We start from the raw sequence: 72,089 nt of genomic DNA, 5'->3' as shown, positions 1-72,089 counted from the left end.
CAAAGAGGAAAGTAAAGTACCTTTTGGCGATTAGGTCTTCCAGATTTACGAGAATGGAAGCAGCAGAAATTGGAAGAGAGAGTAATCTCTTGAGAGAGGAGAAGAAATGGCGTTAAAATGAAGGAAGAAGGAAGTGAGGATGGTACGGATAAATAGAGGAGCCGAGTTTAAGAGAGTTTTGAGAGAGAGCGCTTCCAAAGTTAACACAGTAGAGAGAGAAAACTAGAAGACGCGCATGGAACGCGGCTTTCTTCCATAACATCCTTCTCCTTCTTAAAAACTCTTTTTTCTTTTCTTTTTTTTTTTTTGAAAAACTATAATCATTTTTCACGTAATGAAAGTCAAATAATTACTGTTGGTTTTATTTATTTTTATTTTTATGGTTTGAAAACATATGCCTTTTATTTGATTTTCAACATACTCAAATTATATAAGCTGCCCTCTAAAAAAAAATAGCTCCTTACTAAATTAATGATACCGTTTTCTTTTTTGTAATTTCTAAAATGGTTCATTAATCCCCACAATGATAAGATAATAATATTTTTTTTATATATAAAAAAGACCATATTTGATATCTTCCAAAAAAAAAAAAAAAGAAGGTAATATTTGATTGGCAATTTGAAAAAACTAATCACCAAAGTTGTTGTAATCAATCTCAACAACAATCAATTTTAAAAAATAAAAACAATTAACAATGACCTTCTATAGTAATTAACAAGTAAAGTAACAACCTCTGTGTTCTCAGTGGAAAAAAAAACCTGTTGAAATTATTAATTTTTAATCTTTCCTAAAACAAAAAATAATTGAAAATTGTGAGTCATACCTGCCAGCCAATATGACGTGGAATATTTGTTTTTATGTGGTGAAAATTTCCGTGCCACATGGGCCGTATATTAGTGTGGGCAATACAGAGCCGGAGAAAGACATGGGGTCCACCACCCTATCGCACTTTCATCTAGCGCCGTCAGATCAGTCTGCATCCGTAAGCGTCCACGTGTAAGAACCATATTTTGCGCTGCCAATGCGTAAGTGGAGAGACTGACAAGAAAAAGAAAAAAAAAATCAATCAAAACGACGTCAGCGTCGGTCGTACAAATGAAGATGTACGGCAGTTTCTGTTGTTTCTTTTTGTCTTTTTCTGATCTTTCATACTTGGCAACCGTTGGCCTTGTGTTTGCCTCTCCATTATTTACCCCTTAATTTATTTATTATTTATTTTAAGAATTTATTCCTTTTAATTATTGCGATATCAATAAAGGAATTGATTCCAATTACTTCATCGCTCCGTTGATATTATTAATATATTGTTTTTTTTTTCTGTTTCTTTTTTAGTCTACGTTATAAAAGAGTAAATTGGCTCTATTTTTTGTCATTTTTCGTTATCTTTTTTTGGCACATTACTACTATATGTTAGTGTTAGTGTTAATATTAATTCATTCAAGGTTGATAAAATGATTGATCGTAAAATAATGGCAAAAATGAAATTAATTACATTTTTTTTAGAGTTTATAAATAATCAAAAGGTATTCTAAAAGTTCAAAGATCTAAACAAAACAACATTAAAAAAATTAAGGAACTAAAACGTGTAGTTTCATAGTCAATTAATTATATGGAAAGTTGCCTCAAGCAAGACCCAAGTCTAAAAGAGAATTGAGAGATAGCATAGGAGAATGTGTATCGCAAAAGAAAAAGTCAAAGCTTCGAATTTTGGATTGACCAGTTCAGCAACGAATTCATAAATTTTGTTGACTTTATATAATTTAATAAAAATGTATGTGAAAAACAAGACTTGAACCAAGGTCAATAAGGGACTAGAAGGCAAATTTATCAATGTGCTAACTAATGGTTTAATTTGTTAAACATATATACATTATATAAAGAGTATAAAGTTTAGGGGAGAGGAGGGGAGGCGCTTGAGCCCTCTAGGTCCATACTAAATCCACCCCTTGAACCAGTAAATATATATTAATCAAGAAATAATTAAGTCGTGCCTCGATCAATCACCTGCATCCTCAAGCGTCGTAGACCACCCTTACATCGGCAAAGTTACACGTAACTGCAAGTAACTGTAGAGGAAGGACATTATAAACAGTCATCCATTCAAAAATCTCAAAAAAGAGCTATGACCTTATTTCTTGTGTGCTTAGCTAAACTATATATATTACATGTAACTTAGGTATTAGAGTATGGTAGATTTAGCACCATACCAGTGTAAAATATCTCTTATGCAAGTTAGTTCGAAAAAGCAAGATCAAACCAGTAGAAGCGGGCCAAAGTAGCCCACGACCACGATCAACACGTGCGAAATCCTAGCACCAATAAGTTAAAACCCAAAAGTTCAAAATTTTTGCGAACTGAAAATAAGATTCTTAACAAAGAGAATTATTATTTAAGTGTGAAGGTAAGAGAATTTGAACATTTAACCTTGATTAAAAGAAAGGTTATTTAACCAAAATCTATAAAAATTGACTTTGAGGAACCAAATTTAAAATTTATTAAAAGTATAGGAACTATAATTATATATTTGAAAGTAAAGAAATTAAAATTAAACGTATTTGAAAGTAGAGATTTTAACTTAAAATTAATTATGGAAACTAGAAGGTAAAAAATTATTTTATTTTGCGTGTGGAAATTGAGAGAGAAAATTGGGGTATTATTAAGGAAGGCCGAGTGTGTGATCACATCACATGCATACATTGAATGGTAAGAAATTGACATCTTTTTTCTTATTCGCCACAAGTCATCTCCACCTTATTTTGCCGATTTATTCGGTTGAACAAAAAAATGAAATTATGGTTTCTAATACACGTTTCGTAGCTCATTAGTTTTTGTAGTGTACTGTTTTTAAATATATGAAAATGAGACCATTCATTTATAAATATAGGAAAGATCATCATTTATCAATAATAGATAATAATAGATATTTATTAGTATCTATAATATTGATAAATGTCTCTTAATATCTAGACAACAAAATTTTGTTATATTTAAAAATATTTCTAACAATTTTGTCATTTAAAATAATCATCCTTTTATAAACAACTATTTATATATTTATTTATTTATTGTTATTATTATTTTAATCTTTTTGGAGTGTTCTGAAAAACTAAAATAAAATTTGAAAATTACAAAAAAGTTAATTTTATGAAATATGTATTTGTTTTTGAAATTTGGTTTAGAATTCAAACATTTAGTTAGAGAAATAAAAATCATAATAAATAAATGGTAAGAAAACAAGCACAATTTTTAAAAATCAAGATCTCGTTTGATAATTAATTTATTTTTTATTTTTGAAAATTTAACTTACAAACACTCCCTCTACGTATAATTTTCTTACTTTATTAGTTACTTTTTAAACACGTGTTTCAAAAATCATCCCAAATTTCGTTTTTTTTTAAATGAAAAATTAAGTCATGTGTTTCACTTTTTAAACATGCGGCACCTTGTCTAGGACAAGTGAGAGATGATATTGGGTATAGTGTATGCCCTAGTTTATTGTATTGTGTACTTTGTATTGTACACTCCACTAGCTTTAGGATAAGTGAGAGATTATTGGGGTTGATATCCTAAATTTCTTTGTTCTAGTAGTTTGTAAACTTGTATAAACAAATTGTTATTAATAAAATAAACGTTATTTTATTGTGCATTAACTCAAACTAATAAACTAAGATCAAAATTTATTTTATGTAAATTAAACATGCATGTGGTTGACATACATAATGATCTGTAGTAAATGGATAAGGTTGGATGTCTTATCCTGGTGATATTGCGAATATGACCCACTTTGTAATTGTTATAATTGTTGTAAAGTGTTACAAATGATTTGATCCTAATCATTCATGTAGAGACATGTGAGTGGAGATATCTTATACAAAGAGTTTGTATAAGACCGGATCGCGAAATGATTAGTCTCTCTTTATAACACCGTTACTTGAAGAGATTAACATTTATGTAGAATGATCATAGGTGACTCGACTTTAATCCTAAGTGAGTTGTGAACTCCTATCTATGAGGGCAAACTTTTGATTTGTATGGGTGAGAGTGGTCAGTTTCGTTGACTCAATATGCCTACCATTTTAGGGATTTCTCCAAATAGGGAGCTAGAAACATAACTACACAAGATGAAATTCACTCCTTCTCGGTTCTAGGGTAAGTAGATGAATTGCTCCATTAAAAGGTGATTCCAAGTCTTGAACAATAAGGACCCTCGCCCTCTTAATAGCCAGAGAGAGGTTTAGTTTATAGTTAGACTATAATTAACTATTCATTATAGGGATCAGTGGTACTTAAGAAGTTAGATGTAACTACAGAGGTAAAACAATAATTTTTTCTAACTGTAGGTACGAGCAATTTATAAAAGTTCAACTTATTGTTGATTAGTTATATTCATGGATACAGAAATATATATATATAGTGCAAAGTGTGCAGTTGTATGTCTGTAATGGAGTGACTGTCAGTTAATGAATGTTGATTAATTTAATTAAAGAGTTTAATTCATTAATCTCATATCATTGGAGCTTCTAATCTGTAGGTCCAGAAGGTTCCATTGCTAGCTCAATAAGGGTTAAATAAGAATAAATTAATTTTAGATTAACTTGAATTGTTCAAATTAATTAAAGAGAATTAATTGTATGGGATGCAATTAATATAATGTGTATGGATACATTATAACATAAAGTTTAATGAGAGAGATAAAGATTTAAATATGATTCAAATATTAATTATATGAATGAGATTCATATAAAACTATAGGTTAAAATTAATATGAACATGATTCATATTAAAATTATATGTTATGTGAGAGAATATAGTTTGAATATGATTTAAACTTGTGTGATGATTATATTCTATATGATATAATATGAATGTTGATTAATATAAACTTGGGAGTTATTCCATCGTATTTGTGGATGAGTTATTTTGTAACTCCTCCGTCCTTTTTCACATAACTCTGTAGAAATTTTTGAGATGAGATAATACATTGTTTTCTCATTTGTAATTCTTCTTCCTCTCAAAGATATCAAATTCCCTCACCAAAATTAAGTAGACGAGCCCACAACTCAGTCTTGATCCTTACCTTGACAATAACCAAGAAAGGATTTGGTGTTGGTGTCCAAGAAAAGTTCTTTTGTCTTGTTATGTTCGTAAGGAAGCTCCATGTTTGTGACTTTAGGAATGGAGCACTTGAACAACGATATCTTCAAGTGTAAGTGTTTGCTCTTCCCTTTCCTCTCTGTGTAATTTATTAGATAGTATGCTTAGACATTTATCCTTGTAGTTCTATATTTTCTTTGTTTTTCAACTCTTCCCAAAAACAAATTTACTGACATAAAGGCGATCACTCGATTTCGCATTGGGATTTGATCCCTTCATTTGATATTAGGGCCAGGTTATGTCTTTGAATTTCTTTTTAGAAATGAAAACCAAAGAAATGGTGGGTTTTGCACTACATTGTGAATGTTGGTTTGCAAATTGCATGTTTTCAAACTTTGACACTTTAGATTTACTGCTTTAAATTGTTTAAAGTTGTAAGGGCATATTGTTTTGATCATTTTAATTCATGTTATCGAGTCTATAAGTCCGTATCAATCGTGATGCAAGTTTTGCTGAGAAGATCAGCGCAATTTGGAACAAGGACAGACTCAATTTGAAGCAGAATTTGTATTTTATGCTAGAGCATAACGGGAAAGCATTATAATGTTGCCCTTTTACGTTGTAGCACAGAAAAGCCAGGGTTGCAACCCTTTAGCCGAGCATTGCTATGCTAGAGAAATTTTCAGACCAGCGTTGCAATGCTCCGGTCGAGTGTAACAGTGTCGGAGCAATTTTCAGACTAGTATTGCAATGCACCAAGCATCAGGCGCGCATGTTCTAGATGTTTGCAAATCATAGGCTCGAGGCAGTTTTTTTAACCTTTTTTTTCCATTTTTTTGTCTTTAATTAATTAAATTAATATAAATTTTATATTAATTTACTTAATCTTTAGTATTACTAATTTTTTGTCCAATTTTGTTGTTTATTTAATTTTACATATGATGTATAATTAATTTTATATGTTGCATAATGTATGTCATATAATTTTTAAAATCCTACGATAGGATAAACATTTATCATGCATCATATTTAATATAATTGTCATATGATATAGTTGCATGATATAAGCATGCTCATGTATCATATTGAATATAAATGTTATATTATATGATTGCTTGTATCATTAACATGTTCATGCATCATACTATTATATAAAATTTATATTATATGGTTGTATGATGGGTCCGTTTTATTTTCATTAGTTTATAATACAAGTGTTATATTATATAAAATGAAAATAGAATTGCATTGAACATGACATTACTTAGTAAATATAATTATTATATTTAATTAATGTCATTAAATGCATGATTATAGGTTTTAATTATTTTATTAATTTAAAAGTGTTATAAGTTTGATGATTAGAATTAAAATCTATAATCAATAATTGCATGCAATCATAGATTTCATTTAATTTTAAATGGTTTAAAATTAATTCACTTAGACGTATGTTAAAATATTTTTAATCTAATTAGAAATATGTTAATCTTTTATTTTCTTTTTAATAGGATTAAACTGAAAATAATAAAAGATTAAATTTATAAAATAATTGTCTATAAGGGACCTTTGTCTAAGAAAGGTTATGTATAAGACTGGGGTATTTAAGCTGATGGAAACGAAATACCCCTATCTGAGACCGACATAGAAGGTGAATTAGACAAGTATTTTATAAGTATGTAATATATGATTTAGTTTATTATGTAATATATGATTTAGTTTATTAAAGTGTTTAGTAAACAAAATCATATTTTGTTAAACTATCCAATATAAGAGTTATATTGAGCCAATTTAACAATAGACTTATCTAAATTATTAGTTGCATTTACCTAGGAGGTGTTAAAATACATAATGGGAGGAAAAAGATGTATATCATATCTCGATTTTTTTCCAGTCATGTTCTCCCTTAAAGTTCAAATAATGAAATTCATGCCCGGCTTCGAGGCTCCTTGGGGGCGTGTTGGGGTTGATGTCCTAAATCTCGTAGGTCCTGTAGTTTGTAATTGTAATATACAAAATTTTTTATTTATTTAATCAAATATGAGATATTTTATTGGGCTGTTTTTAAATATAGAAAAATGAACCAAAATATTAACAAAATATAGCAAAATTTTAGAACTATCAATGATAGATGCTGATAGACACTAATAGACTTCTATTAGTGTCTATCAATGACATTGAAGTCTACCAGTGTTCTATCAGTGTCTATCAACGTCTATTATTGATAGTTCTAAAATTTTGCTATATCTTGTAAATATTTTCAATAGTTTTACCATTTGAAATAATTTCTCTATTTTATTCGACATTTAGTAACATTAATCCATAAATCAATAACTAACATCCATGGTTATCTTTTGTAGCTTAAACATGTATGTAGAGACATACAGGTGAATCATATTTAAGTGATAACCTAAATGGTCTGTAGTAGATGGACAAAGTTGGGTATCTTATCCAGTGACACTATGAATGTTGGGTTTTATGTCCTAAGACTCGTGGTTTATAAACGATAAACTTATTCTCTTAATTGATAAAGTTGTCATTGAATATATGAATTGCTTGTTTATTTTTAGAAATAAATCCAATAAACCAAAAGATACATGACTATTACATGAGTACTTGAACTTTATGTAGAGACATAAGAGTGGATGAGGTTCGAGTAAATAGTCAACATGATCTATAGTATACAAATAAGGTTGGGTGTCTTATTTTAGTAATACACTCGGATGCGACTCACTCTGTAGTTGTTATAAAGAGTTGTAAAGTGCTACAAACAAAGTGATTCTGATTCATTCATGTGGTGACATGAGGAGTGGGGGGATCTTGTGCAATGAGTTTACATAAGATCAGACCAAGAAATAAGTCACTCTTACTTTATAATACTGATTACTGTTTAAGACTGACTATTTCAAAACGATGACTTAGGTAACTTAACCTTAATCTTGAGCTAACTATGAATTTCTGTTTATTTGGGATTATCCTTAGATTTTCATAGGTGAGGGTTGGCTCAAAAATCCTGGCTCAATAAGCCTCTAATTTCAGGGGTAAGATCGGGTAGATAGCTGGGGACATAGGGTGCAAGAAGAAATTCACTTCTACCTGTTTTCAGGGATAGTAGAGAGGTTGTTCCCTTAAGTGATGATTCTGGGTCTTGAACAAGGGGCCCTACGCTCTCATTTCCCTGAGAGGGACTCGGTTTGATAATCGGATCACAAACCAATTGTTCATTAGAGAATTAGTGAGACTTAAGGAATAAGTGGTAATCTTGGGGGGTAAAATAGTCTTTTTACCCAACCACAAACTGTGAAGGGTTAACCTACTAATTATGGTTATATCGAGCGGACACAATATATTTATAGTGAGGGGAGTGCAACTACTGGACTTTAGTGGAGTGATCCGGTAGTTAACGAATGAAGGTTAATTCAGTGTAAAGAGTTTAGCCAATTAATCTCGGATCGTTGGAGCCTATGATCTATAGGTCCATTAGGTCCCCCTACTAGCTCACAAACGGATTAGCCTTGGAATAACATGATAAGTTGATTTGAAACGTTCAAATTTAAATAAGGGAATTAGTAACTATATGCGATATAATTACACGTTTAATTTTGGAATTAAACGTAATTGGAGAATCGATTTATATATAAATATGATTTAAATATTAATTTCATGAATAGGGATTCACGGAATTGGAATTGGTGAAAAATTAATTTAATATTTGATATTAAATTAATAGAATTAATAGAATTAATTAAATTGTTTAATTAATTATTAATTATTAATTTTATTAGAAAAATTAATTATTGAATTAATTATTGTAAAATTAATAAAATTTCAATTTTAATTAAATAGTTAAAATTGGTAAAAGGTTTTGATATTGAAAATTAATTTCAAAAACAAAAAAGTGAAATTGAAAATTGGGAAAAATTCCAATGCGGGATTTTCTCACTTTCAAGCAAGAAGGTTAGTCACCTTCTTACACATAATTCCACCATCAAATTCAAGGATAGCTGGTATCACTTGAGGTGATCAGTTTTGCATGAGAGTCATGTAATAAAACCACCCTTGATTGAGTAGAAAAGCTGATGCAATTGCTGATTTGTTGAGTTTTTTAAGATTAAAGAAGGTACTATTCAACAAGCTGAAAAACCAAAAAACCTCTCCTCCAATTTCCTAAATTCAAGCCTGTTTTGAGTCCCACAACTCAATCTAAGGCTCCTAGAGAATAGTAGAGAATTTCGAGTGGTGGTCCACAACAAGAATTGGAGAAGATTACAATTGAATTTCAAGTTTAAAGAGGTTCTTCAAAGGTATGTAATGAAACCTTCTTAATATCCATATGAACATGCTCAATTTATTGTCAAAAATTAAAGAATTAGAATGCTTAATGATCATGTTTTCTTCTGCTGCATGCCGGGTCTTGAACAAGGGGCTCCACCCTCTCATTGGCCTGAGAAGGACTCAGTTTGATGATCGGATCACAAACCAATTGTTCATTAGAGGACCAAGGAACAAAAAGTAATCTTGGGGGTAAAACAGTCTTTTGACACAACCTTTATTACGAACAACCTGTGAAGAGTTATCTTACTAACTATGGTTATATCGAGTGGATACAATATATTATAGTGAGAGGAGTGTAACTACTTAGCTTTAGTGGAGTGACCCGGTAGTTAACAAATGGGGGCTAATTTGATGTCAAAAGTTTAGCCAATTAATCTCGAATTGTTGGAGCCCATGATTTGTAGGCCTAGGGTCCCCTACTAGCTTACAAACGGATTAGCCTTAGAATAGCATGATAAGTTGATTTGAAACATTTAAATTCAAATTAAGGGAATTAGTAATTATATGTGATATAATTACACGTTTAATTTTGGAATTAAACGTAATTGGAGAATCGATTAAATATATAAATATGATTTAAATATTAATTTCATGAATAGGGATTCACGACAATGGAATTGGTGACAAATTAATTTAATATTTGATATTAAATTAATAGAATTAATTAAATTGTTTAATTAATTATTAGTTATTAATGTTTAATTAGATAAATTTAATTGTATTGAAAATTAATTATTATTTTTGTAAAATTAAAAGAATTCAATTTTAATAAGAGTTAAAATTTGGAAAAAAAAAAGGTTTTGATTTTTGAAAATTAATTTTCAAAATCAAAAGTGAAATTGAAAAATTTGGGAAAAATCCGAATGTGAGATTTTCCCACTTTCAAGCCAGAGGTTAGTCACCTTCTTACACATAATTCTACTATTTCAAATTCAAGGGATAGCTGGTATCACTTAAGGTGAACAATTTTGCATGAGAAGTCATGTATTAAAACTGTTGGGGTTGATGCCCTAAAGTCTCATGTCCTGTAGTTTTGTAAATAGTTTTGTAACGAACGTTTTATGTTGTATAATATATGATATTTACTTCCACATCTTGTTACTTTGCTCAGTTGCATGTTTATTTGCTTTATTACAAAACTATAAACCATAAAATCTCTGGTTATCTGTATGAAACTTAAGCATGTATGTGGATGACATACAAGGATCATGTCTTGAGTGATAACCAAAATGGTCTGTAGTATATGGATTATAGGAGGGAACTTACCTGGTAACGCTACGGATGCGGACCCGCCTTTTGTGGACATGGTCACAAGTATGTTGACTTGTCACAAATGGTTTGATCTTGTTTCATTCAGGTTAGGGGACATTGCGACGTGGGGGCGTTCCTATACAAATAGTTTGTATAAGACCCGTCATGAAAGTGTTACGTTCTCATTATATAACACCAGTTCATGACAGGAGGACTTCACTACACTAGGGATGACCATATGGTAACATGACCTCAATCCTGAGTGAGTTAGGAACTCCTGCCATTAAGGACGGTCCTTTGATTTGTATGGGTGCGAGTGGCCAGGTCGTCGATTCAAACCTACCTTTTTGGAGATTCGTCTGATTTGGGAGCTTGGAACTCAGCTACACAAAATGGAATTCACTCTTTCCCTAAAGCAGGGATAAGTAGATAGATAGCTTCCTTAAATGCTGATTCCAGGGCTTGAACGATGTGGCGCCACACACCTTCTCTTGGCCCGAGAAGTGTTTACACATAGTTGGACTATGTTGTATTGTTCATTAGAGGAATCAGTGGTACTTAAGAAGTGAGATGTAACTACAGAGGCAAAACGGTAATTTGGTCCAGCTGTACTTACGAGCATCTGTGAAGGGTCATCGTACTCATGATTGGTTATATTCGATGGACACAGAAATATATATGTGGTAAAAAGAGTTCAGCTGTTGGTCTTTAGTGGAATTCTTGATAGTTAACGGATGGTGGATCTCGCGGCTAAAAAGTTTGGTCAGCTATTCACGTACCGTTGGAGCTTCGAGCCACAGATCCATTAGGTCCCCTGGGTAGCTTGGATAAAGTCGAGAATCAGTATTTGGGTTATTTTGAAATGTTCAAATTGACAAGAGGAAGTTTGATTATATATGATATAATTGAACTGGTTAATTATATATGATATAAGTAACTAAATGTATGAGATACATTATTTTGGAGAAAATTAGATATAACTATGATTTATATCAAGTAGAGGAGAAATTACTATAGTAGATATGTGATATCAAACTATAGGGTAAGAATATAATATGATTATATTTATTAATTATTGAATTGGTTAATTATATGATAATTGGCCTAAAATTTCTCTCAGACGTGCGTTAGTGGGAGCAGCCACTTCGGTTATGGTAACTAAAGGATAAAATCAAACTTAGTTTCATTTTGCAAAGGTTCGGAAAAATTTGGCATCTGTGTGGAAACGTAAACGATCGCATAAGTCGAGAGCCTATACGATAGTAGCTCAGTGCCTAAACGATCGCACACCTCGTGCCAAAACGACCGTACGCTAGTTCCTAAACGATCGCTTAGCTTTCCTCAATGATTGCATAGTGTGCTGTGTTTTCTAAATGATCGTCCACCTTTTACTAAACAATCGTTTAATAAAACCTACACGATCGTGTAACTTCTTCTAAACGATAAGCACTTAGCTATACAATAGCTTCCTTTTCTCTCCCACTTGCTTATCGTCTACACAATTAGTTCATTCTCCAACCTCTACTAAACTCACCAAATACCACTCTTTGGATTCTCACTCTGAGAATACCAAGGGCTCCATTTTGGTGGTGTCATCCCCGCTTTGTTCACTTGTTCATGATAGTTCGTGTTGCTGCCGTTCGTGTAGACGATTGTGCTACTGCAGACGGCTTGTTTGCTGGGCGATAAAGATCGTGTAGAGGTCTTCTGCTGCATCAAAGTTCCAAAGCTTGAAGAGCGTCTTCAATTGGTATGAAAACTGTTTCCCTTATTCTTTAATGTTCAAAGCATGTCGTTAATTACTGTTTGTTTGCATAACTGTATGTTAGAATGTATAAGTTGTATTTCCTAAGAATAGTAGAGAAGCTCTAGTGGCGGTCCACAACAAGAATTGGAGAATATTGCAGCTGAATTTCGAGTTTGAAGAGGTTCTTCAAAGGTATGTAATGAAACCTTCTTAATATCCATATGAACATGCTTAATTTGTTGTCAAAATTAAGGAATTAGAAAGCTTAATGATCATGTTTTCTTCTGCTGCATGTCGGGTCTTGAACAAGGGGCCTCACCCTCTCATTGGTCCGACAAGGACTCAGTTTGATGATCAGATCACAAACCAATTGTTCGAGGTTCCTTCGAATTTGACATAGGCCCACTGTTATGATAATAAAGAGTGATAGGAAAATCCATATTTGGAACCTCGGAGTCATCGTCGAGGCAAGCATATAGAATGGAAATACCACTTTATCAGGGAGATTTTGCATCGCGGTGATGTGATAGTCACGACTAAAGTTTTCAAAGGCTCTCACGGCTAAAGTGTTCGAGGGTCACTTGGAGAGTCTGGGTCTGCGAGACATGCGACATCTTATCTAGGGAAAGTGGGAAATGATACTAGGGTATGCCCTAGTTTATTATATATTGTACATGTCTTTATCTTGTATTGTACATTAGTCTCCCGAGGCATTAGGATAAGTGGAAGATTGTTGGGATTGGTGTCTTAATTCTCCCGGAGTCTCATAATTTGTAATATATACACATTGTTATGACGATCACGAGGTGTTTGAGGCAATTTTTTCCAGTTCATCAACATTTGTTTTATATACATGAGATGTATGTGGTTTAATGGCAAAGTGTTTGATATATAGATTTAAAACCCACCTTAGGTTATGCAATTATTCATGCATCATGTATTATAAGAGTTATAATATGGCATGACGAAATTACAAGAAAGCATGTGCATGCATCATGAAATATAAGAGTTATATTTTTCCATGTAGTAAGCATATTCTGCATCATCTTTATATTATAAGCGTTATAGTATAAGGGTGAATGGAAGCATGTTTTGCTTGGTTCATTGCTTGTTTGTATAAGTGTTATATAAAAAAGGTAGCAATGAAATAACAATGCATGAAGCATGACATTTAGGCTGTTTATAAGCATTATGAATGCCTTGTATGTGTTAGCTTTGCGTTGTGTTTGGTTTTGGTTATTTTTGTTATAAGTGTTGTAATAGAAATTAGAACTAAAATCGATAAGAAAGAGTTGTAAAATTGGATTGAGATAGACCTAAGTTCAAAAGTTCAAATGGGATTAACAACCTAGTTTAATCTTTTAAATCGGTTTAATAGGATTAAATTGATTGGCATAAAAGATTAAAATTGTATTAAATCTATCTATAAGGAACCTTTTATCTAAGGCGGGTTTTGTCTAGGCTAGGGTGCTTAAGCTGACGGAAACGGAACACCCCTACATGGGAACCTACCTGGAAAGGTGAATTAGATAGATTTTCTGCAAGCATGCAACAGTTGGTCAAAGATTCCATTAAAGAGTTTAATGGATGACGATCAAAAGTTGTTTCAACTAAAAGTTACTCTTGGGAAAACCTAAAAAATCACTTAGTTAAAATTCTTAGCCGTGTTTTTCTAAGTAAACTAAACCCTAGGTTATAAAATACTCAATGGGAGAAAGAGATGTATCTGATATGTCAATGATTCCACTAATGTTTCTCCCTGAATGTTCAAGTCGTGAGATTCATGCTTGGCCTCGTGGTGCCCTGAGAGCATCCCCCTTCGGATGGTGTTTGCATGAGTTAATATCAAGATAGACAGAGAGAATGTTTATAGTAAGTTGGTGAAGGGTGTGTGTCAACACGTCTTACGGCCTCTGTCATTGGTTTGCACCGTGAGATCATTATGTACTCCCTCATGGTGCCTCAGGAGCATCCCCCTTCGGATGGGTTTTGAGCAGTTGGTCAAGATCAAGGTGAGCTCTAAAAATGGACAGGGTTGCTTTAGGTTTTGCCCCAATCGGATTTTTTCCCTTTGGATTGGCTGCTTGGGGCGGATCTGTAGGGCTTAAAATGACAAGTCACACTTACGGGAAATTGTTAAGTAAGTTAACGATTTCTTGACCAACTCAATGATGGCTAGTTGTTATAGAAGCAAAAGTTGTTCTGGTATTAATGACTGGTTAAGAATTTCTCAATTCAAAAGAGGGATAATAGACCTCCCTGCGGCGGCTTTTGTTCTAAACCTTTGAAGCGTCATTGCGAAATTAGATGTCACACAAGGTTCATGTTAGTTTTGCTAAACCTTATTGGATGTTTTATGTTTTTCCAACGGGTATTTACTTAAAACCTAACGTAGTTCAATGTATTTTTGTTTTCAGCAACTTGTTAGTATTTCTATTTAATGCCTCTAGTTTGACCGATTACATACAGTGGAAAGAGTCTTGTAAAACGTATTTCGTGGTAAACTACCTCGATTTTGTCATGGTTGAGGATTGTCCTCAAGTCCTGACCCTTGATGCATCGCGAAGTATTCGTAATTCATATGAGGTGTCGATGAAAGCTAATTCATTGACTCGACTTCATATATTGGCTAGCATACCTAATGTTTTGGCCAAAAGGGTTAAGAACATGGTCATTGCATGAGAGACCATGGCCTCGTTGCAATATTTGTTTGAACGTCAGTTCTTACTCTTCGAGCACAAAGGGATGGATGATAAAACTAATAATGTCAATTCTCAAGTTAAACTCCTGGAAGAGAAAGTAATTGTTGCTGACTCTGTTGCAGTTCATAGAAGAGAAGTGTTCTTTGAAATGGAACTTGGAGATTATTTAGGTTAAGATACTAATCCCACTACTCTCCAAAAGAGGAGGATATCTAAAGACAGTAAATGTGATTTATTGTTCTTGGAGACATGTTTGGTAGAGAACGATAATTCTGCCTGGATCTTAGATTCTGGTGCTACCAAACATGTCAATTCCTCTTACCAAGGATTCAGTTCCTGGCAAACATTACCACAGAGAGAGTTGACTCTTCGAGTCAGCACTGGTGAGGTTGTTTCTGTTGTTTCTGTAGGCAAGCTGGAGTTATTTTTGGATAAGAAATGTTATCTGTTACTGGATAATATTTTCGTAGTTCCTCATATCAAGAGGAACTTAATCTTGGTTTCTTGTCTCAATGAACAAGGGTATACCGTCTCCTTTTCTAAGAATAAAGTGTTTATTTTCAAGAATGGAATGGAGATTGGTTTTGGTTCGATGGAAAGTAACTTATATATACTAAGGCCATTAGTCATAAAAGCCTTGTTTAATACTGAAATGTTCAGTACATCGACAACAGTTAAAAGACCAAAGGTTTCTCCTAAGGAAAACGCCCATCTTTGGCATCTAAGGTTAGGTCACATCAACCTCAATAGGATTAAGCAGTTGGTAAAAAGTGGACTTCTAAAGTGTTTAGAAGAAAACTCCTTGCCGATATGTGAATCATGCCTCGAAGGCAAGATGATCAAACGACCTTTTACTGGAAAAGGTTACAGAGCCAAGGAAGCCTTGGAGCTTGTACATTTTGACCTCTGTGGTCCGATGAGTGTTAGAGCTCGAGATGGGCATGAATATTTCATCTCTTTCATAGATGATTATTCAAGGTATGAGTATCTTTACCTAATGCAATGTAAGTCTAAAGCCTAGCCCTTGACAGGTTCAAGGAGTACAAGGCTGAAGTTGAAAACTTGTTACGTAAGAAGATAAAAACACTACGAGTTGATCGTGATGGAGAGTATATGGACCTCTAATTCCAGAACTATATGATAGAATATGAGATTGCGTCCCAAATCTCGGCCCCAGGTACATCTCAGCAGAATGGTGTATCAAAAAGGAGAAACAGAACCTTGTTGGACATGGTTCGGTCTATGATGAGTTATGCTCATCTTCCAAACTCATTTTGGGGTTTGCAGTGGAGACAACATACTACATCCTGAACAACGTTCCCTCGAAAAGTGTTTCTGAAACATCTTTTGAGTTGTGGAGAGACCATAAAGATTTTACGCCACTTTAGGATTTGGGGGTGTTCGGCACATGTGCTTTTGACTAACCCGAAGAAGTTGGAATCGCGTTCGAAAGTTTGCCTCTTTGTAGGCTACCCCAAGGAAATTAGGGGTAGATACTTTTATGATTCGAATGATTCTATCTTCTTGGAAGAATACCACATCCGAGATCATAAGCCACGAAGTAAGCTTGTTTTACGTGAGATTTCTAGTGAGACTGAGACTACTAAGGGTTCAACAAGAGTTGTTGAACAGACTGACAAATCAACAAGAGTTGTTAAGGTTGGTGCATCTAGTCAACCAGCTCAAGACTTGGGACAATCTCGACATAGTGGGAGGGTTATGAGCCCATCGGATCGCTACATGGGTTTAACTAAAGCCTGGAATGTCATTTCTAATGATGGGGTCGAGGATCCATTATCTTTTAAGAAAACAATGGAGGATATTGACAAGGATGAATGGATTAAGGCCATGAACCAGGAAATGGAGTTTATGTACTTCAATAACATCTGGGAGCTTGTGAATCCACCTGATGGGGTAAGACCTATATGGTGTAAATGGATCTATAAGCGAAAGAGAGGTGTAGATGGAGGTGCAAACCTTTAAGGCTAGATTCATGGCAAAGGGTTATACCTAGATTGAGGAAGTTGACTATGAGGAAACTTTCTTACCTGTTGTCATGCTCAAGTCTATCAGGATACTCCTGTCCATAGTTTATGATTATGAGATATGGCAAATGGATGTTAAGACTACCTTTATTATGGTAATCTTGAGGAGACCATCTACAGACACAACCAGAGGGGTTCGTAGTTCCAAATCAAGAGCAAAAAGTTTACAAGCTTAATAGGTCAATTTTGAAGGAAATCAGATTTGGGATTTCCATGAGCAGCGGAAGCAAGATTATTCCAAATTACAATCATGAATCAACAATACATTTACAGTCGACTTCAAACAAACAGTTATACAAATATTTCCAGAAATTACAACATGAACAAAACAAAAGAACAGAGATCAAACTCTATATGAACATCGGCAAAAGCGTCTTCATGCTCTAATGCGTGACTCTGATCGAACGAACAAGAGTAACCATGAACGCCAGATCTACACAACCGCAACACCGCACGAACACAGCACGAACACTTCGCACTCATCCTCAACGATCTCCTTGGTCACGAACTCCTCCGCAACACGAACAGATTCCTCCAAAGTAACACGAACGGACTCCTCCAAAGTACCCCGAATGGACTCCAGAAAACCTCGACGGTGTCAAGTTGAGTGTGACACCACAAACAAGGCGACCTTGGTATTCTCGGTGTGAGAATCCAGAGGGTGGACTCTGTTCGGACTTGGTATAAGGTAGACGAACGGAGAAAAGAATGATCGCGTACACGACTGGGCAAATGGGAGAAGTCGGGGACCTATCGTATAGATCGATGCCTAATCGTTTAGATAAAGCTATGTGATTGCTCTAGCAAAAGCTATGCGATCGTTTAGCTATATCGTTTACTCGGTATGTCGCCAACAGGACTCTCGTTTACCTTGGGCCAGCGATCGTCTAGCAAAGCATGCGATCGTTTAGTAAACACTGTACGATCGTTTTAGATTTGCTCAGCCATCATTTAGTAAATCTGTATTTTACTTGATGACCAACGTGAGTTTCTTTTCGTGGAGAGAAAACTTAAATTCCTTTTCAAAATTTTTGTAGAACTTCTTTTTTTTTTTTTCAAAATAGAAGACCACTTTCCTTTTAAACTCACGGTTACCATGATCCAATAACACCACTACTTATTGGTTATTTTAAAAGAAAAAGTATTAATTATCCAATAATTAATATTATTATAAATATAAATGATAACCAACTTATCATACTATATTTATAACCTATAGTTTTAATATTTCATCTCATGAAATATATAAACCATAGTTCTTTTTCTATTCCATGGTACTTAATGTAAATCTCATTTACATCAATCTTCTGCTAGATGTATCTTATACATCATACTGATTATATCATATATAATAAAAATACCTCTTGTCAATTTGAACATTTTAAATCAACACCAAGAACTGATCCTCAACAAAATCCAAGCTACCAAGGGACCTCATGGACCTGTAGATCTGAAGCTCCAACGGTATGTGAATAACTGACTAAATTCTTTAGTCACGAGATCCACCATCCGTTAACTACAGGCACTCCACTAAAGACTGACAGCTGAACTCTCCTCAGTACAGATATATTATGTGTCCATCTTAACCAATCAGCAGTGCGACAACCCTTCACAGATCGCTCGTAAGTATTGCTGGGCCAATAACCGTTATGCCCCTGTAGTTACATCTGTCTTCTTAAGTACCACTGATTCCTCTAATGAACATAAGTCATATTCCTACTATGACTGAGTCTTCTCTTCCAAAGAAAAGTTGTGACCACTATGTTCAAGCCCCGGAATCAGCCCTTAAGGGAACAATCTCTCTACTTATCCCTGTTTCAGGAAAGAAGTGAATTCCATCTTGTGGATTGAGTTCCCAGCTCCCAGATCAGACAAGTCCCCAAAAAGGTAGGCATGTTGAGTTGGCAATCTGGCCACTCTCACCTATACTAATCAAAGGACTGCACTCAAAGGTAGGAGTTCAAAAAACACTCAGGATTGAGATCATGTCACCTATGGTCGTTTAGGTGAGATGAAAGTCTTTAGTATCAATGGCGTTATATACAGAGTCTAGTCATGTCGTGATTCAGGTCTTATACAAACTCTTTGTATACGACACCCTCACTCCACGTCTCCACATGAATGGTCAGGATCTACCATCTGTAGTACTTTACAACACTTGCAAACCTCTACAAAACAGGCCGTATCTGTAGTGTCACCAGGATCAGGTATCCCACCTTAATCTTTATACTACAGACCGATTTAGGTTATCACTTAAGGCATTATCCACTTGTATATCACATATACATGCTTAAGTTCACATAAGATAACCAAGTAACTTTGTTTATTGGATATGAGTAAATGCCAGAATTAAATAACACTTATTTTATTCATTGAACAATGTGTATCTTTAGAAAACAACGAGACTTAGGGAGAATTAGGACACCAATCCCAACACATTTATGGGCTAAAACAAGCGTCTAGATCGTGGAACATTAGATTTGACAGTGTGGTCAAGACGTTTGGCTTTGATCAAAACATTGATGAGTCTTATGTCTACAAGAAGATCATCAACAACTTAGTAACTTTCCTGATACTGTATATGGATGATATCCTACTCAATAGGAATGATGTAGGGTTTCTGACCGACATTAAAAAATGGCTAGCTGCCATGTTCCAAATGAAAGATTTGGGTGAGGTGTAGTATGTTCTAGGGATTCAGATCATTCGGGATCTTAAGAACAAAAGGTTAGGCTTATCTTAGGCATCATCATTGATCGAATGTTGATCAGGTATAGGATGCAGGATTCCAAGAGGGGTTTATTACCCTTCAGGTATGGAATTGTTTTGTTTAAGGATCAATGTCCTATGACACCTTAAGAGGTTGAGAAGATGAGATGGATTCTCTATGCTTCAACTGTTGGAAGCTTAATGTATGCAATGTTGTGTACCAGACCGAACATTTGCTATGTAGTAGAGATTGTCAATCGGTATAAGTCCAATCCAGGATTTGATCACTAGACGGTGGTCAAGACAATCCTCAAGTATCTTCAGAGAACGAGGAACTACATGCTCGTGTATGGAGATAAGAATCTGATCCTTACAAGATACATAGACTCTGACTTTCAGACTGATAAAAATTCTCGTAAATCGACATTGGGGTCACTGTTCACTCTGAATGAAGGGGTTGTAGTATGGCGAAGCATCAAGCAAGAATGCATCGCAGACTCCACTATGGAAGCCAAATATGTCGCCGTTTGTGAAGCAGCTAAGGAGGTTGTTTGGCTGAGGAAATTCCTTACAAATTTGGAAGTTGTTCCAAATATGGATTTGTTGATCACTCTTTATTGTAATAAAAGTGGGACTGTGGAAAATTTGAAGGAACCTCGAAGTCATCATCGAGGCAAGCATATAGAACGAAAGTACTACTTGATCAGGGAGATTGTGCATGGCGATGATGTGATAGTCACGAAGATCGCGTCAGAGCATAACGTTGTTGATCCCTTAACAAAGGCTCTCACGGCTAAAGTGTTTGAGGGTCACTTGGAGAGCCTGGGTCTGCGGGACATGCGACATCTTGTTTAGGGAAAATGGGAGATGATACTGGGTTATTCCTTAGTTTATTGTATATTGTTGAGTTGGTAATCTGGCCACACTCACCCATACTAATCAAAGGATCGTCCTCAAAGACATGAGTTCCTAAAACACTCAGGATTAAGGTCATGTCACCTATGGTAGTTTAGGTGAGATGTAAGTCTCCAGTATCAACTAAGTTATATACAGAGACTAGTCATCTCGTGGTCTGATTTTATACAAACTCTTTGTATAGGATACCCTCACTCATATGTCTCAACATGAATGGTCAGGATCTACCATCTGTAGTAGTTCACAATACTTACAAACCTCTACAAAGCAGGTCGTATCTGTAGTGTCACCAGGATCAGGTATCCCACCTTAATCCTTATACTACAAACCTATTTAGGTTATCACTTAAGGCATGATCCACTTATATATCTGATATACATGCTTAAGTTTACATACAATAATCATGAAGCTTTGTTTATTGGATATGAGTAAATGCCAAACAAAATAACTCTTATTTTATTCATAACAATGTGTATAGATTACAAACTACGAGACTTTAGGAGAATTAGGACACCAATCCCAACAAGAACTTAGCTACATAATACAGAATTTACTCATTCCCCGAAGTAGGGGTAAGTAAATAAATTGCTCCCTTAAGGGCTGATTCCGGGTTTTGAACATAGTGGCCACACCCTCTCTTGGGAAGAGAGGACTCAGTCATAGTAGGACTATGACTTATTGTTCATTAGAGAAATCAGTGGTATTTAAGGAGTTAGATGTAACTACAGGGGCAAAACGGTAAATTGGCCTAATTGTACTTACGAACGATTTGTGAAGGGTCATTGCACTGTTGATTGATTATATTTAATGAACACAGAAATATATATGTAGTGCGAAGAGTGCAACTATCAGTCTTTAGTGGAGTGACCAACAGTTAACGGATGGTGGATCTCGTGATTAAAGAGTTTAGTCTGTTATTCACGTATCGTTGAAGCTTCAAGCTACAGGTCCATAAGGTCCCCTTAATAGCTCAATGGGTTCATGTTGAGAATCAGATTTTGGATTAGTTTGAAGTGTTCAAATTAACAAGAGAAAATTTGATTATATATGATATAATTAAATTGATTCAATTATATAAGATATAATTGATATGATGTATTTGGTACATTATTAATTGGAGGAATTAATATAAATATGATTTATATTAAATACTATAAAATAGAAAAAGATCTATGGTCTATATGTTTCATATGATGAAATATTAAAACTATAGGTTATAAATATAATATGATAAGTTGGTTATTATATTTATTTATAATATATTAATTATATGATAATTAATTATTCTTTTTCTTTAATAACCGACTTGAGTGGGAGGTTATGCACGGTTATGGTAACTATAAGATAAAAGGAAAAATGGTTTTCCAAAATCAGAGGCTGATGATTCATTGAGTCGATCTCACAAAAAGAAAAACTATCGAGTAAAAGAGTTTTACTAAACGATAGCATCTCACAGACTAAACGATCAAGTACCGAGTTTACTATAGAATAGTTACTCGTTACTACACGATCGAGTAGCAAGTCTATACGATAGGCTTTTTCTTCTATACGACCGAGTATCAAGTCTATACGATAGACTTCCTTCTTCTGTCTCATACTCGATCGTTTACCACCTTCATTCCTCTATTTGAAGTCATACAGAGCCCACAACTCCTGAACTCTCACACCGAGAATACCAAGGTAACTCTTGTGGTGGTGTTCTTGTTTTGTTCGAGGGTCGAGGATCGAGTTGCACTCGATAGTGAGAGGATTCTTCAATTCATGCTCTTGGTTGTTCTTATCGTTGTGTTTGAGTTTGTGTTGTTGAACGAGTTGCTGAACAATCGAGGGATACTTGAAGAAAGAGTTCTTCAAAGGTTTACATAATCTATCCCTTGTTCAATTAAAGAAGCATGCTTGTAATTTATTGTTTATGCATAATCTATTCTTTTAGACTGTAATTGTTTGTGTTCTTTCTCAATGAAATTTGGAACGATCTGCTTTCGCTCACTGGTTCTCTATTTAGAGTTCCTTCATATATGTGGCATTTGCATTGAGAAATGTTGAATGATATGATCAGATAAACAGAAACATAACACATCTACATACATTTGGTTGTAAACAAGCATTTCTCATCTTCATCTTTACCCACACTCATGCACACGTGTTCATCTTACTTAGATCAACACATACCCCTAGCACTTAGCACCATTCATTCATTAATCCCTGTGTTTCACTTGAACTCTTATGTCTTCTTATATACATGCAGTAAGATTAGTGTAGATAAACTTCTTCCACATTAATTTAGAACCCTTCTGCAACTGCTACAACGCAAGGTCTGCATTAGTCTAGCATCAATCCCTATGTTCGACCCTGGACTTACCAAGAACCTGAATTAGATTTATACTTAGATCTGACTCAGGAAAAGCTTGTACGCATTATAGAAAGTGTAACACAGCTCACCAATGTAGGAGTATATCATCATGCCGCGGAAGTAACAAGGATCAATAAGCATTATAATTCATCAATTTTAGCTATTAATAAAGCATTCTCATACAATCATAAGAGGGTTTCAAATAATACCTTTGTAGAACCTTTTGAATCACGAATTTAGCTGCAAATCTTCTCCAAATCTCGTCATGAACCACCTAAAGATCTTTCTTACTATTCTCTTGGAGCTTAGATTGAGTTATGGGACTCAAAATAAGCTTGAATTAAGGGAATTTAGAGAAGAACACAATCATATTTAATTGTTAATTGATTCTCCAATTTAGGAATTAAACGCGTAATTATATCACATTTAATTACTAATTCCCTTAATTCTAATTTGAACGTTTCAAATTAACTTATCATGCTCCTATAAAGCCAATCCATTTACGAGCTAGTAAGGGAACCTTGTGGACCTACAGATTATGGGCTCTAACGGTCCGAGATTAATTGGCTAAACTCTTTACACCGAATTAACTCTCATTCGTTAACTAATGGGTCACTCCACTAAAGCCCATAGTTGCATTCCCCTCACTGTAGATATATTATGTCCACTCGATATAACCATGATTAGTAAGTTAACCCTTCACAAATTCTTCATAATAACGGTTGGGTCAAATGTCTATTATATCCCCGAGATTACCTCCTGTTCCTTAAGTCCCACTGATCCTCTAGTGAATAATTGATTTGTGATCCAATCAACAAACCGAGTCCCTCTCAGGCAAATGAGAGGGTGAGGCCCCTTGTTCAAGACTTGGAGTCAACATTTAAGGAAACGACCTCTCTACTATCCCTGAAAGCGAGTAGGAGTGAATTCCGTCTTGCACCATATGTCCCCAACTATCTACCTAGTCTTACCCTTGAAATAGAGGTTTATTGAGCCGACGCTGTTGAACCAACCATCACCTGCAAATCTAAGAATAATTCTGAATAAATAGGAGTTTATAGTTAACTCAAGATTAAGGTCGAGTTACCTAGGTCATCGCTTTGAAATAGTCAGTCTTAAACAGTAAACAATATTATAAAGTAAGAGTAACTAATTTCGGGTCCAATCTTGTACAAACCCATTGCATAGGACGCCCCCACTCCTCATATCATAACATGTACAAATTAGAATCACATCGTCTGTAGCACTTTACAACTCTTTGTAACAACTACAGAGTGGGTCGCATCCAATAGTGTTACTTCTCCTCATGTCATAACATATAGGAATTAGGATCACATTGTCTGTAGCACTTTACAACTCTTTATCACAACTACAGAATGAGCCACATCCAATAGTCGTACCAGAATAAGGCACCCAACCTCATTCATATGCTATAGATCATTTTGACTATTTATTTGAACCTGATCCACTTTTATGTCTCCACATAAAGTTCAAGTACTCATGTAATAGTGATGGGTGTTTTAGTTTATTGGATTTCTAAAAAATGAAATAAGCAATACATATATTCAATAACAACTTATTGAATTCTTAGAATAAGATTTATTGTTTACAAACCACGAGTTTTAGGATATAAAACCCAACAACCAACACATCATCCAAACTTCTCTTCTAGAGAAGTGATTCACCATTCATCTTCCTTCATTTCAATCGTGCTTTACATATTTATTTATAATACACTTCTAGCGCACATCACGAAGAACGAATAGCTAGGTTTGAGGTGTGCAATTCTTATTGATTCCCTCTTTTCCTTGAGTGGTTAACCAATTTATGTAAATCAGACTTGTGTTTCATCTTAGCCCTTGTGGCATAATTAGGTATTTTGTTTTAAAAAATTTATAAACACAATTTTTATCTATGGATTTTTTTAGTCCAATTTCACAAATATTTTTAAAAATTGAGCAATTTTTTTTTTTTTAAAAAAAAAAACTAAGAAGATAGCTTTCATAATTTTTTTGTTCGAATTTTACTAATAATTCATGTGTTTCTTCCAAAAATGTAGGAGAAATAATCAAACATAAATTTCATATATATATATAGATACATAGATACATAGATAGATAGATATTAGAAAGTTGGCAAGTAGTTTTAGGATTGTGTTTCTGGGCAAGTATTTATTAGTTAGTTCTTAAAGTCTCCATTTTGTGTTTAATAGGTTTTTTAAATTTAGAAAGTGGTGGATTGATGAACTTCAAACTTTGAAATTTAAGGTTGATAAATCTATTAGACAATTGAAATGCGAGGATATTATTTAACTCAAGTGTTGAGAAGGCTAGAAACCAATTAAACATTAAATTGAAAGTTTTATAAGACGCTTTTAAAACTCAGATGATACATCTATGTGAAGGAATATATAAACCACTCAGATGATACATCTATGTGAAGGAATATATAAACCATCATAAAAAATAATTATTCTTTAAACTCATGCATTAGAGAGAGTAAAATTGTCTTTAAGATACAACCTAAACCATTTGAATTGAAATATATTTCTTATGATTTCAATTTTATATTTATTGCACTATTTTTTCTATGACACTTCTCTCCCTATAACGATATCCTCATATAACAAATAAACTATAAAGCAAAATTACTGTTAAAAAAAGTAGTGTTGTAAAATTGAGGAGCAAAACAAGGCACAACGGAAACATGGATATCGAGAATTTATAATATTAAAATAAACAAATACAATAAAATAAGATATAAAAATATAAAAAATAATGAAATAGGAATTTATGGAAATTCCATTGAAATTTGAAATATCTCTCTGATTTCCAGTCTGATAAGGATTCAAAGAAATTCACATCAGAATCAATGTTCACTCTGAATGGAGGAGCTATAGTATGGCGCAAGATTAAACAAGGTTGTATTGCAGATTCCACCATGGAAACTGAGTATGTACCTGCTTGTGAAGCTGCTAGGAAAGTCGTCTGGCTCAGAAAATTTCTCATAGATTTGGAAGTTGTTCCAAATATGTCCTTGCCTATCACACTTTATTGTGATAATAGTGGTGCTTTGTTAAACTCCAAGGAGACTTGTAGCCACAAACGTGGAAAGTATATAAAGTGCAAGTATCATCTTATTAGAGAGATTGTGTAATGGGGAGATGTAATCATCACAAAGATTGCCTCAGAGCATAATAATGTTGATCCATTTACAAAGACTCTCACGGCTAAAGTTTTTTAGAGTCACCTGGAGGGTCTGGACCTACGAGATATGAGTCACCTAAGCTATGACAAATAGGAGATTTTATTGGGTATATTGTATGCCCTAGTTTATGTTTGTATATTGATACTTTACCTTACATTGTATATTGATACTTTACTTTTCCACTCTTCTTTTATTATATTTTGATACATTCTACTAGCTTTGGATAAGTGGGAGATTGTTGGGATTGATGTCCTAAATCTAATGTATCTCATGATTTGTAGTTTTGTTAACACAAATTATTTATCTAATAAAATCAGAGGTATTTTATTTAACATTTAAATAACATTAATTCAATCCAATAAACCAAGATCCAAGATTATATGATGTCACTTGAATCGCATGTGGTTGACATATAGGTGGTTCATGTTCAAGTAATAACCTAAAAGGTCTGCAGTAAATGGATGAAGGTTGGGTACCTTATTCTGGTAACACTATGGATATAACCCACTTTGTAATTGTTACATGAGATGTAAGTGTTACAAACAATGAACCATATTGTTCATGTAAAGACATGTGAGTGGAAGCATCATGTATAAAAGAGTTTATACATAAATCAGACCACAAAATAATTAGTTTCTCTTTATAACACTGTTACTTGAAGCAACAAATATTTCACTAAGATGACCATAGAAGACTTGACCTTAATCCTTAAGTGAGTTGTGAACTCCTATTTATAAGAGCAGTCCTTTGATTTGTATGGTTGAGAGTAGTCATGATAGTCAACTCAATAAGCCTACCATTTTGGGGATTTATCTGATTAGGGTGTTGGGAACACAACTACACAAGATGAAATTCACTCTTTCCCATTCCTTGGAAAAGTAGATAAATTGCTCCCTTAATAGCTGGTCTTGGATCTTGAACAATGAAGCCTCAACCTCTTATTAGCCTGAGAGGTGTTAGTTTATAATTGGACTATAAACTATTTGTTCATTAGAGGAATCGGTGGTACATGAGAAGTTAGGTGTAACTACAAGGGTAAAACCGTATTTTGATCCAACTGTAGTTATGAACATTTGTGAAGGGTCATTACTATGTTGATTGGTTATATCCGTGGACACAAAAATATATCTACAGTAAAAGAGTACAACTATCGGTCTTTAACGAAGTGAATGGTAGTTAATGAATATTGATTAATTGAATTAAAAGAGTCGAATCAATTAATCTCATATCATTGGCGCTTCTAATCTGTAAGTTCATAAGGTCCTCTTGTTAGCTCACTAAAGGATAATAATGAGGAATGATTTAAATTGTTCAAATCAAATGGGAGAATTTTATATTAATGAGATTAATAGTTGTAGATATGATCTATAATCCAAACTATGTAAAGGAGATATATTTGAATAAGATTCAAATATTAGATCTGTATGAATTGGATTCATAAAGAGATGTATACATATAAATATAATGTTAATTAACTCCATATTAAATATGATTCAATATAGTTATTTAATTGATTAATTAATGGTTAATTAATTGATTAAGAAATTATGAAGATTGAAGGTTAGTATAAATATATGATATTTATGATAGTTAATTAAATGTATATTAAATAGGATTTAATATATTATTATTTAATTAATGTATCAATTAATTATAAGAGTTATTTGATTAATTAGCACCAAGGGTATAAAGGAAAATATTTGGAGAAAGGTATCCTTTTCCATATAAATAAATCCTTATAGCCCATTTAGGTAAAGAGATTTTTTTATTGCACAAAATTTAAGCCTCCAACCTCTACTTTCTCTCTAACTCTCTCTAGAAATTCTCTACCCTTTTCCTCCTAAAAGTTTTTGGAGACCACTCTTCCAAGTTCTTCGGAATCCTAGAGAATAGCAAGGTAACTTTGTTGGTGGTGTCCTTTCTGGAGAAGTTCAAAATCATTGATAACGGTGGAAGAGGAAAGCTAGAGGAATCAAGAAATGTGAGCTTTGATTTCTTCCAATTTTTCCTCTTTTCTAGCATGTTTATGTTTTGTTTAAATATTTATCCTACAAATGCATGTTTTATTTTACTATTTTTGTTTCCATAAAAAATGAATGTCTAAATGCAAGGCGTTGACACGCTTCTACGGAAATTCGATTCCTTCAACTTTGATGATGCATTGTTCAAATTAATGCACTGTATTGGACTTGCAATTGATAGCTTAATTAGGTCGTAGCAGTTGTCTTTATGCGAATTGCTACTGAGTAGGCTTGTGTGGTGATTGAAATGATTAGAATTTTCTTAGCTATTGATCTGAACTGCCTTAGTCAAATTACTCGGTAAGTTTTCACTGAATAATTCTTTTATCTGTCAGTAACTTCTTGTAGTTAAGGATAGTTGCCATTAAGTCTCTATCAATCCTTATCTTATGAGCAGCCTTCTGTTAAGTTGTTTGTATGCTAGATACAGTTGGTTTATTTGAGTATGAAGAAGATTCGTGCATGTACTGTGACAACTCGGATATAACATACTATACCACTACCTTTTACTTGATGTTGAATTTCTTGAGAGCACGTTTTTTGCTCGAGTTCCCAACTCATTCGCATAGTACTCCCATTATAGTTTTGCTTTAAAGTGGTAACTCTCAGTGCCTACTGGTTATAATACTGATGAATGGAATGTCTTTAGGAGACTTAAATATACTAGCATTGGATTTTCTAAAGGGCTTTAATAGTGAGATATGTGATGGATGTTGTGTGGGCATTTAGGAGTGAAGCTTGAGGTTTTCTTCTGTTGGGTTTCTTCTATGGAATGATATTTTCTTAGATAATTTTACTTTTACTTATAATGTTGACTACTAAAATTCAAATTCTATTATTAATGTCTGAAATTTATTATCTTCTATTGCTATGTCACTATTGCAACCTCTTCTACAATCTGAATTTTGTTCTCTCTTTTTTATATTTTCATTTAAGTTAAGACTTTATGATATAGATGTTATTAAGCTTTCTTTTTTATATTTCATTTTGAAGTTGTGGGGCTGGGAGCTTTAAAGCTTACAGGGTACCTCCGGGAAAAACTAGAACATGTAGGTATTGATATCAATTTAATGGCTTTTGTTGTTTGAGTATTCCTTTCACTGGTTCCATATTAATTTGGTTTCCTGAATGGAAAATTTCGTGCTCAAGATAACTTAGTGCTCAAATGTAGTTGAAGAGTAAAGGCAAGTATAAACATGACTACTTATTCATTATATTATGTAGACATCTAGTACTTAAAGATTATTTCATTATTATTTACTGGTTTTTTGACTGTAGTATCCTCTATAAGTTGGGAGCACTAAATGTGGATACTACATCATGAGGTATATGAGGGATATTGTGACCAAAAGAAGCATTGTCATCTCAGATTTGGTATGTTATCAAACTATTTCAACATTTCAAATAGCGTAGGAAAAAGTGGAATTCATTATATATTTGGCTATTATGTTTATAGATTGATATAAGGAACTCATACTCACAAATCGAGTTAGACAAGGTGCAAGTTGAGTTGGCTGAATTTTTGTGTTGCTACATGTGATCGTAGGTGCCCGCACAATTTGGTCATTTTCAAGATGTTTGTTCTGGTTGAATTTCTGGATTTACTTCATATTGATATAGGTGTAATATTTTCTGGAACTGTTCATATGTGGAGGAAGGGGTGGTTAATTGTAGTTTTGGAAAGGTGGTTAATTGTTTCATGTGTTCATATGGAGATGGTGATTGCAAAGGTGGTTTTGATAGTTGTTACGAGGAGAATGATTTAGTTTTGTTAATATGGGGTGGATGGATAGTTTTGATAGAAGTTTCAGAAATGTTATTTTTAAAATTGTTCATATTGGGCTAACTGTGAGAATTATGTTCCTTATATTCTTTTGAAAATGTTCATATGAGTCTGTCCATATTCTTCTAGTTAACTTAGAAAATCCTTCATGAAGTTGTAAAGTTTTATATTGACAATGTTGAAGAATGTTATCTTTTGTCAAAGGTATTGAAAGAAATTTTGGTTCATAAGATTGAAAATGTGTTAGGTTGTTTATTTGGTTTGATGGATATTTGTCATAATATAATATATTATATGTGATTGTTGGATCAAAACAGGAATAATTTATGGGTAAACATCCATATTAAAAAAAAATTAAAAATCACAAGCATACTTGACGAGTTAAATATGTCAGGATATAGATATATTTAAGAAGTGGAAACTGTCAAAAAGTTTTGACTTGACACTTTATTCTTGTCAAGAACACTTATATTCTTTATATTTTTGCAGTATTAAGTAAAATATATCTTGACGTTTTTCACATATCAAGTGAAACTGTTCTTGACATTTTTTATTTGTCAAGAACAACAATATTCTTGACATTTCAAACATGTCAAGTATCACTGTTCTTAACGTTTTTTTTCCTAGTCGAGAACATCCACATTCTTGACACTAGATTTCTTGACGTTTTTTAAAATGTCTAGAACAGCGACACTAGACATTGAAAAAACATCAACAAATATTGTTTTTGTAGTAGTGAATCCACCAAATGTCGTAATTAAGATGTGTCATTACTTAAATACTAAGAGTGTATAATCATATCGCGCATGAATAACTTGGCATTAGACACATAGATAATAGAAGATAAGCCACTTAACTTTTTAGGACATTAAGTACATGAACATTTATTACTATTATGATATTTATAATATAAAGTTATTATTCTTTCTTTTAATAAATGTTTTACCTATTGAACTGACAAAATTGTCTAGTTTTTTATGATTCATGGTCACTAGTGAATGTTAGTCATCCAGAAAAAAGAAAATGAATGAGATGTTTGTCCACCACCGAAAAGACTTGGCTATTATAATGTCTAAATTAAGGTCAATAGAATACCAAAGTTATTTGGGTCCACTAACATAAATATATAATTGACCTATACTCTTTTCAATGAGGTTAAAGTTTCAAATCTTCATATCTCATCTTTGTTATTAAAAAAAAAATGATTATAATATTAATCGAGGAATATGGCATACTTCTTTTTTTTTAATGTAACTAGTTTTGAGTACGTGCATTACACATGGTGTTTAAATTTTATCGTATCAAATATTGAATTTAAAACTTGTTATAAAATGTTAAATACACAATTTCAACTATGAATTCTTTCATATTAGTCCTAAAGTTTTATTGTCGTTGTTATTTGAAAGTAATGTCATCAACTATAAAATAATAATAAAAGATAATGACAAGGGAGAAAGATAAGGCTTTTACATCTATGAACATTTTTTTTAAAGTAAGGTTCATGTTTTTTCATTATGACAAAAGACTTGGGATCAATAAATTATGAGAAATAAAAAAATTTTAAAATGAAACTCAATTTTTGTGATCCAATGGATGGTAAATAAGTCATTTTTAAACAGGATATATTATTATTTTAAAATTATTACTTAATTATTTTTTTAGCTGTCTAAAAAGAATATTTGATTATGACTAAAAAATGTTGTTAATTATTCATGTTAAGGTGAATGTGTGAGCATGTGGAGTAATTTATTTATTAATGTAATTAGTATTTTTAATAAAAAAAAATAGAAAATTTATATTTAAATATTATTTAAGAGAGTAAAGTCCGTTAATATCACAAAAAAACATTTTATTTTATCAAATACTAAAGTTATTTTTCTACGAGTATAAAGTTGAATATATCTAAAATATTAATTGTTCGTACTTACCATGCAATTTAACAATAATTGGTTGAAAATACTATTATAGTGACACGATAAGAAAATAATTTTAGGTAGAAAAAAAGAAGAAAAAACTAAAATTAGATGGATATAAGTTCTCTTGAAAAAAAAATTAGTGAAAGCACTTTATCGTGTAGGTTATAGAAAAAAATCGCAAAATTACAAAGTTTCAAAGCCTTAAAATCAAATAATCATAATTGTTTTTCTCAAAGAAAAAAATCATTATCGATTATATTTATTTCTTTTTCAATTCATTATTCTTATTGTTATTTTTCTATTTCTAAAATGTTTTACTTAATTTGTTTTTTTATAAATATTATATTAGTGTTAATATTTCCCGTAAATTGTTTTTCTATTTCTAAAATGTTTTACTTAATTTGTTTTTTATAAATATTATATTAGTGTTAATATTTCCCGTAAATTTTTTTTCCAATCTTACAAATTTTATGTATTACAATTGACAAAATATCAACTATTAATTAATATGATATTTTGAAGTTTTAATTCATTTATGTAATTATATTTTGAATACAATGCAAGATTTTTATCACATTTTACATTTAAATTATGAAAATTATAATTTTGCTAAAAATACAAAGAATGTGAAGAATCATGGTGTGCAATATAACATAAAAAATAGATTTTAACTCTCATAGCCAGTTTGAAGGTTGCTGAACAACACTGCTTAAAAAATTGAAATGATTAGCAATATACTATATTATAATTGAAAAATAACATAAAAATAAAAAATGAAGAGAGAAACATAAAAATAAATAGAGAAAAAAAACTCAAAATGTTCTTATATTGAGTGTAGGAGAGAACCTACAAGAAAAAGAAAGAGAAACATAAAAATGAAGAAAGAGAAGAAAAAAAAAACCAGAGATAGAGAGAACCTTTTATAGTTGTAGAAAGGAAAGAGGTTACAAAACTTTTTATATTCAATAATTGAATTATAATTAGTTTCATTGTATATTTATATTCTAAAATGTAAATTTTCTTTTATTAAATCTAAATAATATAATTATATTTAATAATTAAATAAAATTAATAACAATGAATAATTTATATTAACTTCTTAATTAATTAGGCTATATTTTAACTGTTCATTTTTCCGACATAGAAATCTTACCATTATAGAGGTTACTAAAAAAATTCATGTCAAATAAATTTTAAAGACCACTGAATATTATCCGAATTTTTAAAAATAAAATTATGAAAAACAAACGAAAATATTAAATATTTGTTTGAAATCTAACCGTGTGAAACAAACAAATCGTTATAGTTAAATATGTAAATCTCAAGGTATAATACTACTAATGATAATAAAGGCCATTGGGAGAAAACCGACCCGATTGCAATAAATTTAATTAGGAACTTGCATGGATAAAAAGTAAGGATTAATTCATTAGGGGATAATAATTAGTCGTTTTAATTATATGTGGATGATATAATATTGCATTGGATCCACACCCTTCCTTAGCTATTTAAGAAAAATATGTGGTTCATCTTAAAGTTTTGAAAAGAGGTGACTAATAAAATTGAATTGAGTTAGGTCACACATTCGATAAAAATAATAAATAAATAGGTTAAGGAAAAAATAAATTTTCCCGTAAAGAACAAATGTTAAACTATTTATAGAAAAAGTAAAAAAAATTACTGATAGACATTGATAGACTTCTATCAACGTCTATCATGTAGTTTCAAAATAGACTTCTATCCGTTTCTATCAACTTCTATAAAAAAAGATTAAATTTTGTTATTTTGTATAAATAGTTTCTCTTATTGTTCTATTTTTGAAAACCCATTAAGAAAATTTCAAAACCATTTAATCCTGAATTTTCATTTATTTTTTTAAAGAATTCAAGGATATATTAGATAAAAATTTAAAAATGTAAAGTTCTATTAAACACATAATTGAAATTTGTATCAAACTATTGTGAAAATGATATATATAAATTGTATACACTATCAAACTATTACACATCAACTAGATACAGTACACACATGGTACACAATATAAAAGTTCAAATCTGAAAGTACGCTAAATAATGTAATAAGGCTTGTGAATTGATATAACTAAGAACCTCAATATATTGTGAAGATGTCAATAGCTAGTCGAGACACACTTCTGATTAGCATTTCCCTAAAGGTAATTGTTCGCTTTGTACGAGTTGCTAGCATACTACAATGATTGTCTTAGCAGGATACAATGACTAACTCTGGAAGAACTGCAACCTTTGAATTACACAGATCTGGCAGAACTCTTAGATACTTATTATCAACTCAACTCAAGATGAAAAGAAAGAAAGGAGAGAACTCTTCAATTTGAAGTATGATACAAAAAATGAAGAAACACGTTGCTAATTATAGGCTAATAACTTTTCAAATTAAATCAAATAAATACAAAAATTAAATCATTTATCAAATTTAACTCAATTGAGTTATTACTTGACAAAAATCAAACATAACTCATTCAAATTGAAGCAACCAGAAAGAAAGTCAAGAAATCCGCGGTCCCAAAATAAGATAAGACAGGGCGTAGTAGTAAAAAGAGAAAGAAAGTGATTTGACAGTATCGCAATAGATAACACAAAATTTTATATAAGATAAATTTGTACATGAAATATTATCTAATTTGAAGTATCAATTCAATTTGAAAGTTTCTAACCATGAATTTAATCTACACAATAAAATTCTTTTTTTTTTTATGTTTCAATATTCAAATATTTCACTTTCTTCCAAATATCCAACAAATACTTTACCAAATTTACTGATCAAGTGGCACAAACTTCAAAATTTAGGATTAGATTTATAACTTAGTTACCTATTATGATTTAAAAATTAATTTCTAGTTACACAAATTAAAGTTAGGTACTGATGAATTAGATTAGGGATGTAATTCAGTTGAGATAAAAGTCATTCTTGAAGATGCCAAGCATAGACCATATGCTGTATGTGGAAAAAAAAACAGTTTTGTTCTTCAAAAACAATTGCTATCAAAATTATTGTGTTTTTTTCCTTTAAAAAAAGTGCATGTCAATATTTTGAAGCTTTCTTTGTCTGGCTTTCTTTTTCAATAAATAAATAATATATATATAGGTGCATCCCAGGACGTACCTATCTTTATGTATTTCATCAAATTATCTTATCATAATTTAACCTGTGGCGAATTATTCTTATTTATTGTTTGAAATATTTTAATTATTTTTTGGTGTGAGTGATAGGAGAGGGAAGCATAGAGATTGGTACATCCAAGTATTACCATTATATACATTCAACTCAATAATTTCTGAAATTTACCACTAAAAAAAGTAATTATTTTAAATAATAAAATTACTGAAAGTATTTTCAAATATAACAGATAGATATTATTATAATAATAATTAATCATTTGGTTGCTTTATTATATTCTTTCAACTCTATATGATGCCTAGCTAGATAATTTTTGCAACAAGACCCGTTTTTTCGCAATCAACACTTTTTTTCCAATACTAAAATTGCGATCCTAAATCTTTGCGTTTTTTTCCATATTTTTTGGTCAATATTCTCATGTTTGAATGGAAAAGAAAATGTTTCTAGTTTTTTTAATGAAGTTACTTGACTTCCTAATGTAAAGAGTAAAAGATGAAAAAATATACTTTTTTTTAAATAGTCATCTTTTAAATGTCGAGATTTGTTTGTTCATTTAGAAATTTAGAATCGGAACAAAGAATATGAATTTGAACTTATTGAAAAACTATGTTTGGGATAATACATTAGTCACTTAAAACATTTTTTTAAAGCATGAATTTAGAAAATGTGTAAAAAATTAAAATCAAGTCATTGATACAAAGCTTAATTATAAACATTATCATTAATTTTTTCTATATATACCAACATTTCCATGTAACAAATATGATTGATAAAATTATGAAGCAAAATTCTCTAAGTTTTAATGATTAGTAAACCATGAGTGAGTATCCATAATTTAGGGAGAAAATGGATGAGGGATTTGTCTACCATTGAAAAGACTTGGCTATTATAATGTCTGATAAGTTGAGGTTAATAAAGTACCAAAATTATTTGGGTAAGATTTTGTTGGTACTTTTAGGTTTAGGATTTTGGTTAATTGACAATTTCACCCTTGTCCTATGTTTTGCTAAATTTTCTTTATTTGTAGTTAAAGATAGTAAATCTTAATTCAACAAACATGCCTGAATTGATTTACGATTGTGCTAGTAATTTGAAAGTATATGATTTGAATTCTCCTATTTTAATTGTAGTTAAAAAAATAGTAAATCTTATTTTAAAAAATAAATAGTAAATAGTAAATCTTGTTTAAGAAAAAACAAACAGTAAATTATAAGATGTTTAATAGTAATTAATTAAGGAGTTGGACACAAATTCCTTCCAATCATTTTTTTTTATAATGAATATTATGGAGATGTTTTTCCAACTCAAAGAAATAAAGAGTATACGTAATTTACTATGTTCACACCGATAATTGATTAGATTTTTACTTTTAGTCCAAAGACTTTTGTAGAAGTAACAATTTAGTTCTTAAATTCTTATTTATAACGATTTAATCTATAACATAAAAAATAATGTTAAGATTTGAGATTTTTTGTATAAATAAATCGATAAACTAATTAGATACTCAATACTTTTATAAAATACAAAATCTACATCATAAAATAATAAATTTTGACACTTGTGATGAAATTTTTTATGTTAGAGACTAAATTGTTATAAATTAAGAGTTTAAGAAAAATCATTACATAATAAATTTTGGAGACTAAATTGTTACCAAATTGAAAGTACATGACTAAATCTTTACAAATTAAAGTTTATAGATTAAATTGTTACTTTCTAAAAATTTAGACCTCGTTTGATAACAATTTCATTCATGATTTTTGGTTTTTGACAATTAAGTCCACTCACTTCTTATTTCTTACTATGATTTGTATATTTCTTAAGTATAATGGTGGAAAACTTAGTCCATTTTTAAAAACCAAAAACAAAATTTCAAAAGCTCATTTTTCAAATCTTGGCTTAGTTTTTTACATCATGGGTAAAAAGTAAATGACAGATGAATAAATTAGGAAGTGAAGTAGTGTCTATAGACTTAATTAAAAAAAAAATAAAACAGTTACCAAACGGGTCTTTAGGGAAAAAAATTATTATTATTATTGTTGTTGTTGTTGTTATTTTAGTTATTTAGAAAAAATTGATTAGCAACTTGCATGAATGGAAAGCAGTGATTAGATAGTTTTATTTTATTTTATTTGTTTTTCTTTAGCAGGGATAATAGTTTCTTGTTTTTGACGAAGTGGTTAAAATTAATATTAGTTACGTGTGGATTTTAGAATCTGCATCCACCACACGAAAATGTGTGATGAACCAAAAGGTTAACCGAAAGTTGAAATTAAACCAAATATTCTTGAATTAAAGGTAAAGTTTAATAATGCCTCTGAAATTTCAAAGATTTTAATTTTTATCTTTTTTTTCCTAATAACATTTTTATCAAGTTTTCCATTAAAATAAAGACTTTAAAATTAGTATGACAATATTCCTAAAATAGTCGTATAAGTAACATAAACGGTAGTTTTCAATTATGTTACTCAACTTTAGGTTAAGTTTGAATTATGCTTTTATCATTTCACAAGTTTAATTTTAACCATTAATCCAAACATAAATTACTTTTCATAAGAACAAATTAGAGTAGAAAATCAATTATCAAACGACCCCTGGTTTTAAAAAAAAAAATGGCCAATAATTCAAAATTACCCCATTTTGACCAACATAAAACTATAAAATAACATTGTTATGGCTCGGGGTCTCTAAATTATTTCATGTATTTTCCTTTGTCAACACTTTGTTTTTTTTTTCTCAATACTAAAATTTGAATATCGTGAAATTCAAATTCTGCATTTACTTAGTCAGTAAAAAGCTACCTAGGTGGTTGTGTTTGTCAATATTTTATGCTTGATAATATTCTTATCTTTGAATTGAAAAAGAAAAAATTCCATTGCCACCACCCTCTCGTATCTTAATCTTCAGTTGAATTTTCTACACATTCTAATTTGGCAATTATGAAGAATGTAGAAGACGAAGAAAAAGATATGAAAATAATAATACTAATAATAATAACGTTAAGAATTGTCCAAGACCAAATCTAAAGGCCACGGACAAGTTCAAGCCCATAGCGTACTATAAGGAGAAATAGGAGAACATGCGTCCTCAAAGAAAAAAGTTGGTGTCTCGAAGTTTGGGCCGACCAGCCAAGCTAGTAAAAACATATAACCTCGAACATCGAAAACAATCCTAAAATTGTCGGTGTTACAAATAACCAAAGGCAAGCGTTAGAGCAAAGACTTGTAAATAGTTGCATTCAACGACTTCAAAGAAGAAGAACAAGTAATCTCAAAAGAAGATTGTTGACCTCTTCTTGTGTGCTTAACTAATCTATGCACTCTTTGTGCTAAAGTTAGGTATCAGAGTATGGTAGGCTCGGTGTCATACTAGTGCAAGAATTTCTTATGTAAGTCAGCTCGAAAGTGAGATCAGATTGAGAAAATGGGTCGAAGATCAAGTTCATGTGAATACACAACGACAACGAATTGATGTAGACAAAGATCAGAGCACCAACAAATAATATTAATAATATCATATAGCTCACATGATACTTCTAGGTCAATAACTCATAGTGCAGCGCTTAACATTAATACCGTGGTGGTTTATAACCTCTCTCTTTGATATGATTTGAGTTTTTAAGGTTTTCTATGAATGAAAATTCTCAAGTAGATGACAGAGTTTCATCGCCACTTTTGCAATTTTTGATTCAAGGTTGCATGCCAAGAACATTTAAGTAAGTCTGATCATCTTGCTTGTGGAGTGTTCAAACTTGAAATAAGGAATTAGTTCTCCTTATCGCTTGGTCTTGGATCAAAAGGTAATCCCAATTTAATCCTTCCCTTTGGGATTATTGTCAAATTGATTAGGGGTTTTAGAATTTGATATAAGAGGGTTCAACATTTGGGGTTCCTAATTTTCAAATCTAAGGGTTTTCATATCAATTTGGTTTTTGGTTTTTGTTTTTTAAAATTAACCCTTTAGACATTTTTTCCACCTCTAAATTTCTTCTATTGTTATCTACTTTTTACTAATGGTTTAAAAAATCAAACCAAAATTTGAAAATTAAAAAAAAATAGCTTTTAAAAACTTGTTTTTGTTTCTGAAATTTAGTTAAAAATTCAATCATTGTACTTAAGAAATATACAAATCATTGTAAGAAATGGGGAGGAAATAGACTTCATTTTCAAAAACCAAAAACAAAAAACGAAATGGTTGTCAAACGGGATCTACATTTTTTAGTTTATAGAATTTGGCTTGGTTTATGAAAATGACATTGGTAAAAAGTAGATACCAAAACAAGAAATTTAGAGGTGGAATGAGTATTTGCATACTTGATTTTCAGAAATTAAAAACCAAATGATTACTAAATGTGGTCTTAAAAATTAGTTTTTGTTTTTAGAATTTAACTAAAATTGAAACACTTTCTTTTAACAAAGGTAAAAACCATTACTACAAAATCAGGCTGAAACGAATTATAAGTTTTAAACAACTAACAAAATTATTCTCAAAACGGTGCTTAGTATATATGAATTATGGCTTTAAATTCTCTCAAACTTGTTTAATAAGGAAGGTGAGGTCTAAATATATATTTTTTTTTAAAAAAAAGAAAAAAATATATGTAAAAGGGATACATTTAATCTTTTAAATCAAGGTTGATGACACTATCAAACTATTTCTTATGTTAAATCAAAATAAATTATCATATTTATATTAAATACTTAGATAATGTCATGTTTTCAATTTGAATGATTCAATGTCTCAATTCTTTTTTTCCCTTTTTTTTATTTCAAAAAACAAATCTTTTCTTTATTTAATTTTGAAAATGACAAAATTTGCCTATGACTTTTTAAAACAATATTTATTTTTCTCATAACATAAAATATCTAGATATTTAGATTATTTAAAATGAAAGAATCAAATATATTTTTCCAAAATTATTCATATTTTTTTCAAAATCAGAATTCGATTTCTCATCTCTACCATTATTGTATTAAAAAAATATGGACCACACTGTACCAATCTGCTTGAATCCTCTCGTGTGTTTCTCCACTAGAATGATGAAATTAACTCTTTAATGTTCTTCTTAATTTATTTATTAGTACAAGAATTAATCAATATTTGTTCAAGAGATTACCTGAATGAGCATATTGAAATCGCCCAAAAATATTGGGCCCGGCCCAGAAAGAAAATAAATGGGACGTGTTGAATCGTCTGTCCCCCATGGGAGCCCATCCTAAGGATTGTACAAAAATACCTCCAAGACATTTTAAACCTATTTTTAGAAAGGACATTCTACATTAATAGGCTAGTTAAATATGTCTAATTACACTAATAACCTAAAGCTATAATTTTTTTTCTCATGTGCTTCATTTTCCCGTGTTTTCTTTTGCAATAAACTGCTTTTTTTGTGTGTGTGTTTTCGGGATTTTGGAATTCAAGAGATGACTTGTCGATTGGAACAGTCGAATCAAGCTAGCTTCATCGATTGAATGGTTTCACTCCCTATCGTAGAGTTATAATCACACATGACAGTCACTTGTCCTATAGTACATAGTATATATGTGGTTTATACGTATATTTTATTTTCAATTTTAAATAATATAAGTTTATTTTAAATATTTTGACGATGTCATCTATCATTATTTGTGGCATAATTTATCTTGTTAGCATCATTATTATATAATATGAAGTATATAATTCCAAAATAATTAGATACACAATGTGTATATATGAAAATTTATGTAGAATATATATCTCAATTGAAATAAGACTAAAATTAAATATGGAGCATATATTATATAACACCTTTAAATAATACTTGTTCTAAATGCATTTGGAATGATCTCTTATATGTTTTAAATAAACCTCGTACATATACATATATAATGAACAACAAATAAAAACGAAGATTTATAACCATAATTCTACATTAAACGTAGTTCAGTGAAATTGGAGACTTTAAATTTTAAATCAAAATCTGAAATATATATATATATATAAGAAAAAAAGTATATATTTGCAAAATAACTAAATATGCATGTGTATATATGATCAAATATATGGAATATATATCTCAACAGAAACAATACTAAAGTTTAAATATGGAGTATATATTATATATCAACATCAAATCTATACTTGTTCTACATGCATTTGGAATAACTCTACGTATATTTGAAATAAACAAGAACCCATCGTCGAATGCAAGAAGAAAAGTGATTCTGACCATAAACGTGTAATCAACATATCATATTCCTTAATTTTTTAGGGATGTATATTATACTAGTTAATAAAATAAAATAAGAAAACATGAAATGTGAATCCATAATTAATTATGATATATAGTAAAATTAATGATTATTCAAAAAAATAAAATCTCTAAATAATTAATATTAATTGAAGTTTGATTTTTTTTAATATTTGTATTCTAAAAAAATACAATTTTAATATGAGAGCGAATGTACAGTCCAAAATATATGGAGAAAACTAATTATGAAATATAATTAGAATTTGGGATATTTGTAAAATATTGCTTGTGAGGTGGGTTTTTTCTATGAAACTTTCTTTTAGAAATTCGGTTTGTTCATTTAAAAAACTGAAATTTGTGGATTAAAAAAGTAATTTTTTTATTATTTTTTATTAAATGTACACGTCAATTATTGTGTAGTTATGCTTGATTTGACTTAGATTTTCAATTTTTATTGTAGAGGTTCGATTTTTCCTACTCTATTATTGTTGAATTAAGCAAATTAAAAAGTAAATGTTAAAAATCACGTTGGTCCTTGAACTTGTATATAAGTAATACTTTAGTTTTTAAAATTGAATTTGTAACGATTTGTTTCCTATAATTTAGTTCCTAAAATTTAATAAGTATCAAATTATTCAACCTACTTTACAATTTGTAACAATTTAGTCTATTGTGAGAATGTTATTTAGATTTAATGGAATATATAAGATTGACAAAGAGATTAAATGTCAATTTTGTTCATAAATTATAAAGATTAGTTTGTTACATGATCACAATTGACAATGAAGATTCACAAGCTTTTCATGATATAAACTAAATTGTTACAAATTTGAAAATATACTAACTAAATTGTTACATGCTAAATTCAAGAACTAAATTAGTACAAAATTGAGAGTCGCTCGGAGTGTTGGTATTTATTATATTTGGCGTGAGCATAATATATGTGTTTATAGAGCTACCTTGCATCATCTCCAGTAGTTTAGTTAGATAGTTAAGACTGAGGTTTTCCTTTATTATTTTTAGCTTGGGGCTTTTATTGAAGTGACTTAAAAAGATTCTTCTCCTTGAACACTTTTTCTTGAGTTGAATGTGTTTTATATTTGTGTTTGATAGAGTTTTGGCATTGTCGATTTTCTTTTATTTTGGTTGTATTTTGTTTGTAACTTGACCTCAGACTGTGAGGTACAAATTCTCTTTTTAGCAATATGATACCTTTGCCAAAAGAAAAAGTATAAGAACTAAATCGATATTTCTATTTTTAAAAAAATCTGAAAGGTCAAAAACATTTTTAACCTAAGGAATTGTTTGGTCCACCGACTTCATAAGTGTTAGACTCAACTCTACCAACTTCAATAACATTCACTATTGCACTTTGCACATTTGTCGAAAATTTCATCTTTTTATTTTTTATACATATATCGAAAAACTTCATTTTTGTAACTTTGCATCCCAAATATGGATCAATAATCTCTAGGTTTTGGAACTAAACCTAGTGTCTTAAAAGTTTGACCTTGAATATTGAAAATAAAAAATAAAAAAGATTGATGGAAAAAAAGAATACATATCAAGCCAAAATAATAAAGGAAATTTATTTTATTTTTTAGTACAGGAAATTTAAAATTTACAACTGGATACCGTATCAAACGAAAGAACGTTACGGATGCGACGGGCTCCACAAAACATCCCCCATCGATCCTTACATCACCCAGCCGTCACGCAACTTACGGTCAACGTCACATCCCTTTCATGGGGACCGTCTTCCAAAACTGCAATTTGATCCAACGGCTGATTTCACTATACACGCGCGCCAATATCACACGTTTCAAGCAAAGAGCTTTCGAAATCCCAGGCTCATTCTAACTTGCCATGATAGTACGAAAGATTAATAGGAAAAATGAGGAACTCAGTTCAACGTCCATAGCCAAAGTACAAAGCAGCAGAGCCCAAATTCTGCAGCGGCAAATTCGAAGCCAAGATTTCAGTTTCAGTTGGAGAAGCTACAGAAGGAGAGAGACATAGAAGCGATGGCAAAAGAGAGAGAACTACTCGTTTACTTGGCTAGATTGGCAGAGCAAGCTGAGGGATATGAAGGCACGTACTGTTTCTCTCTACAATCAATTCCTTAATCATGTATTTATTTGCTAATTCACTCGATTGATTCAGTTAACTTAGAGATTACTGTTGTTTTGATTATTTGAGACTGTAGATCCGCAATATATATGGCGCTTAATCACTTTTTTGTTCTTGCGACTTTATCTAGGGCTATATTTTGTTCGTTGTATGGTCTGGATGTAATTTTGCCGTAGGAATTGACGACGAACTTAATTAGGTGTGCATCATTTGCAATCGGTCGCTGATCCATTGAGTTATTTATAATAATTTCAAATGAAAAGTAGTAGAATCAGGATTTGTTGTTTGTGGGTTGGGGCATCATGGCGCCTAAATCTGGAATTTCGATCTGGCTTAGAAAGTTCTGGTTATAACAAGGCATTTTAATTTTCTCACTGGTCGTTTATAATGTTCTTATCGTAGTTTGGCAATAATGAGATGATAATTGTTCACGCTCTTGGTTTCAATGTTGACGGGATTTGTAGAGATATTGATGGAATGCCAACGTGATCAACTAAGACATCTACCTTCATTCATTGTATAATACTATTTTGAGGCTTCATCTTTTTGTGTTTACTGAATCTAACAGTTCGGATCATTGCCTTTTTCATGCTTCAGAAATGGTCGAGGAAATGAAGAAAGTTGCAAAGTTAAACGTGGAATTGACAGTGGAAGAGAAAAATCTGCTATCTGGTAGCTATAAGAAAGACGAGCTTCCTGGTGTATTTTGTCTTCAATTGAACAGAAGGAAACTACCTAACATAACGAGAAGAATGTGGAACAGATAATTAGTTACAGGCATCGGGTTGAAGATGAGCCCTCCAGAATATGCAGTGACATATTGTCAATCTTTGACCAGCATCTCCTTCCACGTTCCTCAGCTGGAGAATCTACTGAATTCAACCATAAGATGTGATATTTTTAGTGTTCCCGGTCAACTTAAATATAGAGATGAAGAACACTTTAATATGCAGGACGGTTGGATATATGTTGTAGAAGTAACAGGACGGTGTGAAATAAGCTAATTATGCGCAATTGTGATGAATTAATATGTTTGCTCATAACAAATAGGTCAGTTTTATTATCTTTGTTTGACTTCATTAAGGGGATTTCCCTCGACCTCCTTTATTTTATGCTATCGCTAAATTACTGTTTTTACTCCTTAAATAGTTTATTGTTTTCATGAAGAGAGATACCATACCTGTGCAGTTTATGTATTGATTTTGGTGCAATTAATATGCTTACTTTCACATGATTATCATGGTTTTTACCATGTTTTCCCTCTATTTTCTGCTATAGGAAAGGAGATTATTGTCGGTATTTGGCTGAGTTTAAATCCGGTGATGAGTGTAAACAGGTTGCGGATCAGTCATTAAAGTCTTACGAGGCAAGTTTATTTCCTGTATTCCTGGAAAAACATTTTCATTGCTCTATATTTTCCTATTTCTATTTTTGTTTTCTAAAATTCCATGGAAATGATATCAATTGATCGTTTCTGCATTGTGCAGGCTGCTTCTGCAATTGCTAACTCTGATTTGTCTCCAACTCATCCTATAAGACTTGGCTTGGCTCTGAACTTCTCTGTTTTCTATTATGAGATATTGAATTCTCCTGAAAGGTTAACATCTCTCCTTTATTCTTTCTTCTGTCATCTACTGGCACTACTCCCCAACAAAACGAGAGAAGAAAAAAAAAACGAGGAATTATTTTATTACCGACCATGGTAATTACTATTGCAAAAAGTTCTTTCAGTTTATCAAGGAGACATTTCCATTTTGGAAGTTTACTAAATGAATGGGAAGGCTTGAGAAACCTATATTATCATCATTTCACTTGTTTGGTCTTTAAAAAACTACCACTAATTTGTGTCATTATGAGGAAAGCTTTACTGGGTACAGTAGCTTCTGCATAGTGACACCATGAGATAATTTTGGGGACTTTACTTCACCACAAGGAAGGGTGGAAATCTTCCTTTCTCCAATCTTCTCTCTCTCCTTTGATTCTATTCTTTTAAATAACTGTGTCATATCCTTACAGGGCCTGCCACCTTGCTAAGCAGGCTTTTGATGAGGCTATTGCAGAACTTGACAGTCTCAATGAGGAATCCTACAAGGACAGTACCCTTATTATGCAGCTCCTTAGGGACAATCTAACCCTGTGGACTTCCGATCTTCCAGACGAAGGTGGTATGTATTCTCTATGTCTTTCTTTCTTTCTTTGGTTTCATATTAATATCTCACTCCATAGCGCTGGTTTCAACCCTTGATCTCTTCTCGGTTGACAAGAATCAAATTAACAAATATATTGAATTCAGATTGGAATTAGTTAAGGTTTTGACCTTTATCTTCTGTAGTTATAAAAATCAATTAACATATCCAGTGAGTCCGTGTTCTGAATTAAGGAGAACATAGAATGAGGCACGATCAGATTGTAAATAGTTGGTGTCTCATGGCTTCTCCTAGAGTTGGTCTTCCCAAGTTAATCAAAAGCTTACGAATTGCCATTTGAATCTAGTTTAGGTAGGAGTTAACTTTCAATTAGAAACTTAGGCTTTTTTATCGCAGTGGGTGACTTTATATTTGTTCAGTTGACAAGAGAACAGTCCAATGCTGATGAACTTTAGGTAGAGGTAAGTTTATTTCAATTTTGTTCGTGAGACAATCCCTACGACATTTTTAACACTTATTTTCTCATTTCTAGGTACACTGTGTTATGCATGCTGAATTTGATTCAAACTTAACACAGCACCAGTCAGTCAATCACTTACAAAAATGATAAAATATTCTGTTTGCAGAGTTAATCAACACGACACTTGGTTCCTGTGGTTGAAGTGTTGAACAATGGTACATGCAGTAGTTATTAACTTATTATTATTAAATGTTATTTGGGCATGTTGATAGGGCACAATAGGGCTCACTGACAATTATTAGCTCTGTATTCTATTTTCTGTTTTAAACACAACACATTTGAATCCTGTTTTGGAAGGTGGTCTGTTCTTTTTTCTTTCTTTTTTAAACAATGTGTATCTGTATGTTCTTTATTGATTTGTTTCTCATATTTTTCCTGTTCTTATCTTTCCAACCTGTTTAATTTTCTTTCCACCTCCTCTCCCAGAACGATTGATTTGTTCCTATTCCTAAGACTGATCAAATTTCCGACAGATTTATGGATACAACATTGTAGTTATCGACAAAAAGATTAGTTGTCATGAAATATTAGGGGGGAAATATCTTAGACTTTCTTAGGGACGAAAAAGTGGCCAATCACCTTTAGTTCACGTGGCTACCTTATGATGGTTGATAGGATAAGATTACCTTTATCCACTATCTCATGATAGGAAAAGTAGTTCTAAATCTTAAAAACCTCTACCCTGTGATATTTAAATATTTTCGACTATCATTAGGATATGGATTATTTTCAAATAAAGCAAATAAGCAAACTTATTTTCAAATGAAGCAAAATGTCACTCGATAGATTTCTATTGCTCAGTGATAGAGTCTATCGCGGTCTATCTTTCAGTTTGATAGCAGTGACATTTTGGTATACTTAAAGATATTTTCAGGAATATGTTTTGGAAAAAAAATAGAAGTATCTAGAAGACTTATTTTTATCTAATGATTTTGATGTGTTTTCTTTATAATTTCTCTTCACATGAACTTCTTTCTATCAATATATAAATTATTCGATTCACTTACTTTTCTTTTGCTATACTTTTATAAATGTACTCACTGATTCTTCACACTTTGTTGTGCAGTATTTTCTATTTGATTTATACTCTGTTTCTGCCAGCTTTCTTAACATCCTTCTGCATATAACTTTTTTAATTTATAATGTACTTTTTGGGTAATTTTAAACATACTCCTTTCGTTAAATTGCCATAGCTAAAGATACGTTTTCTCATTTAAATATTAATCATTATAACACGCTTCAATTTCGATAGAGTAGCCTTTATTCCTTTATTTATCAGCACAATTATGATAAGGTACATCTACCTCCTGTCTCCTTAACTATTTATAGGTGAGTAAGTAGTCTTTTTACTACTGAAGTAGTCAATGTGAGAACAAGTATTTGTTTACCAAAATTCAATCTTACCAAATCAGTAACAATTTAATGATATAGAAGCAGGCTCTTGACCAATCTGTTCAATACAAATTGTACTTGAAACTCATTTATGGTTTTGCTGCTTGATGCCAAGGAAGGACTTCAAGTGCTGATAGTACTCCTTAGGCTTTTCCAAATCACAAGCATGCCCTGCATTCTTGATTACTACCAGTTGAGCGCTCTCCTCCAAATGCCTAACATTTCAGTGCTTATAGATTTAGAAAGAGTAACCAAAAAAAAAAAAGGGAATTTATTCAAGAAAGCATCTCAAAGACTTTACCTTTTTAGCCTGTAGCCCATTTCTAATGGGAATACCTTGTCACCCTCTCCCCAAATTATCAATGTTGGCTGCTTCAAATCAGAGGTTATTTTGCTCATGATTTAGGAGAAAAGAAAAAACTTGAAAAAATGAAATGAAATGAAATGAATGCATATAAGAAGATGACACCAGCCTGCTGGATCTTGGGGATGTCTGATAGTCTCCTGTCTTTTGGAATAGCTTTGATTAACTCTCTCTTTTCTTCTACATATTCACTGCACATAGCCTGCGCCAAGAAGCAATAGTCACAAAATGAATTTGAAGATTCCAAAACCTATACTTTAGGATGAGAGGGTGGAAGTGCTCGAAGAACACCCTTTGAGAGTATTAAGGGTGTACGAGTAAGATTAAAAGGATATTATGGGTAGTAACTGAAAATGTCTTGGTTATAAATAGGAGTTGGACACATTAGAGGGTGTAGATCATTTTAGTAAGAATTTTCATTGTGGGAATTTAGGGGAGAAATAACCCTCTTAAAGGGCTTGGTATATTGTAACTTCTTTATCTCGCATACAATTTTAGTCTTCGTAGTTATTGTGTATAAGTCTTCTTGGTAGGTGGTATCTAACACTCTTTTTAGAAAAAAACACTGAGCAAGTGGGTGGAGTGGGCTATTTAGTTCACTCCATATTTGATGGGATTCTAATTATAGTAATTGGTGTTTCCAATTATTATAACCTACAATAAACTATTATAATCAATTCAACATTTCAGACACCCTCCTAATACTTCTAAATGCTTTAGATATTCCTCCATTAAAGCAATGGGTTTGTTAATTAATTGACAGAATGCGAAAAAGAGTAGCTGATTAGAGACTCCATACTTGAATGAAATCGGCGAGTAAACAAGAGGGCAGCAATCGCAGTGGAGGAGGCCTGAAGAGGGCAAACTTCACCAACTCCTTCAATTTCTTAGGATCTTGGGGCACCAAAATGTTGGCTGCCTCCTCCAAGTCCGAGATTCTGAACAACCCTTCCCTCAAGTCCTTCTCTTCCATACAAACTCCTGCACCACATATCACCACCCTCTCCACCACCTCCCTGTATCTCGCTGCCAAGCAATATCCAACGAACCCACCGTAGCTCAATCCAATGAGGCTCAGCTTCTGCACTGAGTTGGCAGCCATTACTCGCATGATGCACTCGGCTTGGAACGAATCAGACCGCTCTGGCCGAGTCGTGATCGAGTCCCCAAAGAAGACGAGGTCTGGCACATACACATTGAAGTGAGAGGTGAAGAGGCGTATGGCGTTCCCCCATTGCCATAATGCATTGGTCCCAAAGCCATGGATGAGGAGGAGGTTGGGACGGTGTTGATCCTGAGTTTTGGGAACCCAGCAATGTATAATGGAACCATCTTTAAGGTCTGTGGTGGTGGATCGAAGTCCACATTTGATGAAGGTAGAACGTAAACATCGATTTCTTGACTCGGTGAAGTTGCAACAGGATGGCATTTGGCAGAGGGTCGGTGAAAGAATTGGCAGAAAAAAGCTTTGGAATTGGATCAAGTTAGTTAAGACGGGTAAGCTTTGTTCTTCAGCCTTCTAGCTCTTGATGTTCATAGCTTCTCGAGTTTCCAATTCTTTTATGCAGAAATGGGTGTCTCTGGCAGAAAAAATAAGTAGAAAGGGGAAGAATGGAGTTCTCCATTCTAAGGGGTTTGTTCTTCCTAAATTCTGTCAGACCGATTTTCCTATTCATTCTCCACCATCCATTAATGAATCCGATTCGGTTTCATGTGGGCCAAAGTTATTACGCTTAAAGTGCTACCTACATCAAACGTGGTTCTGTTCAATTTTCTGCAAGGTAAAAGGAATCGGATTTTGGGATATTCTTATTTAATTTTTATTCGAGGTACATTTTTATAAGTAATACTGGACCGATCATTCTAAATTGAAATTGTCACAATTTGATCCTGATGATTAACTTCTGTAGTGCATTCTTCCCAAAAATATAAGAATATTGGTGGTTCATCCATAGACTAGGAGTAATTCCTGACCATGTGCAGTTATTTTTCTAGAATCAATTGGAATGGGAACCTCCCTATTGTGGAAGAGAAATCAAGAATTTGTAGGACTAAAATCTTCCCTTGTTGAGAATTATTAAATTAAAGGTTAAAAATTATTTTTAATCTCCAAACTTTTCTCCTATTTTGATTTGTGACCATTTAAAATGTGTTTAAAGAATAAATTGAAACATGACAACTCCTCAAAGTACGAAAGTGTTTAAGATGATAGCCACTCAAAGTATATTTTAATAAATTTTTACTATTATAAGTGTTTAAATAAATATGAATCCATGAATCCTTGGAACTAAATTTTAAGATAACAATTTAGTCCCAAAATCTTACTTCATAACAATTTAGTCTCAAAAACCTTATTAGGTAAGAATTTAATCCCCAAATCTTATTATATAACAAATTAGTCCCCAAACCTCTTTAATGTTTGTAACAATTTAATCTTAATTGTAGAGAAATTAGAGTTGAGATTTAATAAGATTTCTTGTATAAATAAATTGATAAACTAATTAGAGAAAAATACAAAGCCTACATAAAAAATATCAAAAAAATAATAATAATTGACATTTAATTTTGACAAATTTATTTACTGTTATGGACTAAATTGTTTTGAATTTAAAACTACAAGGATAAAATTGTTATCCACTAAAATTTCAGGATTAAATTGTTTTGTTACAAAATTAAAAATACACGGACTAGATTATTACAAAGTATCTTTTACCTCAATTAAATTAAATTATTGCTTTATTTACTATAATGACGTCAAAATGTATCAAAACTTTATTTGATATGATTTTGCAAAAAGACATCTAATTCAAGACTTTCAATTATAAAAACTTTGCAAAATTTTAAAAGTCGCTCCTAAATTTTAATTTTATTAAAATTTACAAACTTGTAGACAAAAAAATTAGTGAGTTTCATTAGACAAAATTCAAAATCTTACAGTATACATCAATTAGCCTAACTTAATAACTTGTTCTTCGAAAATAAGTTATATAATCATTTTCAAACTTTTTTTAAAGATTACTTTTCAAGTCTCTCACAAATCTAGTGCTTTTTCCTCTCTAAAACTCCATTACTTATTATCTTCTTCTCATTGGAGTTGTTTGTTCCGAAACAAATCTGTGCAGAAGGCAAGAAGAAAACTCACAGTTTTTCGAGTTGAATCCAAACTTCATCAGACCTAATCCAAATCAACCCAAATGGTCTCAGTTTTTTGGGTTGTATTGCTTGCCATAATCCAATCCAACTTCCCTTTCTGCACAATGCCAGTCCTATAAAAATGTTTAAAATACTCTAATTGACATCCATGAAATTGTTAGAACCCATAGCCCTATGTCCTCTCCATCCATCAAAGTCATTATACAACAATCAAGTAAACCATAAAAAAAAAAAAAAAAAAACGAAAACAATGCTAGTTTGGTAAAAGGTTGAGATCAAAATCGAGGGATTTCATGAAATGTACCTAAGTAGGGGAGAACCAGAGATGTGATAGCACACAAAATCTGGACTAAAGAAAATCCCCATAACTTAGAGAATCAATATACGCCTCCAGAACAAAGCCATCAAGAAACCGATCGAAAGATCTCAGAACTTGTAGCCGAAAGAAGAGGCGAATTTAACCCCCAAATGAAATCAACCCACTACCTTTAATTTCAAGAATGAAACCCTAAAACGTAACCCTAATGCGAGAAACTTCGAGACTGAAGAAGATGTTCAATTGTGAATGAATGGCTTCCAATCGAAGCTGATGATGAATTTATAGAGCGTTTGAAACCCTAGACGATGGTTTTTGTGGGGGTAATTTGGTAATTTCAATAAACTTCTGTGGCGATTACTAATTTATGTGGGCTTGAGCTGTTTAGTTCGACTGGGCTAGGGCTCTGTAAACTCAACATCTAACCTTTTATATATTTATGTATTATGTATATTTATACGTTAATATGTATCGACTATCCTATCTTATGTTTATTATATACTTTAAAAAAGTATAGTATATATCATTATATATCATATTCAAGAACTCATACTTTAAAAGCTAACATAACTGACATAGTACTTTTTAATAGTTGTAATTATGATTCATCAATATTGATCCCAAAAATCGTTTTCTTAGGTTTTTCCTTTGTTATTCAGTCGTTTTCACGATCATTCACGTCACGACTATTTTGAACTAGAATCACATATTACGTAATTTACATAGATTTTTATTTCAATTAAACTTACACTTTCTCTTCCTTGATACACTCATTTTTTGTAACCTTTCTTAAGGACTTCTATTTAAATTAAACAAATAGATCTTTACACTAAAAAAGAGACTCTCTCAACGCCTAAAACAACAGTTGGGAGATCAATTGTCGGAAGAGAGGATCACTCCCGACTATGCAAAGGGGGCGTCGAGATTTATCGACAACTCCCGACGTTGTATACGTGTCGTCGAGAATTCGTCCGACGGATAAGAAACACGTGTTGGGAGATTGAACCCATTTCCTGACGCATTAATGAACATGTAGGAGTTCGACCCGATTGCCCGATGCATTAATGAACAAGTTAGGAGTTTGGACCAAACATTTGATTGCTCACGATAGCCTGTCGGGAGATGGGTTTTAAAAACCTCATATCTGCAATTCAGTTTGCAGATATACTTTCTTCTTCATCTTAAACCCTAGCAAAGATCAGAGCTGTTGTCGCTAAGAGTCTCATTCGTCCTTTCGTCTATTGTCCATTCATTTGTCATTTGTCGTTTGTTTGTCTGTTTATCTGTCGCCTCCCTCTCGACTTGCTTCTCGGCTGACAGCGAGGTAAAGTTTCATTTTGTTTCTTCCACATTATTCTTTCTTTTCTCTTTTACTCATGTGTTTTCCTCTTATTAATTTCATGTGCAATTGATGGATATGTTTTCGTTTAATTTTTTTAATCTTTTTGTTTTAGGGTATTTCGATTATGGTGTATATCTATGTGATTAGAACTTGTTTTTTTTTTTTTTTTTTTTTTGTTGATTTATGAGGGATTTGTGTTGTTTCTTGTTTTAGCTTGAAAGTTTTATTTATTTGATTTGATAATTGTTTTTCTAAGATTTAAATTTTGACTAATTACTTAGGTATTGTTACATGGAATGATATTCTCTTCTTTGGCTTCACTTAATTAAATAATAATAAGCCCAATATCCTTTTTTATAATGAATATGATTGATTATAGATCAATTTACTTCCCAAAAACACATTTGTTCCATTAAAACTGTCATTACTAACTCTAATCCCTAACTAATCCCTGATATTTAGGGATTCAATACTTTAATAATGTAAAATGAAAAAGTAAAATAGGTGGAAGTCTAGTAAGTTGAGTGACCACCAAAGCATATGAGTCAACAAATTTTCAAGGTATAAACAAAATCTACAAATTGTGCAGACTTTTTGTTTATATTCTATTAAACATAATGAATTCAATGAGACCAATCAGTTTATACACAAAAAGCTGTGTGTTAAATTGACAAAAAAAAAAAAAAAAAAAAAAAAAAAAAAAAAGTCCAAATTACAATTTACACCCCATCTCCCACTAAGTAAGCAGTAATAGGAAATGTAAGAAAAATGGGTGAAACAATAAAGTTGATACTTTTAAGCCTAGTGTCAACCATTTATAAAAGACTCAGAACAAATCATAAAAAGTATTGATATGATTATTTCAAAGTTCTAATTGCCTAATATGTTACTATCTTGCAGTTATGGTAGCAAAATAGTTATATCTTACTATTAGCTTTATGATAATAAATTATTGGCTATCTTGCAGTTCTGGTAGCTAAGCTTGAATGTTACGGGGTGGGTTGAGATTAGTTTGAATGTTTTGGTAGCCAAGCTTAGGTTTACTTGTTTTGAAGATCTAAATAGAGTTTTTGTGTGTTTGATTGAAGTTTATGAAGTTTGAATGTTGTAAGGGGTGGGTTGAGCTTAGCTTTACTTGTTTTGAAGATCTAAATGGAGTTTTTATGTGTTTGATTGAAGTCGGTGAAGTTTGAATGTTGTGTGGGGTGGGTTGAGCTTAGCTTTACTTGTGTTGCATCTTATACATGAGATTTTGTGTGTTGGTTTGAAATTTATGAATTTTGAATGTTGTATGGGGTGAGTTGAGCTTAGTTAAACTTGTTCTGGAGCTCTAAATGAAGCTTTAGTGTCTTAGAATTGTTTGTAAGATTCAATGAAGTAGGTTGAATTGTTAATAAGTGTAAGTTTGTTGTTTTTGTGTGTTTATGGAGGGTGGTGTGAAATGTTAATAATTTGGGCTTGTTTGGGGTCTTAGAATTGTTTGCAGGATTTATTGGTTGATAATATAATCTAATATCTTGACTTAATTATATTGTAGGTAAATTTGATACTTTGGAGGTGCTTTTGAGGGTCAGAAGCTACATGTAAACACACTCTTGTACTCCCTGTATATGTAAACATTAATTATTCTCTAGTGCTCCTATCTCTCTTATATGTAACAACAATATTAACAACAATTTTGGTTGTTTTTTTAATGTATGTGAAAGTTTTTTCTTTGCTTAATTATTATTGATTAGGGTTCTAAATTTTAGGTTATGAAGATCAACATTAAAAATAATTAAATTTAATTATGAATATTCTAAAAAAAAAAAAAGAATCTTCTGACGGTTAAACAACTCATCAGAAGATTAATGAGCAATTCATACACGATGAACTCCCGACGCTGGTAGCCACCCCATCGAGAGTTTAAACTAACTCCCAATGTTGTATATATGGCGTCAGGAGTTAGCTTAAACTCTCGACAGGGTGGGGACCGACGTTGGGAGTAAGTCTTTCGAGAGGGATTTTTCGACTATACTCCCAACAACGCCAACAGCATCAGGAGATGATCTCCCGACTTGTTTTTGGCTATTTCCCGATGATGTTAGGCGTTAGGAGAGTACCTTTTTCTTGTAGTGTTATGTAGCTTATTGACATACCATCATGAATAAAATATTAAAATATATGTGTCAAAGTTTGATAGGATTTTGGATGGGTTCGAAGGCGGGTCTCAGACACTGAGAGTTTGGAGTTGATAAAACCTTTTACAAAGGGTGAAATCAAAGCTATTTTTAGAAGCATGAATCCATCAAAAGCTCCTGGTCCTGATGAAGCTCATGTAATATTTTTTCAAAAGTATTAGGACATTGTTGGTGATGAAACAGTGAATATTTGCCTTAGTGTTCTTAACGAGGAGGTAAGTGAAAATCCCATCAACAAGACTTTTATTACTTTAGTTTCTAAAGGTAAAAATCCGAAAGGACTAAAGAATTTTAGGCCTATTAGTCTCTGTAATGTGATCTATAAGATGATATCTAAAGCTCTTGCTAACAGAATGAAAAAGATTCTTGATAAAGTTATCTCCTCAACTCGATCAGCTTCGTGTCGGGTCGTCTTATTTTGGATAATGAGGTTCTTGGTTTTGAATGTATGCATGCCATCAATGACAAAAGGTAGGAAAAGATGGGTATGTTGCAATGAAGTTGGACATGAGCAAAGCCTATGATAGGGTGGGATGGGTTTTTATCAAGAAAATCATGGCCAATATGAGGTTTGATGATAGATGGATTGTTCGAATTATGAATTGTTTGAATTCTATTAGTTTCTCTGTCTTAGTCAATGACTCTCCTTATAATGAATTTGAGCCTAGAAGAGGTTTGAGGTAAGGACATCATCTTTCTCTATATTTGTTTCCTCTCTGTGCTAAGCGGGTGTTGGCCATCATGGATAGGGAAGTCTTTCTCTATAAACTAAATGGTTTACGTATTTTCTAAATTATGCCCCCCACTCACCCATATCTTTTCTGTAGATGATAGCCTCATATTCTTCAGGGCTACGCAAAGTGATTGTACGAAGATAAAAGAGATTCTTCTGGTCTATGAAGAAACAACTGGTTAAACTATTAATCTTGACAAGTCCTCCGTCATGACAAGCAGGAATATCAAGGCAGATTTGGCTAAAACGCTTAGCAAGTTGAAGTTCAAAACTTGACTCACTGGGCCAGTATTTGGGGATGCTTTCTCAAGCGGGAGAGACAAAAATAAAATATTTTAGAAAGTGAAGAATCAGGTGTGGTGGTTGAGAATTGGGAGGAGCGTATTTTCTCTTTGTGAGGCAAAAAAGTGCTCATTATGTCTATCGTTCAAGTTCTTCCTATATACACTATGAGTTGCTTTAGGTTTCCTGTTGGAATCTGCAAAGATATTAACCGTAGTAGTATTCTACTAAGAAAAAAAAGATGGCATGAGTTAAAAAGATATTAATTTGTTTAATCAGGCCATGCTTGCAAAGTATAGATGGAGAATTCTAAGGAACTTTAATAGTTTGCTCTCTAAAACCCTGAGCAACAGATATTTTAAAGATGTTTATAAAGGCCTTTCTTGGGAATAACCCCTGCTTGACTTGGAGAAATATCATTTGGGATAGGGATCTCTTCTCAAATGGCTTCAGATGGAAAGTGGGGAATGAAGCCCACATCTCAATAAAAAAAAGATCCTACGATTAGCAGAGAAGGCAATTGTAAACCTCTTTGGGTTAGCGATGACCTCAGAGGGAAAAAAGTGAAATATTTAATTGATGACTAGTTAGGCTGGAAGGCTTCAATTGTTAAGGAAAATTTCCTAGTTTCGGATGTTGAAGACATTCTTAACACCCCTCCTTCCCCCCGAGGAATGGTCGCTCAAAAGTTGAAATTATTTGGAGTTGGGACAATAAAGTTCTTTTCTTTGTCGGGAGTGCTAACAACTTTGCCTCTATGCTTAACTCCTGTCATAGTAGAGTCTCCTCTTCGACGGGTAGGAAAGACCCTCTTTTGAAGGTTTTCTAGAATATTAAGGCGGTTTTGAGGGTTAAGATTTGTGCTTGGAGAATCATAAATTATCGACTCTCTCCCAACTCGTGATAACATTAAAAAATGGGGATGATATTAACACATTATGTTTGTTTTTTTAGAAATTCCAAGGAGACTTCTAGTCATGTTTTTTGGAGGTGTAAATTTTCCCAAAAGTGTGGTGTGCTTTTTTTCTTATTTATTTGGCTCGTTTTCTGATTATAGAGATGATGTCACACCCTTCCCCATATTACCCTCTTAATCCGAGAAGAGATGTGAAAGCAGCAATTATTAAAACTCTTATGACAACTACTGCCTAACATACTCCTATAATCCTGTTTTCTAAGCATCTGTTAACCTGATATAAAGTTCAAAACTTATACTCAATGTATGCATAACTTCAACACCAACTTATAACTCAGGTGCTACAGTGCATAGAAATTCATATTTATTTACATAACAGACATAACGATATAAAACATTTGAGTTTGTAATCTTTGACCAACTGTACCCTAAATCCTCATGACATATACAGAAAAAACTAAGGTTAAACAAACATAGTGGACCAATTAGTTCTCAAGTTTCCCGAGAAATCCTGTTCAATGACTGACTGACAGATCTACTCGGTTTCGGGACGTCAACTGCTACCTGGGGAGGAAAACATTTAAAAAGTGAGCTTGAAAACTCAGCGAGTGACTAACTAGGAAAACATACGTTCATAAATAATATAAACATGCTTTCATAAACATTTACATGATCATAATCAGGGTTTAGAAAATATAACTAGAAAACATAAAATCATATCAAATAAAAACCCTAAAATAAAGCTTATCAATATCATACTATAAAATGCCACTACTCCATTGTCTAAACATAGAGGAAAGCCTTTTTGCTCAATCCCTACTACGTTAGCCTACACTGGAGTGAAAGCCCTTTTGCTCAATCACCTCCCAGCCTGAGTTGAGAGAAAGCCCTTTTACTCAATCTCAACATCAATAGCTAAGTCATACGTGGACATAGGGCTGGATTGGGTCCTAACCACCTTACCATACCTTCGGTGTCAAGGATTCCTAACATAACTGAAATCTAGGTATCTTACCATACCTTCGATACCAACATCGGAGTAGGGTTCATACAAGGCGTAAACATTGAAAAAATTTAATGAACATAAAACAGAATACTCATTTGAGCTGATCATACTTCATAAATTGTATGTCATCGCAAAGTGCCTTGTAACATCATATATGCTTATAAAACATGGGCATAGACTTACTGAAAAAAATGCATGTTGAACTCATAGATAACTTCATCATTTAAAAACATGGATCATGCAATCAATATTCATTTTAAGGAATGCGTTAAGAAAATCATGATATAAAACTTCTTATGAACTGTCCATATATTGAAATTCATTCATAACTAGCATTGGAAAACATTGTAAAAACTTATCACTCACTATCTTAAGCTACTTATCCAAGGGGTCTGTAAACCTCTCCCACTTGCATTTGTCCTGTAATAAGAAGAGGTCCCTTGGTTAATATCATTAACTCCCTTTTGAGCTTAACATAACACTTAACTTATCATTATCCCATACATAAATCTTACCGCATCATGGCTGAGTTCATTGCATTACTTATACTTAGCCATTTTACCTTCTTCTTGGCTAAAGACTGGCTACCCTCTCTATTGGGTGCTCAATGGTCATGAGAACACACTTATGTGTCTATGCGTCAATCAATCTCCGCATGCCTTACTTCACACCCATGCATGTTGTCGCATACCTCGGCAAGCTAACTGTTTGTTTACTCTTCGTTTGCAGCTGCCTGTTCATTCATCCATAGCATCATTTCAGATTCCAATCTTTTAAATCTTATAATTCTAATTCCAGTCATCAATTTGAAGGAACTCTTATGCAAGAATACTTCTGAGCGGAAGCGGATCGTTCCAAATATATTGTGACAGAATTACCACATTTACATTCTAATAGAATAGATATGCAATTAACAATAAATTACTAGCATGCTTTGAGAACTAAATAACAAGAGAACAAGAAAACATACCAATTGAAGAACCTTTCTTCACCGAAATCTTGCTCTCAGACAATGGACTGCTCCTTTCGATCTCGCTGGATCGTCCAAGCAATCATTCACCAAAACTCGGTCGTCTACTCACGAACAGCCTCCAAACGAACACAACAATGGGGATGACACCACCACTTAGAACCTCGGTATTCTCGGTGTGAGAATCCAAAAGTGTAGGCTCTGTTGGATTTGGTAGAGGGAAGAAGGAATGAAGATCGTATACAACGACCAAGCAAGTGTGAGAAGGCTGCATTTGTCGTATAAACAATGCTTGATCGTTTAGAAAAAAGTACACGATCATATAGTAAATAGGCTACGATCGTATAGACGATCGTTTAGTAAATGCTCAATTGCTAGACGATCATTTAGAAAAACTTATGTGATCGTTTAGAAAGAGACGCACGTGTATACGATCGTGTAGCAACGTTGAGCTATCGTGTAGTCACTCGGTTTGCTATGTGATAGGTTGTATACAACTCGTGAGCGAATTATGTGATCTCTTTGCAAAATGAAAATGATTTTCATTTTATTCTTCAGTTACNGAGGTGCACGTGTATACGATCGTGTAGCAACGTTGAACTATCGTGTAGTCTCTCGGTTTGCTATGCGATAGGTTGTATACAACTCGTGAGCGAATTATGTGATCTCTTTGCAAAATGAAAATGATTTTCATTTTATTCTTCAGTTACGAAAACTGAATGAAACCTCCCACTATCACACGGTTATGGAGAAAATGCTGGCACAATTATCCCATAATTGTCCAATTAAAAATAATAAATATAATCATATTATAACCATCAACCTATAGTTTAATATCACATATAAACCATAGTGTTTTCTCCTCCACAAGATATAAATCATATTTATATCTATTTTCCTCCAATTAATGTAGTATCTCATACATAAAGTCAATCATATCATATATAATTAACCAGTTCAATCATATCATATATAATCGAACTCCCTCTTGTCAAGTTGAACATTTCAAACTGACCCAAAAACTGATTCTCAACTTAAATCCATTGAGCTACCAAGGGAACTTTATGGACCTATGACTCAAAGCTCCAACGTTACATGAATAGCTAACTAAACTTTTTAGCCACAAGATCCACCATCCGTTAACTGTCAGGCATTCCACTAAAGATCGACAGTTGAACTCTTCTTACCATAGATATAATTATGTGTCCATCGGATATAAACAATCAAAAGTACGATAATCCTTCATAGATGCTCATAAGTATAGCTGGGCCAATTTACCATTTTGCCCATGTAGTGACATCTAACTTCTTAAGTACCACTGATCCCTCTATTGAATAATACAACATAGTCTTACTATGTGTGGACACATCTCGAACCATGAAAAGGGAGCAATCTATCTACTTATCCCTACTTTGGAAAGGAATGAATTCCATCTTGTGTAGCTAAGTTCCCAGCTTCCAAATCAGACGAATCCCCAAAGTGGTAGGTTTGAGTCGGCGACTTGGCCACTCGCACGCATGCAAATCAAAGGACCGCCCTCAATGGCATGAATTCCCAACTCACTTAGGATTGAGGTCATGTTACCTATGGTCATCCTAGTGAAGTGAAATCTCTGTCATGAATAGCATTATATAACGAGACGTTAGCACTTCGTGGTCAGGTCTTATGTAAACTCTTTGTATAGGATGCCCCCGCTCGCATGTCCCCACATGAATGATCAGGATCAGACCATCTGTAGCAAGTCACAACACTTGTAACTATTCTACAAAGCGGACCGCATCCGTAGCGTTACCAAGATAAAGTTTCCCTCCTATATCCATATACTAAGACCATTTTGGTTATCACTTAAGACATGATCCACATGTATGTCTCCACATACATAAGTTACATAATGATAACCAGGGATTTTAGTTTATTGGTTTGTGGTAAAACAAATAAAATATCTAATGTTCAAAGACAATAAGTGAAGAAAATATCATATATTATACATCACAAGTATTTGTTCAAAACTGTGTTTGCAAACTACAGGACACGAGAGTTTAGGGAATCATCCCCAACACAATTAACTAAGTTTCTTTCCATTAATGTGCTAAAAAATTTATTAACATGTTTACCTTAGAATATGAGCGTTAAATCCTCTTGATTTGGCTGGAAAACTTCAAGTTCCTTCAAGCTTGTTCAGTAATCCCCTAATACTTTGAGAGCTGCAAATGATATCACCTTCTTCTTAGGCGTTGGAAATTTTGCAAAACTAATTTTAGCATAATCATAGTCATGATCGCATCACCTCGTCTTAGGTGTCCTTGGCAAACACTGCATAGTCAATCTTTACTTTCTTAGCATACCTTCATATCAACAGAGTGGGCCATCATCGCATTTGTCCATGGAAATCTTGTCTACCAACCTTGGCCGCTAACTACCTTGCGATCATCCTAGCATTCTGCCTTAGCATCTCATTTGGAGTACTTGTCTAGGCAACTCCGCCACTAACATGCAGCCTATACTAGCCTTCTCTAACCTTAGATGAAGTTGGTTGCATACTCCTACCTACCTTGGCCAACATCATATTTGACAGCTAACCTGACTTTTCTTCATGATCTTCGCCTACTTTATGGCTATACTTAGTCACAATCTTCCTTCATTAAACACTTGGTCACATAGCATTTTGGGAAATGCATGATTTGACATGACTTTGTCGCATGGACCTTCCATTTTTCTTCTGACTGTTAATCCCTTTCATGCCCGAAAGCTCAACATTTAACATTTAGAATATTTTCTTCTCCCTTAACATCACATACATGCTTTTACACCTTCATATTATTACAAACATTGCAACTATCATAAACATAGACTCACAATAACATTAAACACATAATTAGGAGGACTTAAGCATAATTAACTAGTAAATCGAGTTTAGGGGTTTACAGATGAGTGGTCTACTATGGATTCCTGGAAGTGGTTGGTGAGCAAGCTTAGAAAATATGATCTTCCGAAAGATGTTTGTGTGATGTGGAGTATATAGAACCATGGAAATCACCTTCTCTCCTTAGATTCTTGTTGTAAAAAGTCTAATATCCCTCAGGTGATTAACCTGGTTGATAACTCTCTCCTCAGTCTTGGTGGGGGAATGTGTTCCTCGCACCGATAAGGTTTGAGAGAATCCCCCCCCCCCCCAAGGTTGCTAGAAGCTCAATGCGGATGCCTTATGGAGCAATGAAAAAAACTTATGGTGGATTAGAGTGGGTGGTTTGTGACTCTTGGGGATCTCCTAGTTGAGTTGGGTTTAACCATTTTTAAGATGGTTAGCTTATCAAAGCACTTAAAGGTGGAGGTGATGCCATCATATTAGGGTTGTTGTAATTTATCCCGATGTCTAGGTTTTAGAAGCAGTCCTTCATTGTTGAATTTGATTCAATTGAGATCATTTGTGTTCTAAATAAGTAATCAACTGATCTTTCAAAGACAAAAAAACGTTATTGAAGCCACGATTGAGATTGCATTTCGTGGATGTGTTATTGTTGAATTTGATTCAATCAAGATCATTTGTGTGCTAAATAAGTCATCAACTGATCTTTCGAAGACAAAAAAACGTTATTGAAGCCACGGTTGAGATTGCATTTCGTGGATATGTTATTTCTTATGTTTATATTTAGTTTCTCGTTCTTGATTATTTTTGTGGCCTACCTTCTTCTGTTTAAGAAATATATGAGACCGATAGGGAATCTTGTTTCCCGAATTGGTCGTTCTCTATTCTCCATGAGGATTGTGTTGGTGGTTTGGTATTTTTTTAATGAAGTTCGATTTTTTTAAAAAAAGGGACAAATACAATTTTAGTCTCCAAATTGTTCTCAATCAATATATATCAAAAGTAACAACTTAATCAAAATCTTCTATACCACCATCTTCTTAATAAATTTTATTGAGAGACGTAAAAAAATGGCCAAAGCAAGCATAGTTCAACAGACACCAATATGTGTTAGTGACTAAAAGATTTGTGATTTACCACATTGGACTAAAAAAACAACATAGAAAGATAGAGAGAAATAGACTATTTCCTCTCTATAATAATAGAATCTCATCTCATTAAACAGCTGCCACTGCTCACACATCACATTTAGTGAGAGAGAAAAAATTGAAAATTAAAAAACAGGCAAACACCCTGAAGAGTGAAACCAAACATGAGGACATATCCTTGGACTACAAGGTTTCGTTGTCCTTACATATAATAAGACAATATTATACATCAAAACTCCAAATTCAACTTCAGAAAATATATATATATATATATATATATAAAAAAAAAAATATAAACATAATCAGCCTAATCAAATTTACAAATAACGGTTTCTGTCACTCCTTTTCTTTCGGGCGATAAATATCGTATTCTTTGCAAAGGATTACCCGTAACATGTATATATACTTTGTTGGCCTAATACGTAAATTTCCATTGCATAAAAGGAAAATCTTATTTGGGGTATATACTTAATCTGGAAGGGAGAAAAAATTTTAAAGGCTAAAATCACCTAAATCTAACCACAATGCATGATATATCATCTTTACTTTCTTTCTCCAGAGCCTCAGTTATTAACTGCTTAGCAGCCTTCAATGGGTCTTTAATTCTTCGAGCAATATCGACTGCTTCTTGATTGGCCATGACCTGTTTCATTCACATTCATAAGAAGAAAGAAAATGTAGATAAAAATGGGATGATTCTAGAACAAGAAATTTGTTCTCCATTGGTTTTGCACCCTTTGCTGCTGTAAATGTATAGGTGTTAATGCAAAAAGAGTCTAAGGAAAGGAAGCTGATAATAGCACCTTCCAAAGACCGTCACTGGCGAGAATTAATATGTCCGTGTTGGCATCTACATTAACATCACGTATGTCAGGATCTGATCGCAAGTGAGATTTGAGACTCTTGTCTCCAAATGCTCGTGAAACTGCTAATTGGCCGTTCACTCGAGGTACGTCTCCTGTTTTTACAAGAAATTTGACACGTAATCACGAATGAATTCAAAAACTTAAACTGATGGGTTATGGTAAACTTAATATTATATCAACACTTTAACACTCCATCTCACTTGTGGGCTTGAAAATTTGTTGAAAGCCCAATAAGTGGAGTACAATATTAATTGGGGGAGGAAATAACCTTATAGGGGTTTAAACTCAGGACCTCCAAACTTATAACATATTAAATCATCAATCAACCAAAAACTTGAGTTGGTAGGTTATGGTAAATTTAAAATTATATCAACATTCTTAACACAACAAGAACATGATGGAAAAAAAAGAGCATGAATTCGAACGTTTATTGAACCAACCTTGATTACAACAACTCACAATTTTTCTCAGAAAAGAAATAAAACAACTCCTCTCTATTTCAATATTCGGTACTTTAAAAGTTGCAAAAGACAAAGTACTAATTATCAGTGATCCCCGTTTCTGACTATGATGCTAAGGGTATGGTTGGAATAAATTTTGAAGTGTTTAATTTAAAAAATAAGTCATGTTGGAAGAAATGAAGTGTTTGATAACCACTCAAAATAGCTTTTCAAGTGTATTTTAATCATTTTTTAATCAAAAGTATCTAAATAAAAATGAGTTTGTCGAAAAATACCTTTTCTTGATACAATCCAAACAAGCCCTAAAAATAGTGATTTAAATCATTCAAAAATCATAAACGGATGAGGACAGTACAAAACGCGTAAAAGGGCAAAATTAAACCCAACGACTCAGTTTCTTGCAACACTAGAATTTCGTGAGATGTCAAAATAAAAGTTTCTAAATTTGAATCCTACATTAAAGGACTCCTAATTTTCTCTCCCATCAATGTGGCTAAAATCTTGACCATCATTAATATTAGTTTGGCATGAATTTTGAAAATGTGAAAATTAATTAAAAGCACTTATCAAATGTTGTGTTGTTTGGTTGTGTTTGTCAAAATTGCCCAAAACAGTTAAAAGTAAGATTCATACAAGTCATCCCAAACTTTGATTCTTCTCATGATTTTTTTTCATAAATTAATAACGTGGTCGTGAGTGCAAGCTATTTATAAACTTTTCAGAAGATTAAAAAGAATGATAAAGTGGTGCAATTTAGATAAAGAAAAGGAGCAAAAAATTATAGGCTTTAAACAATTTTAAATTTTACTCTTCGATTATGGGACATGGAATTTCAGTAACAATTTTAACCTTCATGATCAATTAAACTTTTAACTGGGGTGGTAAAATTGGCTGGCTGTTTTAAAATCTCTAAACATCTCAACCACTATTGGTAGTTCATCAAGAATGAAGCAGTTAACACATAACAATGGAGAGGAACCCAACCTAAACAGATTCTTCAGATAAAAGAATTCCAAAGGAAAACAAACAATTGCATATTGTGGCACCAATACAAATTTACCTGGCATGTTTGAAACGAAGCCACCTTTATTCTCAATGAGGCGCCGTTCTGTATTCGGCTCATGATCGATGGTCATCTGTACAGCTTCACCCCCTCTAGAAAGAACTGCACGTGAATCTCCAACATTGGCCACCCACAGTCTTTGACCATTAATCAGAATAGCAGTAACAGCAGTTGATCCACCACGACCCAAGTCAGAGCTGTGGGATAGAATCGCTTGGTCAGTCTTCTCATATGCTTTTGAGATGGAGCTGTTGGGGTCAACCCAAAACTCTTCCTATAATGAAAAAAGTGAAAGTAAAAACCAGAGGAAGAGCAGTAATATGAATGGTTAACTTAGAAGTTTTCAAGCTAACATCCTACCTCTTTCAAGATGTTAGGAAACAAATGCTTTTGTAAGTAGGCAGGCACACTTTCTCCTAAATGGCCATCGTATATCGCAAAGAGCCCCAATTCATGTTCTTGAATCTGAACAAACTTAGCAACATGGTAATCTTCCATGGGATGATTAGCTTTCCCTTTAACCAGGCAGAACCCATACTTGATTATCCCCTCATGACTTCTTCCTTTACCATAATTCAATGCGGATCTAATCTACATGATCAAATTGTCAACAAAAGTAAAATTCACATAATGCAGAACGAAGTACGAGAATCTAAAAACAAATTCATTTGGATTACAGATTTGAAAAGAAAACATTTATTCAACTTAATAACAGAACCCCATCCCCACGTGTTTTCCCGTTTAGTTTTCTTTGGTAGGGGATTCAGTATAGCAACTAAGACGCCACTAGTATACCAATCCTTCCGTGTATCCTATTCAAAATATCATTCATTTGGGGCAGCATCAGCTTGAGGACAAGAAACTAAACCAATTCCCTCAACATATAGAAAACTAAACCTATGCATTATGCCTTGATCATACAGACTTTGGTAGAATTATAAGAATTTCCTCAACCACCTGAAGAATTGATCCATAAATCTACCTAGTTCATAAAGAATTTTGATAGAATTACAAGAATTCTGTTGCTAAAAAGAAGAAGTCCCCAAACACAAGGACAGAGCAAGAACATACAAAATTGAACACAAATTTTCTGTGGTTAGAATGAAACAATACAATTACAATTGAAGAATGAAAGAAAAATAATAATAAAGAGGCTGTCCTTACCCCAGAATATGAAGCATTAAAACAGCATAGTTTATCCATAAGTCAAATTCGAAAATCCCCTTTCTGCTAATTTCTCAACATCTATTCCTCCAACAATCCAATCCAAAAAGAAAATTCGAATGAAACCCAGTTCCAAAATTCAGCAACTGCACCATGAAATTCCAAAAAATTAAGAATCCAAAAGGAGAAATAAGAAAGAAAACCCTTAAAACACAACCCTAAAACTCTGTGAAAAGCCAAACAAAAGAAGTAAAAACAAAATAAATAATGAAAGGGGTTACCAGAGAGTATCTGAAATTCCTCTTGAATTATCAAATTAAAGCAGAAAAAAGAAGGGGGGAAAAAAAACTGGGGTTTGGTTTTGCTGCTCCTTGTGTGCGGCGCTGCTTCAGGCTTCAGCTTCTTGTCGTTGATTTTGGTTATTTGTTATTGTTGCAGTTTTTGGTTCTTCAATTTGAATAAAAAGAATTATAATGACAAAGGGAGAGAGAAAAAGGAGAGCGAACATCAAAATACAACCTTTTTTAATTTTCTTTGAAAAAGCAAAATTAATTTACTAATTTAAGAGAAAGTTTGAAAGAGGCCGAAGAATCGGAGGATGCCTTTGTTTCCACTACCATTATTTGCATATGCAACCGTTTTCGAAGTCTAACTAAGCAAATTAATCATAATCATTTTTTAAAAATAATAAACTTTGTTAAATTAAATAAAAGTATTATTATATGATTAGAAGGTTATAGGTTCAAATGATGAATTTTTACTTATTTTTTAATTTAAAAAAAAAAAAAGAAAGAAAGAAAAAAATGCTGCCCACAAAGTGGGACTAGGACTTTCTTCTATGTTGACTTTCTTCTTTTCTATTGTTTACTTTTTGTTTCCTTTCTCTCTCTCCTTAATCATTTACACTTTTTCTTTTATTTTATTTAATATCTTTTTAGGTTATTTTCAAATTTAAAAAATTAAATTAAAATATTTACAAATATAAGAAAGTTTAACCGTGTATGTATGATAAACCGTAATAGACCACACTATATGTATCTATCATTTGTAGATATTTCAACAGTTTTGTCATTTAAAATAATATTCATTTATTTTAAATTTTTTGTTTTTTTTTTGTTTTCTATTTTTTAAATATGTTTATTTTCTCTTAAATTTCTTACTATGAATTTGATTTTTTTTATTTTTTATTTTTGGAGGAAACACTTACATTTTAGAGAAATTTTTAAAACAAAACTACTTCTTGATTTTTTTTTTTTTCAAATTTTGGGATATTTTTTAAAATATTGATGAAAAGTGAATAACAAATCAAAGAAATTTATAGGTGGAAGTAGTGTTTATAAGTTTAGATGTCAAAAATAAAAAGCATAAAACTAAATAATTATCAAACTGAATTTTGGTTTTTCGTTTTAAAAAAAAAAAAATAAACGTATAAACACTACTTGTACCTATTGATTTTTTTGTGATGTAAACATAATATTTGTACCATCAATCACAAAGTCAAAAATAAAAAACTAAATAAATATCATGAACTTATATAATTTTTATCAACCTTCTCTTTTATCCCTCTCTTTGAGTGAGTTCTTCAACTTTGAAACATCTCATTAAAGATCTTGAATTCTATTAAAATTTTATTTAAAAAAAAAATCACTTTTTTATTTACAATGTTACATCAACCGAAGATTCAAACATACTAAAAATAATAATATTTATCGATAAGGTAAGTTTAGATTAGTCATTGATTTGTATTTGTTAGATCATTTAATAAGTAAAGAAATGGAGTTTGTGCCATTCTTAGCTCATTTTTTTTTCTAATTAACTTTTCTTTGAATTATCCATTTAGATATAGTTCAATGTATTAATTACTATCTTATATAATTCGATGCTCCCACTTTTATAATTGTGAAACGACGAACGATATTAAAAATTTGAGTAGATTTTTATTAATTTAATTTTTTTCGATTCAAATATAGGATGGAAGATTGAACAACACTCTTTAGATATAGAAACCATGTGCTCAATTTGACTAGTTAATTTAAATGATTGGACTTTGAAGTAATTTGATATTTTTTAATTTTATGTTTTTATCAACATTTTACAATACTGTTTTAATAACAAATTAGGAGAAACATGCAATAACTCCGCATGTCTCGGTTAAGTACATGACTTTGACACGTGGCAGTGCCATTGCAGACAAAGTCACCGACCACCGGGGACTTGGCCAGGCCAAGTGTGAAGGCAACCAAGAAACTTCCTATTCCACTCGCTTTCCATATTTATTTCATTTTAATTTAACATGAATTAATACAAGTCAGTAATTAATTAATTATAAATTAAATTATAATAATCTAAATGGATTTGTTTAATTAAACTTGTACTGATCTATTATTAGCATTTCGTCAAGTTTTCAATCATCAATTCTGGAAAGGAAAAAGCTAAGTGAACTCTTCCGTTTGCCACCAAATATGCTTATGATCTTTCAATGGGTCAAACTAATATTAAAACAGTGATTAGATTACCTAAACAAAACTACGACATAATTATATTTAGTAGACGATGACATAATTGAAAAGAAACAAAAGAAGAGAATGCTATTCACGTAACTAATAATAAACATATCAAATAAGTGACAACCCTTGAATTTATATAATAAATAATCGAATGGCTATTAAGGAAGGAAAATCTGAAAAAATAAATATAAAAAGTGGGGCTTGAAACTAGGTCTAAAAGGGTTTTGATGTCATATTTATCACTATGCCAACTACTAATATTAATATTATGTCAATATATATATATATTATAAAGAACATAAAGTTAAAGAGGAGTTCGAGCTCCAGATTCACCGGTGGCTATATCAAGAAAAATAGAGAGATAGAAAAATAGATGGAAAGTTGCAATGTTGATTAGATTATGGCCTACAACCATACACTTAATACTATTAAAAAGATATTGAGGGAACTTTTCAATATAGGAAATAAATAGAAGTTATATAACATAATAGCATAATAACTTAATATAAAACACTATAACAAATAATATTAAATACACTAACGGTCAAATTTATATATGGTGAGTTTTATGATATATATATATATATTCTTAAGAAAAATAGTTAAATATGGACCATTATTTATCTTGTGAATGAATATGACACGTTACAATTGAGCAAATATCTTTTTTATATAGTTTTAAGAATATGTTAATATAAAATTTTGAATACTATTTGTTCTTGGTTGTTGGATGGTCTCAAGCTAACAAGCAAATATAATTTTTTTTGGAGAAAAATGTTGATGGAGTGAAAAAAAACTAGTGAAATAGGTTATTATTTTTCATTTAATATTTATAAAACACACAATAACTTCTAATAATAAGAAATAAGAGATTTGATCAAACAGAGAAAGGGTAAATCAAAAGGAAGTGACAATTTGAGCATAGTTTAATTGGTTATAATGTTATATCATTGAAAAAAATATCAAGAATAATAATAAAAAAAGGAATAAAAATAATAGTTTTGGAGTTATAAGGACGAGATTGAAATTAGTTAAAATTGTAGGGAGTAAATGGCTGGTTTAACAGAAGATGGTTATATTAAGAATAAGAACAAAAATAATAGAATAAATAATAAAAATAGTAAATGGAAAAATCTAAACTTTAAAAGAGAGAAACTATCCATTAGGGAGGGAGCTGATTTGGCAAAATAAGAACAAATAATGACGTCATGAGTTGAAACAAATCCACAAATAATCAAAAGCGCGTGAGAAAGGAGAATTGACTAGACGGTCGGTTGAGCGAGTCAAAGCTTGAGCCACAATCATCTTATTGTTAATTCAAAAATCTGAAAACTCAAGTCCTTTCATATTGTTTTCTTTTTCTATGTCAAAAATTCTTTTCATATTATTTTGGGTTATAATTTTACCACTTTCTTATTTTTATCTCGCTAACATTGGTCGAATGAATGTTCTTTTTCAATTTTCGCAAAAGCTAAAGTAAAAGGAAAAATTACCATTTCATTATCCGAGTTTTTGAAAAATATGTATTTTTTATTACTGAATTTTCAAAACATATTTTTTAGCCTCTAACGATCTTATATGTACCTTTTTAGTTAAATTTATGAACATTCATTTTATATTTAATATGTCCAGTTTTAGTTCTTGAACTTAGAGGTTTGTGTCTAATTAGTAATAAATTTATGAATTTTCAATTTTATATTTAATATGTCCAAATTTAAAAGTTTGTCTAATGAAACTTGAAATTTTCAATTTTGTGCCAAGTAGATTTGTAAGTCTTAAAATTTGTTAAATATTTAAAAAATCGATTAGACAAAATTTAAATTCAAAGATTTGTTTGACACAAAATTGAAAGCTTAATCAATTAGATATATATGTTTTACTTAATAAGACCCCGTTTGGTAACCATTTAATTTTTTGTTTTTGTTTTTGAAAATTAAGTCTATTTCATCTATATTTCTGACCATGATTTACATCTTTCTTGAGTACAATGATTGAATTTTTAGCCAAATTATAAAAACAAAAACAACTTTTTGAAAGCTAATTTTTTTTAGTTCTCAAAATTTGACTAAGTTTTTTTAAACCATGGGCGAAAAGTAGATAACAAAGGAAGAAATTTCGGGTAGAAGTAATGTCCATAGACTCAATTTTCAAAAACAAAAACGGGACTTAAATTATCAAACTTTTAAAGATCTATTAGATACTTTTAAAAGTTCTATCAAATAGACACAAGCCTTATAGTTTAGAGACTAAAATAATGTTTGTATCAAAATTTGTTGTGGTATTCGTTGATTGTAGATGAAAGTATTGCCACAAGCTAAATTTTTGTCTGATGGTGAGGCGAAACTACTCAAACGATTGAGATTTCATTTGGTAACCATTTGTTTATTATTTTTGTTTTTGAAAATTAAGTTTATTTCATTCATATTTTTTACAATGATTTGCATATTTCTTAAGTACAATGTTTGGACTCTTAACCAAATTCCAAAAACAAAAAATAATTTTTAGAAAGCTATTTTTTCTTTATTCTCAAATTTTGGCTTGAATTTTTAAACTATTAGTGAAAAGTAGATAACAAATGAAGAAATTTGGAAGTAAAAGTATTGTTCATAGGTTTAATTTTCAAGAACAAAAATAAAAAATAAAATCGTTACTAAACGAGGCCTAAATAATTTTGTTTATATATATGGTATTCTCTTATTTACTTTGATCCAAATAAGTTAGTTTTATTTATTTTTTTATTTATTTTTGAAAGAATCTAAGTGCTATTGTTTTAATTATATAGCCAATATTACAAAAAGAAATTTAGCACATGTTTAGCATGCAAAATTGTTGTATGAAATCACAATTTCCTTCAAAGCAACCCAACACAAACATATTATTATTCTCAAGCCTCTCATTTTTGTGGAAATTATACTAATATCTTTTTTATTTCTTGCCTATCAAACCTCGAATCTAATTCTACATTACTCTAAATCACAATTTGTAAAGAAAAAAAATAATTAATTAAATTTTAATGAAGTTATTCTCGATGTTCTCATTTTAATTCTATGAGACCAATACTTTCTTATTTTGGCAGGTTAAATCGACAAGTACATGAATGGGA

At 32.0% G+C, this 72,089-nt stretch overlaps 4 protein-coding genes and 1 pseudogene across 7 annotated transcripts in view; 2 read left to right on the top strand and 3 right to left on the bottom strand.

Moving 5' to 3' along the window:
- LOC120085476 overlaps nt 1–256 on the bottom strand; it is a 3,504-nt gene extending 3,248 nt beyond the window's left edge. The window contains exon 1 of the mRNA XM_039041454.1: nt 21–256. The gene's annotated coding sequence lies outside the window, so the exon portion shown is untranslated. The remainder of the gene's footprint in view (nt 1–20) is intronic.
- A 42,998-nt stretch (nt 257–43,254) lies between these two features.
- LOC120085696 lies at nt 43,255–44,515 on the top strand (annotated as a pseudogene).
- On the top strand, nt 44,499–48,914 carry LOC120085695 (14-3-3-like protein). 3 transcript variants are annotated; one of them, XM_039041839.1, is made up of 5 exons: nt 44,499–44,640; nt 44,869–44,956; nt 45,078–45,187; nt 45,607–45,755; nt 48,777–48,914. In XM_039041839.1, the coding sequence occupies exons 1-5, from the start codon at nt 44,597–44,599 to the stop codon at nt 48,791–48,793; spliced, it is 408 nt and encodes a 135-aa protein (XP_038897767.1). In that variant the 5' UTR covers nt 44,499–44,596; the 3' UTR covers nt 48,794–48,914. The 3 variants fall into 3 exon arrangements, with proteins under 3 accessions (XP_038897767.1, XP_038897765.1, XP_038897766.1); XM_039041837.1 differs by lacking the exon at nt 48,777–48,914 and adding an exon at nt 46,364–46,609; XM_039041838.1 differs by lacking the exon at nt 48,777–48,914 and adding an exon at nt 46,270–46,609.
- On the bottom strand, nt 47,588–51,144 carry LOC120085693 (monoacylglycerol lipase ABHD6-like). Its single transcript, XM_039041836.1, has 4 exons — nt 48,813–51,144; nt 48,123–48,215; nt 47,951–48,018; nt 47,588–47,864 (listed from the first exon to the last, which is right to left on the bottom strand). The coding sequence occupies exons 1-4, from the start codon at nt 49,440–49,442 to the stop codon at nt 47,735–47,737; spliced, it is 921 nt and encodes a 306-aa protein (XP_038897764.1). The 5' UTR covers nt 49,443–51,144; the 3' UTR covers nt 47,588–47,734.
- Nucleotides 51,145–63,090: 11,946 nt separating this feature from the next.
- Nucleotides 63,091–67,112, bottom strand: LOC120086978 (probable protein phosphatase 2C 10). 2 transcript variants are annotated; one of them, XM_039043813.1, is made up of 6 exons: nt 66,761–67,112; nt 66,480–66,625; nt 65,676–65,901; nt 65,313–65,589; nt 63,729–63,883; nt 63,091–63,568 (listed from the first exon to the last, which is right to left on the bottom strand). In XM_039043813.1, exons 2-6 carry the CDS (start codon nt 66,494–66,496, stop codon nt 63,431–63,433), a joined length of 813 nt encoding a protein of 270 aa, XP_038899741.1. In that variant the 5' UTR covers nt 66,497–66,625; nt 66,761–67,112; the 3' UTR covers nt 63,091–63,430. The 2 variants fall into 2 exon arrangements, with proteins under 2 accessions (XP_038899741.1, XP_038899740.1); XM_039043812.1 differs by having other exon boundaries at nt 65,676–65,906; nt 66,761–67,109.
- Between the last annotated feature and the right edge of the window lie 4,977 nt (nt 67,113–72,089).

The sequence above is a fragment of the Benincasa hispida genome, chromosome 9 (genome assembly GCF_009727055.1).
Source record: "Benincasa hispida cultivar B227 chromosome 9, ASM972705v1, whole genome shotgun sequence".
NCBI lineage: Eukaryota > Viridiplantae > Streptophyta > Magnoliopsida > Cucurbitales > Cucurbitaceae > Benincasa > Benincasa hispida.
Note: the sequence above shows the minus strand (reverse complement) of the source record. Positions and strands in the feature narration are given on the sequence as shown.

Excerpts from the sequence above, each read along its gene's own strand:
- LOC120085695 (XM_039041837.1), top strand. The coding sequence starts at position 44,597 with ATGCGCAATTGTGATGAATTAATATGTTTGCTCATAACAAATAG. Across the intron at positions 44,957-45,077 it reads AGTCATTAAAGTCTTACGAG|GCTGCTTCTGCAATTGCTAA; the intron begins GCAAGTTTATTT and ends TGCATTGTGCAG. Across the intron at positions 45,756-46,363 it reads CGATCTTCCAGACGAAGGTG|AGTTAATCAACACGACACTT; the intron begins GTATGTATTCTC and ends TTCTGTTTGCAG.
- LOC120085693 (XM_039041836.1), bottom strand. The coding sequence starts at position 49,442 with ATGCCATCCTGTTGCAACTTCACCGAGTCAAGAAATCGATGTTTACGT. Across the intron at positions 48,216-48,812 it reads TACTCGCCGATTTCATTCAA|GCTATGTGCAGTGAATATGT; the intron begins GTATGGAGTCTC and ends TTCTTGGCGCAG. Across the intron at positions 47,865-47,950 it reads ATGGGCTACAGGCTAAAAAG|GCATTTGGAGGAGAGCGCTC; the intron begins GTAAAGTCTTTG and ends CTGAAATGTTAG.
- LOC120086978 (XM_039043812.1), bottom strand. The coding sequence starts at position 66,518 with ATGGATAAACTATGCTGTTTTAATGCTTCATATTCTGGG. Across the intron at positions 65,907-66,479 it reads TTAATGCTTCATATTCTGGG|ATTAGATCCGCATTGAATTA; the intron begins GTAAGGACAGCC and ends TTGATCATGTAG. Across the intron at positions 63,569-63,728 it reads CCAGTGACGGTCTTTGGAAG|GTCATGGCCAATCAAGAAGC; the intron begins GTGCTATTATCA and ends TGAATGAAACAG.